We start from the raw sequence: 57,154 nt of genomic DNA on the forward strand, positions 1-57,154 counted from the left end.
AAAATGCAACACTGAAGGTGCCTGTGGAGATTCCAAAGTAAGGCCCATTTTGGAAGCCCTCCTGTCGCTGAGCCTGGAGCCCTGCTCACACAGGTGCCCCTGCCCTCTGACACAAAGCTGTGCAGCCCCTGTACAGCAGAGCAGGGGCTCAGCAAGCGTGGCAGAGCTCTTACTCCTTTTAATGCAGGACTGGCTGAGATACCCACCAGGATAAAGGCAGCACCTTGCCCCCGTTTCCCAGAGAAAGGAAGGGCTGTCAGGGAGCGGAAGGGCTGTAGGACCCCCTCTCTTTGCTCCTGTCTGCCTGGCACCAGTTCCTGGGGCCGTCCCTGGTGCTGCCCCATGGGCTCTGCTGTCACCAGGGCAGCGCTGCCCCGCTGCCCGACCTCGGGCTGGCACCGTGGCTCCCGTGCCGTGTCACCGGATTTTTCTGAGGGCTGGGCTGGCCTCAGCCGCCGTGGAAATTCCCCACCTCCCTCGCAGCGCAGGAGCCGCTCCTCCCCAGCGCCTCGAGGCTGTCTCCGGGCCGGCTGTGCCTGTGCTGCTGCCCGGAGCGCAGCCCGTGTGCGGCTCTGCAGGAGCCCTGCCCAGCCTGGCAGCGCTGCGGGCAGAGCTGCCCACGAACAGAGCCCTCTTTGTGGTGCCCTGCTCCTGGGATGGGTTTATTCATTGATGGAGGGGAATGCTCACAGCTCGTTTGAAAGAGAAACACGGCACCTCGGGGTGCAGGCAGCCGTGCCACCCCACGGTCAAGCCCCGGGCACCCAGAGCTGGGCATGGAGGGTGGGAAAGGCTCAGAGCACCCAGGTACCACTCAGTGCCAGTGCAGAACCCATCCCAGCCCTGCTGCAGGCTTTTTGGGAAAGGGGGCACTGAGGAGGGAAAGGACAGCAAAAGGCCTTCCCCAGGACCCTTCCAGCACTGTCCTGTGAGTAGGACTTGAGGCAGACACCACATCCAGCCCTCCAGGGCTTGTCTGGATCTGCTCCAGCCCTGACACAAGCTCATCCCACACCTGGAGCAGTGCATGGAGTGCTGCACCCACAGCAGGCAGCTCCTCCCTGCCTTTGGCGTTACAACCATAGCGAAGATGCCACCAGGCTGCTGCAGAATGGCTGCTGTGACACCTGATGCCTCCAGAACCTCTCTGCTCCTGGGACTGGGGGGCAGGGAAGATCAGGGCCCAAACTTAATAAGGTCGCAGTCAGGAAAAGGAATGGTCTTGATTAATTTGGGGCTGTCCTGTGGGCAAAGGAGCTTCATGTCTACCCAAACTGGAGGTCTTGGCTGCCATGAGGCTGCACTCCCACAGCCTGGCAGCAGCAGAGTTCTCCATGGCATGAGCTCAGCTGGCCAAATCCCTCCCAAGGTGCAGCTCACTTGCCTGCACAGAGGAGTGTCCGTGTGTTTTTGGGGGCAGGCCAGGTGAGAAGCTGGTAGGTGTACTGGAGGGAACTCTGCAGCCTTGGGCAGGGGAGGGAAGCTGCTGAAATGTTCATATTTATTCTCCATCAGTGTTCACTAACCACAGTGCCACCTTGGCCACCCTATGTCTGGTACACCTGGGCATCCTCTTCCTTATCAGTGGAGACGGCACAGTGGACCTGCCTCTCCTCCATCAAGGAGCATCAGCAGATCCTTGGGGCAGTTCCTGCTGGAGTCTTATCCCCTTGGCCCCACGGTGATCACAGCCTCAGGGATGACTCCATCCAGGAGGTGTGGTAATTCTGGGCAGGACCTCAGGAAGCCTGAGGTGTTCCAGCAGCGTGTGCTCATTCTTCAATCCCAGTGAGCTGCAGAGGGCAATGTGCACTTCTGGGGACACCCAACCCTCCAGCCTTTGGTGTCCTGTGGGACGATGACCAACAGAGATCGTGTGAGTGCCTGGGTCACGCCCATCAGTCCTGCTGCAGCTTGGCTGGTGGTCTCCCAAGAGCAGACCATTGTGGCCCTTGTGTCTAGCGAGGCTGGGGCAGGTTCAGTGGGAGCAGGTGGGATTTAAGCCCATCACCAGGAGAAGCTGCTGGCCAGCACGGCTTTAGGATGAGGCCCAGCAAATCTGGGGGTCAGTGGAGATGTAGAAGTGCCATGACCTATTGCAGCTGCTTCTCTGAGCACAGCTGATGCTGGTGATGGGGTGGCCAGACCAGCCTGGACCATCTCCAGCTATCTCCCCACACAGAGCTGGACTTGGCTGGCCTGGGAATGGCCACAGGAGGGCATGAACCACCCAGGACACCTGGGCAGTGCTTGTAACAAACTCTGTCAACTGAGACCTGTCCTACATGGAGCTGCTGAGCCCACGTAACACTGTGGGCCACTCTCCAAGCACAGAGCTGGGCTGTTTGTTCTTTTGCTTGTATAGCATGGGCTTTCTTCCAGTTTGGCTTCAGAGCTCACAAGGGACAGAAATGAGCACATCAACTGTTCCATTTCTGCCAAAAAAAGACACCTGCACCAACCAGTGTATAACTTTCCTGCTTTGAATTCATCACAGACTGAGTCTGGAGAGGGTTTGCTCTCTCAGCAGACTGCTCTGTTGTAGATGTCTCCGTGTTCTCCTTCTGAACAAGGAGAAGTCAGTTCAAGCCAGCCCATCTGATTTGTCAGTGAAGTTTCCCAGTGGCCACTTGCCTGGGAGAAGCCTGACAAGTCACTGGGGTGCTTGAGCTCTCCCCACTCATTAGCTGTGGACAGCCACGAGTCTGCAGCCACCAAACACGAGATAACAAACCCTAAGAGCAAAAAGCAGAGTTCAGTGCCCTGGCATGGCTGAGACCACGGGACAGTGATGGCACAGAGGAGGGTACAGGTTCAGGTGTCGTGTCACTTGTTCAGACCCAGGGTTTACCCTTGCTCCAGCACCCACCCAGTCAGGGCAAGTTGCTTTTCCTATGGAGAAATTCCTGTGTCCTCCCCACGACCATCATGTGGGGATGACAGCATCTGCAGGATAACACAGGCCAGTTCACCCCTCAAAGCAAGCTGGTGAACCCCTCCTGTAGCCTGCAGCAAGCCTTCTGCTCCGACAGTTGTGGCTTGCCAGCATCCCCCACCCTGCAGCTCCCCAGCTCAAACTGGATCTGTGTTTTTATTGCAAAGCCAGTTGTGGGGGGAGCAGGGGAGGCAGGCTTGGGGACACAGCCAGGGCTGTCCCTCCCTGCCAGCTGCTGGCTGTCCCCACGTGCTGTTTGCTCAGCCCTGGGTACCGTGTGAAGGCAAACACGGCTGTGCTGGGAGGAGCAGAAACGAGGGCAAACAGAGCCTGTGCCAGTCCTGCAGCCACTGTGGTGGTGTTTGGGGGTTTCCAGGGCACAGCCAAAGCCGATGGCACCCCAGGGCCCCCACAGCCCCTCACCTCTTTCAGTGGTGTGGGACACCCTGCCCAGGGGCCCTGGCTGCCACAGCCCCAGCGGTGTCCACCTGTCCCCCAAATTGCTTTCACAGTGTGCAGATTTAAACTGTGCCAAGTGAACCAGGCAGACCAACCTCCCCAGAACAGAGAGCCTGGTGGTTCCTGAGGGCACAGAGACAGTGCCCAGCAGAAGGGTGGTTAATGCCATCCCAATAAATTTGCCATCGATGTGTGCCATCCTGAGAAGCAGAGCCTGGACTGGTCGGTGACCCTGTGCACCATCAGCAGTGTCCCCCACCCCACATGCAGTGCCTGTCCCTCCTCTCTGAGCCCCAGGGATGTCCTCTGCTGCTGTCACCTCTGCAGCCCCGTGCCCCGGCACTCTCAGCTCCCTTTGGCTGCCCTGGTGGAGGGGAGGGAAGGGAGGAGGTGAAGCATCTTCCCAGAGCTGCTGAGGAAGGATGAGCCAAGTTCAAACCAGCACCAGACAAGGGCCTCATCTGACTCAAAAAGAGACATGGTGGGACCTTGCACATCTGGCTCCTTGGGAGCCCTGCAGCCCATGGCCAGAGCTGGCCCTGTGCCAGGCCAGGACCGGGCTGACCCTTGGTCTTAGGAGACTGAACAATATGTCACCTCCTCCTCCTCTAATTAGCACAGCTATTTGCTGTGCTAATTTTCTCCTATGACATCTGAGGTCAGGGACAGTCCTAGTTTTCCTCCTAACACCTACTGAGACCAGAGCCCCTTCATCCCACATGTGCCACAGCAGCCTTGGCTCTCTGCTGGGCCTGCACCAGGAGGGTGCCTGCCCCTGCACTTTGGGAGCCATTTCTACACCTCTGAAAAGGTACCCAGAATAACTTCTCACCTCCCTTCTCCTACCCCACACGTACTGGGAGAGGAGCCACAGCGTCCCTGCTGTGCCAGGAGCCATCCTGACCCGGCACAAAGGGATGTGGCCCTGGCATTTCCAGGACCACCTCTGCCAGTTCAAAGCAGAGAGAGAAATCCAGCGCTCACAGGGTGATCGTTGTGTGCTTGAGGTGTGTCTGCAGATACATTATCTGTCCCACGGTGGGGTCTGAAGTCCAGGAGATAAGAGGCTGGGGAAAGCACTCTGCAGAGCTGCTGTGGGAGAGATTCCAGGGTCTGGCAGAGGGTGTGGAACAGGTTCCCACTGCACAGTGCTGGTGCTGCCAGGTTGTGCTGGGAAAGGTCAGGTCCCCAGTGGCACCGGTCCAGTGCGGGGCTGGCTGCCTCCTGTGTGCCCAGCTGTGCAGAGGGGCAGGGGGACATCCCTGGAATGTGCTGGAGCAGCAGGAACTGCCCAGCCAGGGTGGTGCGAGGTGGGAGAGGGCAAGAGGCACCCCTGGGGCTCACGGCAGGCAGAGGGGAGCAAACGCTGCTCTGCCAAAGCTCCCTGCACCCGCCCATCCCCACACAAGAATCCTTTGTTCCTGCCATGTCCCTGTCCCCCCTGCTGCTCCATGACTGAGGACGAGCCCCACGGCCCTGGTGACTCTGGCAGGCAAAATGAGAATAATTAGAAGGAGTTGTCTTTATTACAGGTGTCTGTGAGGGCTTGCAGAGTCTGACCCAGAGGGCCCTTTGATCTCAGCTTTTGAAACCCTATAGCTTTGCTGACAGAGCTTCTCTGTATTTCCAGGTCACCAGGATGATCATTTCCATCTGGGAACAATGAAGTCTTTATGCTGCCCTGTGTGCTGGTCTATCCCTGTGTGCAATGAGCTGGTGTGCAGGAGGATGTGCTGCTGCACAAGCCCTGCCAGCCTCAACTCCTTCTCTGTAGGGACAGCAGCAGGAGAGCCCACCCAGCCCAGCATCCTCATTACCAATGGAAAATAGGAGGATCTTAGTGCCAGGAGGTTAAATTTACCCAATGCACAGCCTTGTGAGAAGGTCTTTATTCCCCAGGATGTACCCAAAACCTTCCTGCTCCCCTGGGGAAAAGCCCTGCACATCCCCAGCCCCAGTGGCAAATCCAAAGTCCAGCCTCTGGGGTGGGTCACACAGGGAATTTGCACATGGGGGAATTGCTGTGCCTCCCAGTGCAGTGGACCCAACACCTCAGGGCAGGAAATATCAGGGCACTGCAGGGTGGGCACCTCCATTGTGTGCTGTTTGGAGGGCTCCTGGCATAGCCCCCAAAACAGCAGGTCCCCAGGCACTGTCCTGGGTCTCCTCAGTGCCCCACGCTCAGGCCCCTGTGCTCTGCTGGTGCCCAGGCAGTAGCAGAAAGCCCTAAGCTTGTATTTCTCAGGGCAACATGGGCTTTGCTGGGGAGAGCCATGCTGCAGAGCCTGGAAGCTGCTCAGGTCACCTGGGGACAAGGCAAGCACAGAGAAGCACTTGGAGAGGAGAAGCCCCTCAACACCCCCTTGTTCCGCTTTGGGATTTTGTCTGAACTGAAAAAGCAGCATCTGAAAAAACCCAGCATTTTCCTGGAGGTTGATGTGGTCTGCCTAGGCCTTTTCCAGCACCAGCCTTTTTCAGCTTCCAGCTTTTTCCAGCCTTTTCCAGCCTGGGAATCTGCAGTGATACCTTCCCCTCCCTTTCCTTTCCTGTCAGGCTCTCTGAGAGTCTGCACCCATCTCCTTCTGGTCCCAGCTTGGTCGGGGCTGCTGGAGGCTGTGGTTTGCTTTTCTTTTGTCAAAACAAGGCATTGTTTGGCAGCAGCTGCAGGCGTGGGGACCGGTCCTGCCAGTTCCCTCGGCTGGGGCAGTTTTTGCTGGGGTACAAGGTAAAATTTTGCCTGGATAAGCTCCAAGGTCTGGTCCCTGGGGAACAGGGTGTCCCCACAGATGCTCTGGGAACAAGCACTGGGGGCACTCACTGGATCCAGTCTGGCCCCCTTGGGCTGTGCTTGGGGGATGATTTCATCCCTCTGCACCCGTTGGAGCGTGGCTGTTCCCAGCCTGAGGAATGAAATTAGTTGTTTTTTGGAGGCCAGCAGTGTTTGCCACTGGCTAACAGCAGCTGGCTTCAGTGCCAGAGACTCGCTCACCCCTCTCCTGTGCCCATGGAGGCTTGGTGGGCACTCTGAAGCCAGAGCACAGATGCTGGGCAGTAGCTGGTGTGCAGATCTGTAGTGGTGAAAATAACAGCCTCGCTGATCAATTCACGGATCAGAGCCAGCAGGGTGCAGTTCCTCTGGGTGCTTGCTGTCCTCTCTGTGCACTGCACCTCCTGGTTTTGCAAAGCAAATCCTGCTTGTGCAGGGGCAATGGAGTGGGGACATCTGCTTTTCTGACAGATAAATTCCCCAGGGACCAGAGCTGGAGGCAGCAGTCAGCCTCCCTGTCAGTGGGGTGTGGGATGTGGGGACACAGACCCCCCTCCTGCTCCCTCTCCCCACCTGGTTGTCTCCAGGCAACCCAGCCAGGGCAAGGAGAGTGTCTCCCCTGCCGAGGTGTGCTGGTGCCACACATGCCTCACATACTTGGATGCAGGCATCACCAGGCACCAGGATTGCTAACCCTTTCCTATTCTCCAGGCAGCAAGGCCAGCTGAGTGCTGCTCTCCCAAGGGTGCCACTGGCCTCCAAATGCAGTTCCAGTACCCTGAAGATCCAGCATGGTGCTGGCACCCACCTAGGCAAGGAGCCAAGAGCCTCCATGGTGGAAAACTTGGCTTTGCTGCCTCTGCTGTGTCCTTCCAGCCATGAGCAAACTAAAGCACAGCTCACCCTCCTTGAACCCTGTCACCTGCCTGCTACCACCCCTCTGGAACTGACACTGCACCTCCCTCCATCATCCTCTCAGACAAGGATGCTCCCAGCTGCCTTGGAGAAACAGAAGTCATAGAATGGTTTGAGTTGGAAGGGACCTTACAAGTCATCTCATTCCACCCTCCCTGCCATGGAGGGTCACCTTCCACTATCCCTGGCATCTCCAAGCCCTGTCAACCTGGCCTTGGACACTCCCGGGGATGGAGCAGCTCTCGGCACCCTGTGCCAGGCCCTCACCATGCTCACAGGGAAGGATTTCTTCCTAATGTAACCCTGCCCTCAGGGTTTGAAGCATTCTTCCTTCTCCTGTGTCCTAAGTCACAGTGCAAGTCGTGATATATGGAGTCCACTGCAGCTGGAGGCTTCCCAGAAGCTCTTTGTCTGCCCTAAACAATGTTCAGGGGGATCAGACTGGATCCCTGCTTATCTCCAGGATGCTTAAAGGTCCACCACATTCCCTGCAGCATCTCCCACTCCCAGAGGCAGCCTGGCCAGCTATCCACTGGCTGCTCCCAGCAAGCACTCACCTCATGCTCAGGCCATGGTGATCTGACACATCCTGCACCCCAACCTGGAGCATGCAGGAAGGGAGAGCCTGGGGAAAAATCAACATGAACCCCAACTGTGTGACTCTTCTGGTTCATTGCAAACCTCCCAGCCCACATTTCACATCCTTGGAGGAGGAAGGTGTCTTTTCTGCTGGAATCTGAGATTCAGCTGAGCCCATGTGAGTGCAGACAGGAAGCTCTTCATGCATGTCTGGTGGTGCAAGTGCTGTGTTTCCATTTTGGGTCCCCAGGCTGCTTTCAGGTGCTTGTGTGTTCTCCTGGTTCTGGGTGCTCTCTGCAGGATGGGTACATGGAGAAGAGAGCCACATTATTCCTGTCCAGAGGCTGCAAGTCCTGCTCTTGCACCATCAGTTCTCCTTGCAAGAACTCCATAAGATCACCCCACTCATCTCTCTGCCAGTGGGTCTTGGTTGAAATTATAAACAGTACTCTATTTTTGTTATGTCTAAACTCTATCACTAGGCATGAAGCTTTGTACTTCTACACTAGCAATCAGGGTACATGAAGCCTAAAGCTGAAGCTTAAATCTCTATTTTATGTGTGTGTGGCTTTATATATTCTAATTTTTCTAAAGGTTTTAATTCAATTCCTGCACTTCTCACTCTCTGCAGAAGATCCATGGAAACATGGACTCCAACATCTCCCCCTCCTCGTTGACCCATGTAGACTTTCTCAACAGCCTTATTAAACACCTGTATTTGTTTTAGGTTTGGCTAACTGGTAAATCTGTGCTAGTAAAAGTTAGCAAAGCAAAAAGGCAAAAGTCTTGGACTGATTTATGATGATAGTTTATTCCATGATCCTCTGCTCTATGCCCAAAAACAGTTGCTGTATCTTTCAGGCTCAGGACTGGATGTGTGCAGGGCTGGGGAAGTTGGGGAGCTTTGGGTTTTTCGGTGGCATTTTTGAAGCCTCACTGCCCAGGCACACTTCTGTGGTGCTGTGTGGTTTGGTTTTGCTTGACTTGCTTGGGTTTTTTTGGTCCAGGCAAAAAGCTTTTCCCTTCCCTGGCTTGGAGAAGCTGCAGCAGCAATCTTTCAGCTGCCTTGAGGTGAAAGCTGTTGGCTGGAAGCTGGAGAATTGGAAGTGGTGGAAGTGGGCCACCCTCAGGGAGCTGAGCTGGGCAGAGAAAGCACACCAGAGAATCCAGCCCAGCTGCTTTGTCTGCACTGGAGAGGAGGCTGACAGAGCCACCAGGGTTTTGCCTCCTGCTGGAACTCCTCTGTGGAAGCTCCACTTCCCTCGGCATGAAAGCCAGTGCCACGTGTTGGGAAGGGGAATTTATTTCTTCAGTGTTTGCCCCATTCTCTGGGCATTTTAGGCTCTTTGTTCCTGTTGGGGGTGAGGAAGCCGTGAGTTCTGATAGTTCAGTGTTTAGCAGTTTTTCCTTTTCTTCCTTGCCTTGTGGGCACTGTTGTTAATAAACTGTCGGGGTTTTTTTTTTTTTCACTTTCCTCTATTAGCATTCATTTTTCAGCGGAGGGGGATTGTTGGCACCCTTTAGAGACTACTCATTGCAGACTGTCTCCTGTTAAATTTGTCTCAAAACTGAGACACCCACACTACAAGCTTCTCCTGCATCCTCCAGCCTGCTGTCTGCCTGCTTTTAGGCAGCCCATGCTGCAGGGTCTGACACCCTGGCACTGCCTGAAGTGATTCTTCCCCCTGAGCCAGCCTGCCTATCCTGACAGCACCCAGAGGCTCACACCATCCAGGCCCCTGCTCCCAGGAGCTCTCCAGACAAAGCCCTAACATCACAGGGCTGTGGGGGTGGTGTGGACACAGTCTCTCTGCTGCAGCTCCAGCTCCTCACAAACCTGCACAGACCCCAGTGGAGCAGGAGGTCTACAGGATGGGGCAAAACCATGGGTGGGATGTGGCTGAGAACAGAAAAGCTTGTGTTTGGAAGAGAGAGCCCAAGCACCAGGACAGGCATGGCTCTCAGGGGTGCTGGGTGTCACACCCACAGCACAAGCAGCATTATTTTGAAGCCTTTGCAAGTGGCATAAAGAAGGGAAGGAGCAGACCAACCATGAAGCATCACATGGGATCATGCAGGTGCCTCTGGAGGACACTGAAGGTGAGCTTCACCCAGGCAGCACCCAGCACACAGCGTGCTCCTGGTCCTTTGCTAGCTAGAAGGGTAGGATGGAGTCTGAGCTGCCCAGGGGCACCAGGAGATTTTTATTTGTTTCCTGGAGAGGTGGATCCCAGGAGACTGGTGGGACTGCTAGCCCAGGCTCTCCCCAGCTGTGAGTTCTGCCCACTGGCCCTGTAGTGCCAGAGGCTCTGCCAGGTGGTGGCTGGTCCAGGCTGTGCCAGCCTGAGCACAGCTGTCACTGGTGGGTATTTCACAGGTGGCAGGCACCCAGCTGAGGGGTCCCCGAGGGCAAGCTGAGTTGACCTGAGCTGGGGATGCAGGTCTGAGTGACAGAGCTCTGCTACAGTGCTGAATGCTGGGGTCATGGCATGGAGGTGAGCAGGGAAAGCCTGGCAAGGAGCTCAGAGCACTTGGAGCAGACAGGTCTGGCACATATACCGTATTTCCATCTCCTCAGGTGTTACAGCTGTTCCAGTCTTGCCAGCTCTGGAGTGAAAGGAGTTTAGGGAAACCCCAGCTTGGTGATGAGACAGATTTAGATCTTGTGGCTAAGGAAGGAAGCCTGCTCCAGGGCATCTTCCAGCACCAGCAGCCAGTCTGGAGCAGGTTTCCAAGCTGATGGGTGCTCTCTTCAGTCGCAGGCGGTATGGCTCAAGCTCAGCAAGGCTGCTCACAGCCACGGGGCAGCCCCATGCTGGAGGAAGCAGTGGGTGGAAGTGCCCAGGGTGATACACAGCAGCGTGTGCAGAGCCAAAGGATGGGGAGATCCCTATGGTATGCAAACCAGTAAAGTGGAGGAGCAGGTGACTGTGGGGTTCACCTGCTGAGACAGAAATGCCTGGCAGCCCCAGGAGCTGAGCTGAGCCTGCCCATCACCTCCACCTCTCCAAGCTGGTGGGCTGTGCCTGGACCAGCTCCAGGCACACGGGAATGAGCCAGTGACTCATACCAGCCTGCTCTCCTAACAAGGCACAAGTGCCCCTGGCCCTGCCAGGTGCTGGGGTGAGCCAAGAGTGAGACCCAGCATTACCTTTGAGGGATGCTCATGCCTTTTCCATGGAGCTGAGGGCACTATGTAGCACCAGGGCTGATGGCCCATGGGCAGGGCTGAGCCCCAGCACAGGCTCTGCAGCCTCCAGCCCAGTGGAGGCCAGTCCAGACCCCCCAGCCTGTGCCTCTCCTTTTGCCCATGGGTGCTGGGAGCAGAGCCATGGCTGGGCTCCTGAAGCAGCCCAGGCTGGGAGTTTTGGGGAACTCGCAGCCCAGTGCCCTGTGCCACAGGTTCTTGGGTCACCCTGCACCAGGCGGGTGCCAGCACCATCCTGCCATGCTGCCATAAGGACTTGTTTCCGTGCCAGGGAACTGCATTATTTCAAAACAAGTGGAAAGGAGCTGATGTCCTCCCTCATGGAACGTTGGCAAGGCTGGCTCTTCTCAGGATTCCTGCAAGGTGTAGAGATTGCCTTGAGAGTTTCCCAGCACCAGTCCTGACTGGGCCCCGGTGATGAAGGAGTGGGGGCCAGCTGAGCCCTGCTGCCAGAGAGAAGGTTCCTGCTGGCTCAGAGAGGCAGAGTCAAATTCTCCACCCAAGCAGGGTGCCAGCATTTTTTTTTTCCAAGCTGCATTTACTTGGGTAGGAGTAATTTCCCTCTCCCAGCAGCAGTGGCTGGCTCTGGTTGCATGTCCTGATGGAACTTGGAAGGCGTGCACTGCCAAACCTTTACAGGGTGCAGAAATTGTCCCTGGCTCTGAGTCTCCTCTTGGGAAGCTGGGGGGTCCTGGTGATGCTGTCCTCCCCACAGGGGGGTAGAGCATGACGTGCTCAGCCCTGTGGAGGATGGGTCTCATGGGTCACTCCTCTCGCTGGTAAATTGAGTCAGCTGCCTCCTACCTGGGAGCCTTTCTGCCACGCATGGGGAAACTGAAGCAGGCAGAAGTGACTTACTTTGATTTTCAAGCACGCTGAGGAGGACGGGGGCCCCAGCCCCTCGCAGGAGAGGTGGCACTGTGGAGAGGAGAGGGCAGGATGGCGGCAAGAGGAGCAGCCCGGAGTGCGGGATGACTCAGCTGTGATGTGTGGGGGGTGAGGCTCGGCCCAGCCTTTCGTAATGTGTTTACCAGCACCTGGGTGGCTGCTGCCTTCCAGGACATGCAGCCCATCCTCCTCAGCCCCGAACCTGCTCGCCAGGCTCAGCACAGCTGGGGAGTGACCTGTTCCCACCCCAGTCTGGCTGGCTCGTGGTGGGGAACTGGGCAGGGAGCCTCTGGCAGCCCTCTGCTCCAGCAGTGCTGCTGGCATGCTGCCCCTGCCCAGGGGACAGCAGTAACCCACACTGAGGTCATGGACTGTCCTCCCAGGGCAGCCAAAAACTGCTGGTGCACCAAAGCAGTCCCAAGCCATGGGAAGGTAGTGGCACATCACAGCACTTATATCCACATGATGTCAGCCCAGGGAGAGGGACAGAAATTCCCCTGCATTCCTTACACTGTTTGCTGACTGCCAACCCAGCCACTTGGCCACCTTCTGCCAGCTGCCAGGATACGTGTCCTATGTGGGCAGGACAGAGAGTCAGGGGAAAGTCCCTTTATATGGATAGTTTTAGAGCTAAACATGCTGTTTTGAGAAACCTCCCTAGAGGAAAGTCAAGAGTAACAGACGCAAAAGGGGTTTTATTTCAATTCAGCTTCTTGTGGAGCTTTATATGGGAAATGCTGGTCAGAAGTAGAAACACCAACATTTCCTTCCACAGGGAGCTGAGAAGGAGGGTGTCAGGCCCATGTCCCTGCTTTCTGCTCTAGGTTAACTCATTTTTGCTGTCACAGCACTGCCAGGGTGGTCATCACGATGGTCATCAATGCTCCTGCAGCAACTGGAAACAACTGCTGTGTCACGGGCAGGAGCACAGGAAGACTCCAGACAAGAGGTCAGTGGAGAACTCAGGAGCTTGCAGCAGCCCCATGTTGATCCCTGCCTCACTGGACACAGGGCACCGCAGAGTGATGCCACTGCCTGCTGCATCCTGCTGGCAGCTGGCCAGCCCGGACCCTTCGTCATGCTGAGCAGATGACCTGTGTGCAGCAGTTAACCTCAAAACACCGTTCCCAGATAACCTAGTTTGGCTCTGGGCAAGGCTGGGCCTTCTAGAGAAAACCACGTGTGGGCTTGTCTCCTGCTGGCCTCTTTGTTGGCCCGTTGCCACCGCATGATTCACATCAGCTCCCAGTGCCAACGGCTGAGCAGGAGCCTGTGTCATTGCATTGTCCCTGGGATATTTACTGCCTGGTTACGGATCAAGGTTCAGGCTGGCAGGGCCTGGCACTGCAGGCAAAAACTGGTGTCCCCAGCCTGGCAGGTCAAGGTGGGCAGCTGACCTGGCCCCTCCAGCATCGCCGTGCTGAGGGGGGATGGATGGTGAGAGGCAGCTGTGCTTGGCATGGCAACTCTGGGAAGGCTCAGCCATCTCACTGCCCTCCAGGCTCCTGCCAGGCACTTGCTCCACCCTGACAGTGCCCCAGCATTCACCCTGACTGCTTTGCTGCCCCAGCTCCACAGCAGGAACATCACAGAGGGCAGGGCCCGCACATGAAAGAGAAATGTCTTCACCCACCCCATGCCAGGAATATCTGCCTGCAGGCCATGTGCACTCATGGGCATGGCACGTTTTTCCTCAGCTCGTTAATGGGTCCCCAAATGTGTGTTCAGCCCAGCCCCTTCCTCTCTGGTTCTGACCCACAGCTCCCATGCTCCTGGGAGGCTGCAGGCCTGCAGTGCCTGGCAGGTATCAGGCTCCTGTCCCCATTCCCGGGTTCAGAGGGCATCCAGGGAGGTGGGGAAGGTGCCGCACAGCACACTCGGGAGCCACCCGCGCAGTAAATCAGTAACAAAGCGACAGCTCCTCATGTGACTGCGGTCTGCAGCCTCTCCCCTCAGCTGGCGGGCAGGAGCAGGCACTGATGGGGCTGCCCGGTGGTGCGGCCATTGACTGCCGGCCCCTCCGCCCTGCAGGGCCCTGCTGGGACTGGCACAGGGCGTGCGGGGCAGGGAGGGACAGCTCCTCCTCCCCAGGGGTCGTGCTCACTCCATGCTCCTGCTGCTGTGGAGCAGGTGGCCGGGGCTGGAGCCTCAGCCCTGGGACACACACTTGAGCCTCTTCTCCTAGCCCCTGTTTAGCAACGCCCCTCATTTGAGACCGGCTCTTCCCTGACCACCTCTCATCACCTGTGCGGATGTGACAGGAACTTATGTAGCCCCTTTCCAGTCTCCTGCAGATGACACTCCTGGGATACACCCATCCCTCCAGCAATCTCCAGGGTCTGAAATAAAGTTTAATTTCAATTATTGTATCTTTACAACAGTGAGAGATCGAGGGGCACCCGGTTTCTGTGGTAACAAGGATTAACTTCCTTGGTGACAGTGCTGTCTCTGCCAATTTCCATCCCAGGCCCTGGTGATCCATCAGTTCATGGGTACAGGGGCCAGCATGGCCTCCTGAAGAGCCCCACAGCAACTAAAGCAAGGTCCCTCAGCTGCAGAGTCCACCCTTTCCTGGTTTCTCTACCTGCTGCCTTTGCTATACTGTCCTGCTCTGCAAAACACAAAGCCAGGAGGGATTTCTGCAGTTTCACAGCTGGGGGAGCAGGACAGGGACCTGCCCTCCTTCAGCCCAGCCTGCACCTCAGCAGCTCTTTGCGGCAGGTAAGTGCTCCTCACTGGCAGACCAACTCGGGACTGGGAGAGCCTCTGCCCCATCCTGTGCTTCTCCAAGCTACAGTGGTGAGTGATGGCACCCTGCTCACACTGCCACCCATGACTTCTGGGAGAAGGCAGCCAGTGCTGCCCTGCCTCACACCTGCATGGGCAGCTCAGCACGGGGGTGCACAGGGCCTTATTGCCCATCCCTGGGGCAGGAAGGGACCCTCTGCTCCAAGGCAGCTCACAGCATTGCATGGCACAGAGCCCTCCGTGCCCACGGCTGCAGAGAACCGTGGAAGAGGATACCCAGGGAAGCTGTGGAGGCACCATGTGGGCACGGTCCTGGGCAAACTCCTTCAGCTGACCCTGCTCTGAGCAGGGCTGCAAGACTCTAGGTGATCTCTACAGGTTCCTCCAGCCTCAGCCTCCCCGCAGGTGTGTCCCTGCCCCTCGTGTCCAGGGCCACAGCGTGCCCAGAGACAGCTGGGGCTGGGCCGGAGCTGCCCGGCCCCTCCGGGCCCCTCCAGGCCCCTCCTGGCCCCGGGTGCGCCTCAGGTGCGGCCCCTGGCCCTCAGGTACGGTGACGTCACGGCTGGTGCAGCGCAGGAAATCCTGACCCCGAGTAACCCCGCAGCTCCGCCGCTCCTGATTGGCTGCAGCGCAAAACAAGGTGGCTAAAGGACCAATCAGAGCACGGCTGCCGCTCCCTCAAGTGCGGCAGAGAGAGAAGGGCTCTGATTGGCTATCGGCCCTCTCCTGAGGCGTTTTTTTGGTGGATGCCGGGCGCTGATTGGCTGCGTGGGTCGGCGCTGGAGGCTCATTAGTTCTTTGCTGGGGGCCGCAATGGTAGCTGGGATAGACCCTGGTTCTCGGCGGTGTGAGGGCTGAGGGCGCCCCGGCCCCTGCCCCTGCCCCTGCCGCTGCCCCTGCCCCTGTCCCGTTTCCTGTGGGGTCTCCTGTGGGGCAGAGCCTTCCCTCGGCTCATCGCAGCAGTGCGCGCTCCGTTGGATCACAGCCCTGGCGCTCACATCCCTTTAGGATCGCTCACATCACTTTAGGAGGCAGAGCCTGCCCCTGCCGCCTTCCTTACGACCATCGTCTGCTGGGAATGGCCACCGGTGGCCATCAAGGGCCTGGGCCAGGTTTGAAGCGTCAGTTCCCAGTCTTTCTTTCTTCAGTCCGTGATCTCCGAACAAGCCTCAGAGCCTGAGAAAGCAAAACATTACAGGTGGAAAATGATTCCTGGCTGCAGTCTGAGAACTTTGAACAATATCTGGGGTTTGGTAGGAGAGCAGTGGAAGGGAGGGACTCCGTCCATGCAGCAGATCATGGGGCAGAGTCAGGGGAGATGGGTGTGAGGCACCACTCGTGCTCTTCCCCCCTTGTGCCTGAATATCCCCCAGTGGCACCAGAGCAGCCCTTTCCTGCTCCCTCACACCCACAGGGTGTCCTGAGGAGCTCTGTCTGAGGCACCAGCCCAACTGCTGACCCAGTGTCACCGTAAGGGCTGCTTGGGCTGTTAGTGCCACCAGCAGCACCAGCTCCAGAAAGGATTCCTGAGACACCCAGCTGGTGACCTGGAGTCTTTGGGGAGCATTCCACTGCCAAAATCACTCTGACTCTTAACCACAGCTTACTGCTAGGCCACATGAATCCCCTGCTAGGCAGCAGCCCCACCTGTGAGTCCCCAAACCTCTGTGTGAAGACCTTTCTCCCTGTGAAGATCCTGACATTTTTCTCTCCATTAGTGTAAACTGTGTTCCAAAATGTTCCTCTCCTGGCATGCTCATATGAGGGACCTCCTTGAACTCCTTCACTGTGCAGGTAGAGCACAGCCTGGGGAGCCCCTGAGTGCCTCAGCAGGGACAGCAATGTGAGGGGTTCATCTCACTTCTCCTTACATCTCATTTTCATGAGTGGTCCTGTTGTACTCTGTTGTTTGTTGACTTCAGCCTCTTTGGCAGGCAAACCCCTTTTGTCTACTCACAAAAACACTTGGAACTTACGCTATTTTGGCTTGCCTGACCATGGTTTCACATTTCACTTGCCCAGGTTTACCCTCCTTGGTGTTTGGACACGGCTATGGCTTATTCAAAGGTATCACTTTACTTCCAACCGGCTCCCACGCTTGCTTTTCACAAACATTTGCTATAACGCTGCTGAAACCTCTATGAACAGACACGCACATTTGCTTTCTGCCTCCAGGATCATATTTACACAACATCCAGCAGGTTATAAAGGCAAGAGATAAAGCTGTTGGCCAAAGGAGAGCTGTGAGGATGGTGAAAGGTCTGGAGGGGCCACACGAGGAGTGGCTGAGGGCCCTTGGTCTGTTCACCCTGAAGCCTGAGGTCAGACCCCACTGGGGGCTGCAGCTCTGATCTCTGCTCTCTGTGACACTGACAGGACCTGAGGGAAGGGCTCAGGGAAAGGTTGGGTTGGATATTAAAAGAAGATTCTTCCCCCTGGGGGTGATTGGGCACTGAACAAGCTCCTCAGGTCACAGCCCCAAGGCTGCCAGAGCTCCAGGAGGGTTTGTAGAACACTCTCAGGGACAGGGTGGGATTGTTGGGGTGTCCTCTACAGAGTGGTTGGACTCAAAGGCTGCTTCCAGCTCAGGAACTCTTCTGGTTGCTAATTTTCTTGTTTTCCTTTTTTTTTTAGTTTCTGATTTTAATAGTGTCCTTCTTTCTGCACATAACTATTGCTGCTGGTTTTCCGCTGCTGATTTTCCTGTCTTAGAGATCTTCTGTGGTCATCAGAAGAACATTATGCCCCATGTTTGTTGTCCTGCAGGTAAATTCATGTTAACATGTACACTGAGACTGGGATGAAGGAAGTGTCTGTGTGTCTGGCTGGGTTTGAAAGTACCAGAAGGAACACTAAAGAGGAAAATTATGAGCATGGCTTGCACAGGACACAGTCAGTTCCAGGAAGATGCTGAGCAATCTGTTGTTTGCATCAGGCCAGATGGTTGGACTTTGATTAGGGCTGGGGTATAGGCAATGCCAGCAAGAGACCTGTGCTTTGATGGTGGAAGGATGGCAACAAGATACAAACATGTCCCTCACATCATCCTCCTCCCCTGACACTGTGATAGCACCTGTAAAGGCACCACAGCAAGGAAACCCAGACAGGGGCAATAATCCAGCCTGAGGCTCTTGGAAGGTGGATCAGGGGCTCCATGAAAATGCTCAGTTCCTAAAAGGCGTGAAAAGAGCTGTTGGCACTGTTTGCTGCAGCCAGTAAAGAGGAACCCATGAGCCACAGAAAAGACCCCCCTACCACCAGCTGCACTGCTCACCTGGTCAGGCCCTGTGTGCATGAGTGTGAGGATGAGTGAGATACACCGTGTGAGAGACTTAGGCAGTTTATTTTAATAAACATCCCCTTCTCCAAGGAGTTTACATTGCATAAGGTGCCTGGTCCAGAGGAAGTACCAGCCCCAGCATGCACCCCATTGGGGCAGCCTTGGAGGGCTTTCCTGGTCCATCCAGCCCGTTTTTGGGGGGCTGAGGTGCTGGTGGTATCTGTGTGCATTCAGCCCAGTGCTGTTGGGGTTGAGGGGTTGCCAACATGCTGCCAGGCTGGCGATGCTGCTTCCAGCAGCTGCTGGGAACACATATTTGGAGAGTAAGGTTGGATTCCACAAAGGCAGAGCCCCTGTGAAATCCTAGAGAGCTGCAGAGAGCTGCCAGAGCAGCTGTGAGCTGGGGATGGTGTGCAGAGAGTGATGGTTGGTGCTGTGCACTCCTCAGTCCTGCCCAGACACATGGAGGTCCATGGAGAGGGGGGCTCCTGAAGGCAGCCAGAGCCACGGTTCTGTGCTGTGGCTGCTCTCTGGCAGGCAGCATTGCTTCTGTGCCCTAGAGCTGGGGAGGGCTCCACTCATTGTACTCCAACACCGCAGGAGGAGAATAACACTTGAGAGAGGATCTGTGCTGGTGACCACCCTGGCCCTGCTGAGACCCTGCAGATCCATGGCTGGACAGGCTTCACCCAGGAGAAGATCCCTGTGGTGTCCCCCCAGTGCAGGGAACTGTGGCTGCCCAGGAATGGGGCTGCTCAGGGGGCACAGTACCCCAGCAGAGCTGGGGCATGTGCAAGGTGCAGGTGTGGGCATGAGGGCTTGTGGCCATGGCACCTGCGGGAAAGACATCACCCACACACTGGGAGATCCCCTGCACCACAGGTCATGTTGTTGTCCTTTTGTTGTCCTTCCCTGCCACCCCATCCCGACTGCATTCCTGCAGCCTGACTCAGGGTTTGCAGATACTGCCTACGCCTGCCCAGCCACCCGGGAGGGCTCAGCCCCTCCTCCTGGCACAGCAGGTTGGCAGAACTCAGTCAGTCAAGGTCAGAAAGGTGTTTGGAATCAGGGAAAGGGGCAGGGAGAAGTGTGAGTACCATCATGGCAGACGTGGAGCTACAGTAGATGCATCTTGTAGGGCTCCTTGCTCCTGTGGAAGGAGACGACTGCAGTGACCCATCAGCAGGATTCTGTCAGCATATCCCAGGCTCAGCACTCCTCCAAAGCAGACTCCAAGGAAATCACAGGAACACTGAGTGACTGGCACCCAGCAGTTCATGCTTCTTGTCACTTCTTAATCACTGAGTGGGAAAAGACCAGTGGGATTAGAAGGGTCCTTCCACCTTTCAGACTGAGATTAGAAGACTTCAGCATCTGCAAATACTGGACAAGAGGAAAAGTGAGAAAATGGCGATAGAGAAAAAAGTAATTTCAGCAAATTGGTCCATTTCAACAAAGCTCAGAGGAGGAGATGCCCAAAGATGGGTCCCCAACTTGAACATGGATGAGAGACCAGAGGTGTCTCTGCCAGTGGCACAGGAGACGACATGGGACAAGAAAGACACTGTAGGCTAAAGGCCATGTTGGACAGCAGAAATTGCAGACCTTTCTCCAAATTCCAGGGACTGTTTGTGTCTGAAATTCCACCTAAAAGCAGGTATTGTCCCCAGTGAACTGGTGACCTCCTAACTGGGGCCATGGCACTGATCAAATTAGACTGGTGAAGATGGGAGCAGAAGTGCCGGGGGAGCAATGACTTCCTTCCAAGCACGTACCAAAACTCAGGGCCAGACCTTGATGTCAGGGGATTTCTATTTTAAGTGGAACTGACTCAGTCTCTCACACTCCTTGCTGGTCTCTGTCATCCCTACGGCCGCCCCCACCCTGAGGTGTTTGCACAAGGGGCATGGCTGAGCCTTCAGGCTGAGACAGACGACAGGGCTGCCACGTCAAGTCTCCTCTGCATGGATTCTCTCAACTGGCACTGACAAAACAGTTTTGGGGAAGGTTTTGGATGCATCAGCAATTATTATTGCAGGATCTTTCACCTCCAAACATTGCCCTCTTCATCTTCCAGAAGACTCAGGCAGAGCTAATGTTCATTCTCCCTTTGGATATCTTTTCTGACTGCTGTCTTTCAAAGTGTTGGGAAAGGAGGAAGACGTGGGGTATCTGCTGGCATCAGCTCCTGCTGCAGGAGTGGGCTGGCACTCTGGGCTGGCAGCAGCAACCTTGCACTGCCTGGCAGCCTGTCCTTCCCCTGGTCCTGGAGCCTGACACAGCACTAACTGAAACACCTGCCCATGGTATCTCACCTGCCAGCCTGCTGCACACTGGGAGTGGGGAGATGGCCCAGATATTCCATTTCATGGGTTTCCTACATCCACAGCCATGAGCTTACCAGAGCACAGGCATGTAGGGCAGGAAAACCCTGGCTGTGCCCCACTGGCTCTGCTCAGCATGGGTCCTGTGGACTCCTGACCCTTCTTTGGGGCTCACTCAGCACCCCGCAGACAAAGGGATGTCAGGTCCTGAGGTGCTGGAAATCCTCCAGAGCTTTGTCACATGATGCTCACAGGGTATCACCGTTTGGATCCTGCTTTCCTGCTGCCCCCTCTGACCTTGCTCCCTGCTGGCAGCCCCAGGGTTGCTCCTGTACAGGGAGAACAGAGAAATTTTTCAGTATTCTGAGTGTCCCAGACAGGAGAGAGACCTGCCAGGCTGGGCAGGACATGGTCACCTGCATGGCAACCATTAAGACAGCCTAGTAGAACCAAGGGACCATCTGCTCCAAATACAAATAGTCCCCGAGAGTGTGCTGGGTTTGCAGCCAGCCGTGGACCCCTGCTCCAGTGAGAGAATCATGGAATCTCCTGTGTTGGAAGGGACCTACAAGAATCACTGAGTCCAACTCCTGGCCCTGCACAGACACCCCAACAAGCCTACCTTGTGCATCCCTGGAGCAGTGTCCAAATGCTCCTGGAGCTCTGGCAGCCTCGGGGCAGTGCCCAGCATCCTCTGGGAGAAAAACCTTTCCCTGAAATCCAGCCTAACCCTCCTCTGGCACGGCTTCATGCCATTCCCTCAGGCACTATCACAAAGAGGATGTGGTGCCTGGGGCTGGCTTTGTTCCCAGGGGGTGCATCTGGCTCTGTGAGTGGGCAGGAAAGGCCCCAGTGTGATGGTCAGGATATGCAGGCAGCAGACCATGCCCATGGCTACACTGTCAGGGACAGGGACAGAGGGGTGAGGAGGCTTCCTTGGAGCTCAGTAGCTTCTCCCAGGGAAGAAGAGCCCAAATCGTGGCAGACATTGGCTATGAGTGATCTGTCTCACTCTGCTAGCCAAGTGATCTGTCTCAGCAGCTCCTCAGCAACTGCCCAGAGCTGCGAAGAGCAGAGAGACATCCCCCACCTACAGTCACGAGTGCTATCAGCACCAAGCTGCAGTTGCTGCTGCATTGCCTCACATCACCCCTGGTGCTGCCACACCTGGGACATACCAGCAGGATATCGTCACCTGGTGACTCAGGGTCGCTGGCTTTGGCTCTGAGCTGGAGCCTCTGACCTGAACCTAGGGGAGAATATCTTGCAAACTGCTGGTCCCTGCCTCACTGTGGCACTGGGGAGCTCCAGGCCTCTGTGGGTTGCTGGCTGAAGGCCGTGTGGGTCAGAGAGTCAGAGAGTCAATGCTGAGCAATTCACTGCATGGGACTGAGTCACTGGAGAGGGGAAAACTGCTCAGGGAGCCTGGGGATTTCTCCATGCTCTCCCTCTGGCTCTTCTTCTGCCACAGCAGAAGAAGACACACCAGCTGTGTCCTGCAGGTGGCAGGGCTTGGAGCCTGGGATGGATGGTGCTGACAGCCTCAGGAATCCCCCTTGCACCTCTGCTCGTGGCTGGCATTGCTGGTACTGCAGATGTTGGAGCAGAGCAGCTCCAACATTGGTGGAGCACATCTTGCCCTGTGGACATGTCCTCATGGCTGTCAAGTGGGCATCCCAAGGTGCAGAGAGTCTGCAAGGTAATAAGCCTGGTAGGCAGGTTTTTCCCTTCCTGCATCATCCTTCAAGCATCCTAGGCAGTGTCCTGGAAAACAGGACTTTTTAGGTAAGGCTTTAGGATATTGCCTTCCTGTCCTCTGCCCTTCCCTGAGCCTGGTCTGTAGATATCCTCAGAGCATACGGTGCTGCTGTGTGCAGCTCTGGGACCTCAGGGGGCTCCTGCCCCCCAGTCCGTGCAGCACCAGCACAGTGCCAGCACTGCAGTGCCCTGAGTTGGGCACAGGTACCAGACTTACAGCAGAGCACAGATGCCTGTCTCCTCCCATGGCCTCCTGCCTCCAGGGACCCTGGCACAACCTTTTTCCCCACTTGTGCCCAGCAGTGGGGATGTGCCCTGCTCCATACCTGATCCCTGCGGCCTTGGTGTGGCCCTGACTGGATGTGGCTTCAGCAAGGCTTCTCTGGCTCCAGGGCAATGGAATGGGGGCTGTATGGCAGGGTACGGGCACAGCCCACCCCGGGTGCACAGACAGGCTGTGGGCAGTGAGAGCCACCCTGGGGACACAGCCATGCCCTGTGACCAGGACACCTCCAGGGGTTAGGTCAGGTTTTGGGGAGCCAATATGTGTGATGGTGAACTTAGTGGGGGCAGTATGGAAACCCCCAGCCTGGCTAGGGCTTGGAGAAGGGCGTGCAGTGGGAGGGGCATGGGCACATTTGCATGTGTGCAAAGCAGGGAATTTTCCATCAGCAAGCAGCCGAAATTTCTGCACGGTGACCTTTGTCCCCACCCAGGCTGGCAGCTGACAAATGTCACTGTGGTGCCCTGCTCCCCCTGGAGCTGTGGGCAGCCAGGGGACTGTGTCCTGCCCCCACACCCTGGCGCTCAGTGCAAAACAAGCAGGACTCCCCAGATCTCGCCCATGGAGGGCAGGGACTCCTGGCCCCTGGCCACCTCTGGGCATCAGCGCTCCCAGTTCCCCCTGCCCACCCTGCTACCAGCCCTTGGTGCTGCCCTAGCCCCACAGGAAGGGCTGAGCTGTGGCACAGGCTCTGTGGAGTCTGAGGGCAGGTGATGGTCAGACATTTCTGGGGTTACTCGGCACATCACAGCATGGCAGCTGTGGTCAGGTGCTGCCCATGGGTGCAGGATGGGCAGTACCTGGTCAGGATGGAGAGGGTGAACTGTCTGCTGGAGGGCATTGAGTGGGGCAACAGGAAGAGGCCACTCAGGAGATGAAGAATATGAGTTGGAGGTCTCTGAATAGAACCCCTGCGGCTGGGACACCTGTGGTCACCACCCCCAAGGAGCTGACAGCCACTGCAGGCAGGGCTGCCGCTGCACACGGAGCCCCTGGGAGCACATCAGCCTCTCCCAAAGCTCCCGGCCCACCTGGCTCCGTGCTGGGCACAGACCCCTCCAGAGGGGTGGCGCTGCCAGCCCTGAGCCCCACAGCCTTTGGGAGGTGTCCCTTGCCTGAGAAGCACACAAAGCATGGACTGCCCACACACCACTCCCCCCTCGCAGCGTTCCGAGGAAACACTAACGGCAGTATTCCTGGGAAGCACAAATCACCTTGACTTTTGCCCAGGGCCCTGGAATATCTGGGGCAGAGCGTGGCTGGGCACCAGTGCTGTGCCTGGCTCAGGTTGCTTTCCACATGTGCTCCCCCAGCCCCAATGCCTTGGCTGGCAGTGGGTGCAGCCGCAGGTCACCCGGTCTGCTCACACCAGCTGAGGGGCAGCCCCAGCCCCCCAGGCCAGGCTGTGCTCCCAGAGCTCTCCCAGAGCCTTCCCGTGTTTCTCTGGAGCCTCTGTGCCCTATGGCCAGAAGGGTTTGGACCCCCATGGCTGCAGGAGCTGCTGGGCTTCACTGAGAGCAGCCAGGCATGCTAAAGCACCCTGAGACTGGTGCTACAAAAAGGGGGAACGAGTGCATCACCTTCACTGGGATGGCTCCAGGGCTTAGGGGAGCTGCTGCAACACCCCCTGTCACCCAAACCCAAGCTCCACACAGCACTGGAGCCCCTGGGCACAGTGTGTGCTGGCCAGAGTGGGGGACACAGCAGCAAGGGAACAGAAGGTTTACCCACAGCAGGGAAAAATGAAGGATTTCTTGCTAGAGCCAGAGGGACTGAATTGTCAGAAATGGAGAAACCAAATGCTCATCCCAAAAGAAAGGTAGTGGCCTTGAGGATGATTTATTTTCTACACTTAACATAGGAGTGTTTTTGCTCCAAGTCACATTTTTGCATTTGTGACTTTTCCCTGACATTTACAGGGAACTTAGAGGTAAATCACCAAGAGGGGTCCACTAAGGCAGGGAGAGCTCACGGCCTCTCCCAATGGCCTTTTGCTGCTTGCAGACCATTGCTTGTTTAATTCCACAGGAAAATACTGCCTCTGCCCTCAGCTGACCTTGCTGTGGGTTCTCACTTCCTCTCGGGAAACAAAGTGACTGCCCCGATGCAGAGGGCAGTGCAGCCCCTGCACACAGAGCTGGGAGCACTTCCCTGCACTCCCATGACACCGACCCACGGAGTGCCTGCATGTCCCTGGGTCATTCCCTGCGAGGCAGCCCTGGGAATTCACCTCCTGCTGTGGCTCAAGGAAAATCCCTCTGTCATTTTGGTTTTACTGCTGTGAAATGGGTTTGGGTGTTCCTGAAATGCATTACACCAGTGACTCCCAGGAAAGGTGCTCACTGGAGCAGAGCTGGGATCCCACAGGAGGCCATGGAGGCCACAGCTGTGAGTTCACTCCAGCAGCACTGGCATCAGTGAGCTCAGTGCAGTGTGGCACGGTCAGATGGGAGCAGCTTTTCGTGATCTCCAGGGAGCAAGGGGGGAGAAGCTGCAGATCCAGAGCCTGTCCTGGCTGCTGGTTGGCACCGTGGTGTGCGGGTCAAACACTGAGGGTGCTTCACTCCCCAAACCCCCACTGCACACCATCCCTGCAGGGAGCAATGACACAGAGACTGGAGTGGATGAGTTTCTCTGATGCCCTCCTTGCCTCTGCAGGAAGCCCCTGTGTTCCCCTCTCACATTCCTTCATCACACTTGTGGAGGAGCCTGGCAGGGTGCAAGGTCAGTGCCATGCAGACACTGATGGGAACCCCCAGTGTGAGTGGGGCAGGCTCAGCTTTGTGCCCCGGTGTTGGAACCCTGGGCACTGAGAATTTTAGGTATTCTGTGCTGACAGGCACTGACCCCCAAGAAAACACTGCATTCCACCTGAGGCCTTGGAAAAGGCTTCCAAAATTGAGTGATAGCACTGGGATTGTGGGTGTGTAGTTTGAATCAGTGTGTAATATCACAGGGTGGAAAACTTAAAGTTTAAAGTTTTAGAATATAGTAATATGTATAAAGCAAGATGGAGGATTTAGGGCAGAGGCCAGTCCTTCTTTTTCACCTTCTTCTTCATGGGTTTGGGTGGTATTTTATAATTGGGTAGAAAAGTCCTCATTGAGGAGCACAGGTGGTTGGTTATTGGGTTAAAACAATTTAGGTGTCATTTCATAATTGGACAATTTGTTCTTAAAAAGTCTTGTAGAGAGATAAAGACAGAGCCATTTTCTACCTTGTTAGCCAGAAATCATAACTTGTAAGACTGTACTACAGATAAGAATTGATAAGCATCTGAGTCTGAACACGAAATCCATCTCTCGAGCATTTAATCCTGACTCTAACAGAAGAAAAGAAGATAAAAATTCTGTACCCTGGTGACACAGGGGCTGGCACAGACATTGGGCTGGCCTCAGGGCTAGAAAATCACAGGGGAGCACAGTCCCTGAGGACAAAGGGGGACAGCAACCCTGGGGCCTCCTCAGTGGTGCCCACTGCCCGCAGCCCTGCAGCAGCAGCCTGAGCCCTGGGTGAGCTGCAGCAGCCGTCTGTGTTTACTGTGTCCCCTCCCTGCCCTCTCCCTCCTTTCCTGGGCAAACAGGCGTGTACCAGCCTGGTTATTGCTTTGCTCCCAAAGCCGGACTGTTTGCTGGAAACAAAGGGGAACGTTTTCCTCCTCCCACTGGGTATCTGTGCCTCACGTGCCCTGACTCTCTGCAGCAGGAGAGGTGCCGTGGGATGAGGGACTCACGCAGCAGCAGGTGTGGGGGTCTAGAGCAGAGTCCCTGCCACCTCTGCAAGGGCAGGTCTGCTGCTGCTGTGTGCTGGCACAGAGAGCTCGTGGCAGCCCTGGCAGCTCATCAGAGCTCTCCAGAAGGCAAGCTGAAGCCTCATGGGGTTCTGACATTGATTGTGATTTAAGAAAAAATTATGTTTTTATTAACAGAGCAGGGGTGAAGGAGTCTGAGCCCTGCAGGGCTCTGGGAGAGCTGAGCTATGCTGGGTCTGCTCTCACTGTAGGGTCTGATAAGGGACATGCTTCTGCCAAGGCAGAGGAGCTGGGTGACTCTGGCATCCTCAGAGCTCGGTGTGAGGATGCTCTGTAACATGTTGGCCACACGAAAAGGAGCCTGAGGTCATGGACAAGAGCCTCAGGGCCAAGGTGATGGGGTGCTGCACTCCATGGGGGACAGGGCAGCTTGTCCCTGCTGCCCTCCCAGCCTAAGGCAAACAGCTCAGCATCACAGGCAGAGATGCTCCTCATCCTGCACACAGGCAGCCCCATCTGCCCTCGGGTGACCCATCCCTTCTGCCCATCCCCACAGCCCATCCCAGTGTCCATCTCAGCACAAGCATCACACTTGCAGGCACCACCACCTATTGCTGCCCAGACTTTGAAGCTTTCTCCATCTCAGCCATTCTTCTGGGCTTGGATTAGAACAAACAGCTTGGAGAAATTCTCCTTTCCCCCAGAAATTCCCAAGTCAGTGAGCAGTGGCAGAGAGACCACGCACAGCTCACCCCACTGGGCTTCTCCACAAGGGAGACTGGAGCAGGAGAACACAGAGGCATCCTGCAGAGGCAAGGAGGGACTGAGAAACTCATCAGAGAGACCAGGGGTCCCAACTGTGCCCACCCACTCACCCTGGTGTTTTGGTGCTGGTACCCTCATTATGCTCCCCACTAGTGGGATCAGACATGTGTCCCTGTTCCACCACCCCAGCACCTGAGGAGCCAGGGGGGTACATGGACATGGGAGCACGGGGTGAAACAGATGCCCAGGTGGTTTTACATCTGCCCTTGGCTACAGCAGAGCTGTCCTGTCCCAGAGGAACAGCTTCAAAGAGCCTCAGAATGGGGCAGTCGGTGTGGAGCAGGGCAGGCTCAGGAACCCTCCCGACCCATGTCCCTCTCCTATCAGAGTGTTTGGAATGTGTTACTGGGGGGTGTCCCTGTAAGCCACAGAGTGGGGGGATGTCAGTAGTGTATGAATTTCATGCAGACTTGACCAAAACACAGAGGGTTGAATGAAATATCTGGAAGGGGGGATGTAGGAAAAAAAACCTCTGCTGGGTCACAGTGGAATATTTGGACTCTGGTGAGGCACCTCCCAGGAGACATCTGCAAAACACACACTCATCTCCCAGGAAACAATCTCACCCCTCTGTGAATTCAGGCTGGAGAAGATAAATGTGCCATTCCCAAATAGTGTCCAGCGCTGCTGTCTGGCCCCCACTTTGGTGACAACCAGGGACCCTCACTGGCTGGGAGCTTCTGGAAGGAGGGAAGGAAGAGGAGAATCTCAAAGAGGCAGCTTGGCCAGTGATTCTGTGGGTTACTGAGGCAGCCCGAGGTCACTCCTGTGCCACTCAGGTGTCACCTTGCCCCAGTGAACTCTGCTGTTGTCTTCAGGCAGCTCCGTGACAACGCCTGGCCCTTGTGCAACGGCCACGAAATGAAACTAAAAATAGCTCCCTACAGAACACCTGGCTGCCAGCACCTGCCAGGAGCTGCGCTCCAAGGGCTCCCTCCTCCGAGCTGATGTGGGCACTGAGGGAACACTGAGGGAACTTCAGCCTACTCCTCTCCTGCCCCAAGCCGTGCCTGGCCTCTGCTCATGCCTTGCTCAGCAGTCTGGGCGTGTTGGAAAGGTACTGAGGATGCTGTGGGACGCTGAGGGATGTTAGGGCATTTCTGGAGATTTTGGGAGGAAGTTGGGGGATGCTGGAGGATGTTCAGGGGCTGTTAAGGGCTGCCAAGCTGCCCATCCTGGCCCCTGGCACAGCGTGTTTTTTGCCCAAGGCTCGCCAAGGTTCAGTGTCATCACTCCCTGAGCCTCATGTGGGGACTGATGTGATCTGCGTGACCTTTGCAGAGGGAGCTGGGGTCAGCACTGGGGGTTTGCTGAGGGGCAAGTTCAAGTTATTCATCCTTCAGCCAACCCAACTTTGTGCTTGGCTGGCCAAGCTGCCCATGACCTAACTCTGCTGGCACCCCCACACCGGGGCACAGCACTGTGCCCCATTCAAACTGGACACAGTTCAGCTCTTTGGGGCATTTTTTCTCCACTAAGGAAAATACTTGGCTCATTTTAGGTGTAGGGCAGTGGACCAAGCCCAGAGCAGTCGTGAACCCTGAGGATATCACGTGAACTTTTACAAATTCCCTGGAATCTCTGCAGTCAGAGCACCTGAACCACACAGGAGTCCTGTGAGATCCTTGGGCTGTCAGTGAGCTCAGGCTGAGCTCTTCCTGCTGTTCAGGCTCTTCCAGCATCAGGCCAGTGACCCCTTCGAGGCAGCAGTGTCTCCCTCAACTAGGCCAGACCTTGGGCATTGCCAGTCTGCTCCTGTAGAACCCAGCAAGAGCCAAAATCCTCCTTTTCTCCTGGAAAATTTCCAGGTGGTGCTCAAAACTCAGAGCATTACTGGGAGCCAGAGGGCAGCACCTGGCTGCAGAAGTGTGAGAAGGGAAAGACCCCGGGCACAGCTGGGCACAGCCGGGGGCTGCAGCAGTGCCCCCGAGCTCTGTGGCCATGGCTGACCCTCCCTGTCACACACACTGAGGAACAGCTCCAGTGCAGGAGTGATGAAGGGCTTGTGCTTCACTGAGCCCATTCATTCGGGAGCCCCACTCCTTCTGCCTCCCCTCCCTGGAGTTTGTGCCAGCCCAGCTGTGGTGGCCAAGCACCAAGAGCCAGCTGAGCACTGTGCAGGCCCAGGGGCTTGCTACCAGGAGAAATACCCTTAGATAAGGGTGAGAAAAACCTTCCTCCCATGGGCCTTTGCAGGCACATGTTAATATTTCTTAAGTTTCGTTGTTCTATTGGTTTGTTAAGTTTATGTCACCCTGTTCAGCCCATGTTCACCATACATGTACACCTCCTACAATGTTCTTCCTTCCCTTGGACCCCAATGGGTTATTTTTGTTCCACCCCAGTGATCCCATTAGTCCCCCTTATTCCTATTTACCCCTCTGCACCACTTTTCCCTGTTCCTATGGGACCCTGACCCTCAGAACCACCCCTTTTATCTGCTGTATAACCCTGGATCCTTGGCCCATTTTTGGCTCTCGTTCCTGGAGCACCTTTGGGGCTGTACCCTCGATGCAGACAATAACAGCACTCGGATTTCCAAACAGGACCCCTTCTCCTCACCTTTATCTCAGCCCTTTATCAGCAGAGTGCCCCAGGCCCTGAGGCACAGGTGGCTCTCAGGGACACGCTGCTGCAGATGCAACAGAGCACAGTGTGACTTTGAGGAGAGCAAACACATTTTGGGGCCATCCCACCACTGTGTCAGCAATGTCCCACATCCCACCACAAACCCCATGTCAGCAACACTCTGCACTCCACCACTGAAACCCCTGTCAGCAGTTCCTGCCCCTCTGGGGCCCCACACTCCCCTGGAAGGAGCACCCCCTGAGTCCCAGGGCTCAGATTCCCCGCTCTGGCTCCAGTGGCACGGTCTGTCCCAGTTCCCAGGGGCGCAGCAGGAGGCCCATGTCCCCCAGTGCTCTGGGATGTCAGCCCGTGGTCCCTTCTGGCACAAGCAGGGGTGGGCAGTGCCAGGCAGACGTGGCAGTGGGGTGCCAGGAAGGGAGAAGCTGGGGTGTCCTGGCCCTTGCCACTGCCCTGGGCAGGATGGGGACACACTCCTGGTGTGGGGCAGCTCTGCAGCTCCAAGCCTGGCAGACATCCAGCCCCACAGGCTGCCTGCATGACACAGGGCATGTCCCCATGGCTCTCCAGCCCCACAGGCTGCCTGCATGACACAGGGCATGTCCCCAGGGGAACCCCATGGCCCTCCAGCCCCACAGGCTGAGGAAGAGGTGACAGTGCAGGGAGGGATAGCAGGCAGGGGAGCAGGAGTCCAGGACAGAGAGAGGAGGTGGATTTGGGGATAGGAGGGGGAAACAGGGAGAGATAATGGATGCAGGAAAGAGCTTATGGGTCTGGGGAGGAGTCCCAGATACAGAGACCTGGCACCCCAGTTCAGTTTAAACTGCTGTCCTGAGGGAAATCAGGAGGAAAAGCAGCAACAAACCTTGGGAGAACTGGGCAAGCAGATCTGACCCCACATTGTCACAAGGAGCATCACCTGGAGTCACCAGTCCTTCCTCCTGCCAGGGGCAGCCCTGCCAGCCCCCCATTCCCAGAGAGGTGGTTTGGCCATTTGGGGGTGTCCTGAGTCCAGGCTGAGTGTGCAGGGGATGTGCCACATAATGCCCAGTGCCAGATGTGCCACATGAGGCCCAGGGCTGTACCTCAGGCCTCCTGAGCGCCACCTGCTCCAGGGAGAGAGTGGAATATCTGCTGTGAGAAAAGCTGAGCTGGGCAGGCCATGGCCAGTGCCAAGCTGTGGGCATCCCTCTCCTGGCTTCGTCTCAGGGGGTCTTGGGGGATGCTTGGGGCTGTTATGGAAGACTGGAGAATCTTGGGGGATATTGGGAATGCAGATGGAAGCTGGGGGTGTTGGGGGATGCTGGGTGATGCTGGGGGATGTTGAAGGATGCTGGGGTATTCTAGGAGGGATGCTGAAGGGATCTTTGGGGATGTTGGAGAATGTTTCTGGGATGCTGGGGGGATATTGGGGAATGGTTGGGGATACTGGGGGATTTGTGGGGATGCTGGGGAGAGGTTTGAGGATGTGTGGGAGATGCTGCGGGATGCTGAGGAGATGTTGAGGGGATGTTGAGGCAAATGCTGGGAGGTGTTGGGGGATGTGGACCTGCCCAGTCTGGCCGCTGTCCCATCCTCCGGGCGGTGGGTGACCAGCAGAGGGCTCGGCTCCCCTCCCGCCGCCGCTTTATCCTGCCCAGCGCTCCCCCGGCGCCCAGAGCCGCGGCCGGAGCCGGACCGAGCGGCCGTGCCCGGACACAGCTCCCGAGCGGCCCCGGGGGCTGCGCCGCCTCCATCACACGCGCTCCCGGAGGGTGCGGGGACGGCACGATGGCATCGCCACCGCCGCTGCTGCTGCTGCTGCTGCTGCTGCTGGCCCTGGGGGCCGCGGGGACGCGGGGCAGGGCTGGCACCGGCAGGACTGACCACGGCCAGGCTGCGGACAGCGGCGGGACCCTGCCCACGCCGGCCCGGGACATCCCGGAGGTGCAGGGGATGAGGGAGAGGCTGCGCCGGGGCACGGAGGAGGACTCCAAGTCGGTGCAGCAGTACGTGCCGGGGGTGCGGGTGGAGTTCCCGCGACCCCTCAACTCCGGCAGCCTGCACCCGACCAGGGCCCTGCTGCCGTCCAGCACCGACCCCTCGGAACAGCAGCCGGGGGTCCCCACGGACAGGGACAGGGCAGAGCCCCGAGCCAACCTCACCACCGTGTCCGACAAGCGGCTGCAAATCCACAACCCCCTGTACCCGGTGACAGAGAGCTCCTACAGTGCCTATGCCGTGATGTTCCTGTCCCTCATCGTCTTCACCGTGGGGATCATCGGCAACCTCTCCGTGATGTGCATCGTGTGGCACAACTACTACATGAAGAGTGCCTGGAACTCCATCCTGGCCAGCCTGGCTTTCTGGGACTTCCTCATCCTCTTCTTCTGCCTGCCTGTGGTCATCTTCAACGAGATCACCAAGAAGCGGCTGCTGGGGGACACGTCCTGTCGCATCGTGCCCTTCATGGAGGTAAGGGGCTGCACAGGTCCCCGCAGGGACCAAGGACTCTGCTCCTCTCTGCCCTCCTGCTCCAGGGCAGTCCTTGGTGCTGGTGGCCTGGCACAAGGACTGAATGCCAGAGACCCCCACCGTGCGGGACAGTCCCCATAGTGACCTTCCCTCTGTCCCAGGCCATTCCTCAGGCTCTGCAGCCAGCACTGATGCTGCCAGGGCTGGAAAAGCCCATTAGACCCTTCTCCAGCCAGCACAGGGACCTCTGTCAGCAGGGTCCCTCCATTTGTCTGTTCCTGTCCCAGCCTGATGTCCCAAAGCCTGGGGGCTCAGCCATGCAGTGTGCTGGCCCAGAAACTGGCCAGGGTGGGCTGCTGAGGGTGGCCCAGCCCTGCAGGTGGACGGTACTGGTCAGCACTGGAATGGGACAGCCCAGGAATCTGGTCTGGAAGCCTGAGATCTGTTTGTCCTCAGGCCTCATGTGTGACAGGTTGGTCACAGGGAGGGCCAGGACCCACCGAGAAGGGCAGAGGGACTGTGGTAACAGGGGGTGGCAGAATGAGCAAAATTGCCCCAGAGGGCAGGATTTGGGCTGAAACCAACCCTCAGTGTGCTCATCTCCCATCCTCAAGGGAACCTTGGGGTCCAGCTGTGCCCCTCCGTGCCCTGGTGGGACAGACAGACCAAGCCTGCCTGTTGTCTGTGGTCAATGCCCCATTTATCAAAGGGTGCAAACACCTGGAAGAGTTTAGAGACAGTGTCAGGTCAGTGAAGACTCAGGCTTGGTCAGACCAGACAGGGTTCAGAGCCTGCCCCTCCCAGTGAGCATCCACCCCAGAGCTCCAGGTTCCCGGCTGCTCCGTGCCCTGCTGGTGCCACAGCAGTCACTGTGACAGTCACCTGTCCCTGCCCAGTGCCCTTGAGCAGGGTCTGCACCCTGCAGGATCCCTGGCTGTGCACAACTCTGTAAGCTCCACCAATGCCACTGGCACCTCTGGGAGCCGGGTGATGGAGCAGGGTGTCCCACTGAGCACAGCCCCAAACCTGCACAGCACAGCCCAAACCTGCACAGCACAGCCCCAAACCTGCACAGCACAGCCCAAACCTGCACAGCACAGCCCAAACCTGCACAGCACAGCCCAAACCTGAACAGCACAGCCCCAAACCTGAACAGCACAGCCCCAAACCTGCACAGCACAGCCCCAAACCTGCACAGCACAGCCCCAAACCTGAACAGCACAGCCCAAACGTGAACAGCACAGCTCCAAACCTGCACAGCACAGCCCAAACCTGAACAGCACAGCCCAAACCTGCACAGCACAGCCCAAACCTGCACAGCACAGCCCCAAACCTGCACAGCACAGCCCCAAACCTGCACAGCACAGCCCAAACCTGAACAGCACAGCCCAAACCTGCACAGCACAGCCCAGCACAGGGATGTGGTGTGGGCTGGGGGAGCCCTGCAGCCCCCCTGCTCCCCTGTGTCCCTGCCCAGTGGGCAAGACATCCTCTCAGTAACTAACTGAGTGTTTGCCCCATCCCTGTCCTCCACCTCAGGCTTCCAACACTGCATCTGGGGGGCTCAGAGAGGGGCAGGAATTTCCCCAAGCTGGCTCAGTGCCCCAGGGAAGGGGGGGAAGGAAAGGGAAGGGTGATGTCCCCAAGACAGACCCTGTCTCGAGGAGGATCTGAGGAAGATGTGCTGCTCATGGGCTCCCTGTCCCCGTGAGAGAGCCCTGGGGGTGGCACCACCAGGTACAGGGATTCAGCAGCTCCAGGACAGCTTGGTCCCAGAGCAGTCAGGAAGGGACAGAAATGGTGGGATGTTGGTGCTGCAGAAGGACGAGCATGTCACAGGCTGGGAAGCACAGTCCTGGTGTGGGGGCCACTCTTGCTCTGCCCCCCAGCACCAGCCCTGCACTGCCCTCCTGCCCCCCAAAACATGGGCAGAAAGGGGCTCCAGGGCTTCAGCCAGGACCCAGCTGCAGGGGGCCTGGGTGGGAGCCACAGCCAGGCCAGAGCCAAACCCCCAGCAAAGGGTCAGCTAGGAGAGGGCAACCTGTCTGGAGGCCAAGGGCTCGTGTCTGGTGGGACTGTGGCTTAGGCCACTGGATGGACGCTGTGGGAAGCAGATCTGTCCTCTGTAGCTGCTCAATGCTCTGGCACAGAGCCAGGTTTTGGGAGCAAAGCTGGTTACAGGGGCTTCTGGGGACAGGCCTTGTGCAGGGATGTGCTGCACTGACTGGTGCCACCAGCTACACCCCTGCCAGGACACTGGAGATGGGTGCTCTGCAGGACCAAGGGCACCAGGAGAGATGGAAGAGCCTGTGGAAGGGTGTAGGGGGAGGAGGCAGCAGCAAAGCAGTGCCCAGGGCTGCAGGTGCCAGCCAGGGAGCAGGTGCAGCATGCTGGGTGCTGGCTGTGGGGCAGAGCAGGCTGCTGAGTGCCCAGGCTGGCTCTGGCTTTGGGCAGAGGAGCTGGAATGTGCTGGGAGGTGGGTGCAGGGTGCTGGTGCTGGGCTGGTGTCCTGATTCTGTGCCTGGGGAGATGCTGCTGTGCATAACCGATGGTGCTGCTGAGTGCTGGCATCCCTCTGGTCATCAGCTGCTGGAGTGACCAGCCCAGGGCCAAGGAAAAGGCTGGAGGGGTCGGGGGGGCAGTGTTCCGGGCTGTTCCCCACGCACCACGTGGAGCCCTGGGAGCTTTCCTGAGTGCTGGGAAGGTCTTTCAGCACAGGGTGATGTTTGATGGCTTCGTGAGGCCAGGAATGGCCACAGCACTGGGACACCAGCATGTGACTCTGCCATCATCTTGGCCAAGGGCTGTGGGACTTGGCTCCCAGCTCTGGGACTGGGAATGCTGGTCAGTGCCTGGCCAGTGCTCCCAGAGCCCCAGTGGCTCTCCCTCCCTTGGCCTCCTCCTTTGGCAAAAGGGGATGTTTTTCTTGCTAACCTCAATGCAGCGGAAATTGCCCCAAGCTGATTTGGGACAAGAGCGCCTTCAACTCACTTGGCCTGTCCAGGCAGGCCTTGGGAACCCTGGGAAGGTGCTGGTGGGAGTGATGGTTCCTGCTTCTCCTCTGCAACAGCCATCCAGAATAGAGGAAGAGCCTGAAGGACAATCCTGCTGTTCCCACCTTGGCTGGATGGACAGACAGACATCCAGCTAAACTTCCCCCCTTCTGCAGAAAAGGGAGCTGGGCAGGGACTACAGGGTCAGGGGACATTTTTATCCTTTCAGGAGTCACAGAAAAGTGGCTCTAAACCCTGGGATGCAGCCACAACCTGTGACCTCCCTACAGCCTTTGAAGGAGGGGTTGTGGTCTTAGGTAGCCAAGGGCAGAGCCAAGCCCCCTGGGATGTCCCTGCAGCAGGGCCCACCTGTTCTGCCTCCTCCCTCACCAGGTGTCGTCACTGGGAGTCACCACCTTCAGCCTCTGTGCGCTGGGCATCGACAGGTTCCACGCGGCCACCAGCCCCCAGGCCAGCACCCGGCCCATCGAGCAGTGCCAGTCCATCATTGCCAAGCTGGCCGTCATCTGGGTGGGCTCCATGACGCTCTCGGTGCCGGAGATTCTGCTCTGGCAGCTGGCACGGGACACATCGCCCGTGTCCGGCGTGGAGACCGAGTACTGCACCATGAAGCCCTCGTCCAAGCTGCCCGAGTCCATCTACTCCCTGGTGCTCACCTACCAGAACGCCCGCATGTGGTGGTACTTCGGCTGCTACTTCTGCCTGCCCGTGCTGTTCACCGTCAGCTGCCAGCTGGTGACGCGGCGCATCCGCGGCGCCGACAAGAAGAGCGAGTGCCGCGGCGCCAAGCACGGCCAGTGTGAGGGCCACCTCAACTGCACCATCATCGCCCTGACCGTCATCTACGGGCTCTGCGCCACTCCCGAGAACGTCTGCAACATCGTGGTGGCCTACATGTCCCCCGACATGTCCAAGCAGACCTTGGATCTGCTCAACCTCATCAACCAGTTCTTCCTGTTCTTCAAGTGCTCCGTGACGCCTGTGCTGCTCCTGTGTCTCTGCCGTCCACTGGGCCAGGCCTTCATGGACTGCTGCTGCTGCTGCTGCGAGGGCTGCGGCCCTGACACCACCTCCAGCGAGAGCAGCGCCGACAGCAAGCTCAAAACAGAGATGTCCTCCTCCATCTTCTTCGACAAGCCCCGGGAGACTCCCCCACCCCTCCTGGCCCTTGGCACCCCGTGCTAAGTGCCACTGGGGAGCTGTAGCGATCGTTTCACCACCTCCTCCCAAGACCAAACATTGTTTTGCCATTAGTACTCATGTCTGGACGTGGAACAAGCAGAAAGAGACAGCTCAGGGGGCTGCGCCGTGGGCTTCAAACACAGAATTGGGCAGATGGGGCTTGAAATCCCAGTCCCGTGGCTACACTGGTGACCCTCTTGCCTCTGCCCAAAGGTCAGTGAGGACAGCAGCACCCTCCTGTGCCAGCTGCCTGGCCGGGCTCCGTGGGGCTGCTGCTCTGGAGATGGCGTTGTGCCGGAAAGGTCTCACCTGAAACCACAGAGGCTGGCCATGATGGCTCACAGAGGACACAGCAAACACAGACTGCCCTCTTCCCTCCCCTCCCCTCCTGCCAGCCCCTCCACAAGAGGAGAAGGTCCAAATGGCTGTTTCCCACGGATTCAAGCCATGCCCTGTATGAGCTCAATAAACCAGTAACCTAGAGCACGTTGTGCTTGCAGCCACTGGCACTGCTGGGCTGAGCCCTGGGAGCCCCTTGGAATGGCTCTTCCCTAAACCTGGGGGGCTCTGGGGTGGGCAGGGGCAGCCGGGGGGCAGGAGGGCAGGGAGGCAGCTGTGCCAGAGCAGGCAGCAGTGAGGGGAGATGGGGAGAGGCCCCCAGCCCCTTTGCTCCCTCCCTCTGGGGTGATGCTGTGCCTGTGAGAGGGTGCTCTCTGAAGTGTTGGGTCTGGGGTGATTTGTGGGACTTGAACTGGTCTCAGTAAAGCCCAGCCAGGCCAGCACAGGGCTGAGGCACGCCCCAGCCTGCTGGTTCCCCATGCACAACCAAGGTGCTACTGCTGCACAGTGCTGGGGGAAGATGTGGGACCACCACCCCCAGCACCCCTTGGGGGGCCTTGGGGTGAGACCATCTCACCCAAACTGCCCCACAGAGCTCCTGGCCCTAATCCATGTACCCACTGCAGGGACAGAATTGTCCTAGCATGGTTTCAAGGCATCAGGTTTTCCAAGCCCACATCCACCCCTGCCCACGGCCCCTGCAGGGGGGTCAGGGAGCAGTGGGGTCAAGGAGCCGGCAGGACGGATCTGCCTGGGGGCAGCCCGGCCACGGCAGCCCATCCACCGGAGCTGTTAGAGCTCCTTGTCCCGAGTGCTGGCAGGCACCCAGCCCCCGAAATGCCGGGGCGAGGGAGACGGTTGCCAGGGCAGTGAAAGCGAGGGGCTCACTGCGGGCTTTGTGCGCAACACCCACCGGGCTCCGCGCGCGCTTCGCTTTCGCAGACCCGTTTCCAGGGAAACAAAAGCCCCAGTTTTCTTTCCAGAGCACAAAACTGGGTTTTTCCTTTCATCCTCCTCCCTCCAGCCCCGTGCTGGGCCTCACAGTTTGGGAGGAGACAGGTCTCATCCTGGCACGGGGATGCAGGGGGGTTCAGAGCCCAGGCCGTACCTTCGAGCATGCCCAGGGGTGAGCGGGGTCCCTGGGAGGGTCTGGGGGCTCTGGGGTGGTGGGGGAGGGCGTCCCTCATGCGCCTGGTCCACACTGCTCCGTCCTGAGCCGGGGCCAAGGGTGAACAAAGCCAGGCTTGTGCTGCGGGCCGCACGCGTGGGGAGGGGCAGGGGCGCAGGCAGCGCTGGCACCGTGGGCTGTGGTGTGCACGGCCCCACGGCAGGCACAGCCCCACGGGCTGGGCTGAGCCCTGCTCTGAGCCCTGCTCGCACCCTGCTGCCCGGGCACCTGGCAAGCGCAGGGCAGGGGGCCACCCCCGGGGACGTGGCCACAAGGGGACACGGGGATGGAGGCCACCTCTGAAGGACACAGGGCACGGGGAGTGGTGGGCACAGCCCCCGGGAGGGAGCAGGGAGAGGAGCAGAGAGTTTGCAGCCCACCCAAACCCAGCAGGGTTCTGCAGCACTTCTGGCACACAACGGGGGCACAGAAGGTCCAGCAGCAATGACGGCCATGGATGGAGTGTCCGAGCTGGTTTTTGTACCCAGGCCAAGGAAACAAGAACCACCAGGGGTACCTCCAGCACCTCCTGGGTGAGCATGACCACACAGGTGCCCAGAGCTACCCAGGGACAGGGATCTCCCTCCCAGGCAGGGCCCCGAAGGTGGTGAGGAAGTAACGTGACTGCAACCACACCCGCAACGCAAAATTGTTAATTTATTATTAGGAGGCAAAAAAATTGTACAGTTACAAGTATCATTTCCCAACAGAGGTCAAGTCTGAGTCAAAATATCTCTTACAAAAAAAAAAAGGGGGGGGGGTGGGGGGGCAACAACACTTTACAAGTCATTAAATTAAAAAAAACAAACAAAAAAAAACCAAACATAAAGAAACCTCTCTTTGTGCAATTCTGCAAAAACAAGAACAGAAGGTTCTGACACCCTGGAGCCGAGTGGGAAGAGGCTGAGAGGGGCCTTGCAGCCCCCCAGCCATCCCCACCCTACGCCCCAGCCCTGCACTGGGACCGGCGGCTGCTCCCCTGCACGCCCACCCTCAGTGCCAGCCCAGGCCCCCCAGACTGGCCCCAAACAACCTGGCCAGGCCCCCGGGCTGCTCCTCAGAGCCCCAGCCCATGGCACAGACAGGCACAGACAGGCACAGCCCTTCTCACCCCACAGGACTTGCACAGACCTCCACCCTCTGCAGACACAGACCTGACCACCGTCCAAGCCAGCCCTGCTGCCCCATGGCTCCCGTGCCTCCCAGCCAGGGCAGCAGGGCAGGGGGTGGCAGGAAAGGGGAGCAGGAATGAGGAGCAGGAATGGGGAGCAGGAATGGGGAGCAGGAATGGGAGCAGGAATGGGGAGCAGGGAATGGAGAGCAGGAATGGGAGCAGGAATGGGGAGCAGGAAAGGGGAGCAGGAATGGGGAACAGGGAATGAGGAGCAGGAATGGGGAGCGGGGATGGGGAGCAGGAAAGGGGAGCAGGAATGGGGAACAGGGAATGAGGAGCAGGAATGAGGAGCAGGAATGGGGAGAAGGAATGAGGAGCAGGAATGGGGAGCAGGGAATGGGGAGCAGGAATGGGGAGCAGGAAAGGGGAGCAGGAATGGGGAGCAGGAATGGGGAACAGGGAATGAGGAACAGGAATGAGGAGCAGGAATGGGGAGAAGGAATGAGGAGCAGGAATGAGGAGCAGGAATGAGGAGCAGGAATGAGGAGCAGGAATGGGGAGCAGGAATGAGGAGCAGGAATGAGGAGCAGGAATGAGGAGCAGGAATGAGGAGCAGGAATGGGGAGCAGGAATGAGGAGCAGGAATGGGGAGCAGGAATGGGGAGCAGGAATGGGGAGCAGAGCATGGGGAGCAGAGCTTGGGGAGCAGAGCATGGGGAGCAGAGCATGGGGAGCAGAGCATGGGGAGCAGAGCTTGGGGAGCAGGCACAAGGAGCAGAGCACAGGGAGTAGGAATGTGGTGCAAGCACGGGGAGCAGGGAATGGAGTAGGGAACAGGGAGCAGGACATGGGGAACAGGCATGGGGCACACCCCTGGGTCTGGTGAGCAGCACTGAGGGTGCACAGGTGCTCTGTGCGTGTCTCCAGGTGGCTCCATGTGCCCCTCCCTCTCTGGCATCCCAAGGGCTGTCCCTGGCCAGGGCAGAGCCAGCAGCCCCAGCCGGGCACAGGCGATGCCACTTGGCCTGTGGGGTGCCAGCACAGCTGTCCTGAGAGGTTACGTGGGGCTGAGGCAGCCCTGGGACAGGTGGGAGGCAGGTGCCAGCCCCCTGCCCCCACAGGGGCTGCTGGCATTGCTGGGCCCCCAGCACTGGTACCAGTGCCCCAGATTGTCCCCTGAGCAGCCAGGCTGGGCAATGGGCAGGATTAGCCCCAGGCACAAGAGCAGGGGACACGTGGGGCAGAGGGACAAGTGGCCCTGGGCCCCAAAGAGGGGTTGGGGAAGTGGAGGCAGTAGGGGGAGGGTGATGGCAGTGGCTTGTGGCTAATGCCTGTCCCCAGAGGGGTGAGGAGCCTGCAGGTGGCATTGACACACCCTCCTCACCACAAGCCCAAGGCAGGCAGGGCAAGGTGGGCACCCCCAACACCCCCAGGGTGGTCTCTGCCTGGAGGCAGCAGCAGAACACCCAGCGAAGAGGGAGCCCCAGGGGACCTGCCTGCAGCTGGCACAGCCCCATCCACAAGAGCTGCCTTCTGCTGCCACCCTCCTCCTCCTCCCGACGCTGACCCTTGGCTGGCCTCAGGGAGCCCCAGCTTTCCTAATGCTCACAGGGCCCAATTTAATAACAGCACTATCCTTTAAATTAAAAAATTAAAATATATATACATATATATATACTGTATACACAGACAACAACAGAACAGTGCCAAAATGGAGGAAGAGAGGGGGGAGGAGAGGAGAGGGGGAGAGGAGGGCAGTCGGACATCTTCTTTACAATAAAAACAAGGACTCTGCCCCAAGGTGAGCAGAGTCTGGGGTCCCCTAAAAATACCCATCTAGAGAGAGAGCTGGAGGGACAGAGCAGGAGAGAGGGGCATGGGCTTGTACAATGGCATCTTCCCAATCCGAGCCAGGCCCGCGGGACCTCAGCTTCGCCTGGACTTCGAGTGCTGGATAAGCCACTGTAGGGTGATGTCTGCAGAGGCAAGGGGACACTTACACCTCTATCTCTGGCTGTCACCTCCCCCCAGACCTGGGCAAACACGTGGGCACAGGCTGCCCCATGCCCATCGTGGCCCGGTCCACGGCACTCACCAATGTTGTCCTTTTCTTTGCAGGAGATGGAATAGCAACAGATCTCTCGGTCCTGGATGGCAGAGAGGCTCCTGTGGGGAGGGAGCAAGTGCTGGCTGCAGACTCTGAGCTGTGTGGGGCAGCCATGGGAGACATCCCCAGGCAGCCCCTGAAGGCTCTCTGTGGACTCTGTCTCTGAGACAGAGCACATTGAGGGGGCAGCAGCTCCCCAGGCTCTCCAGGAGCTGCATGTGGGTCAGGTGAGGGCACCCTTGCTCCATGCCTGAGGGGCAGGGGTAGTCTGGGGGGGAGCTGTGTGCCAGGGCAGAGGGACCCCATCCCATGGAGACCCTGGCCACCAAATTCCATAGGTCCCCCCCAGCCCTGCAGCCAGATGGGGCAGGGAGGTTTTGGGAGTGGCACAGGGCTGGCAGCATGGGAGCTGCACAGGTGCCCATGGTCCAGTGGCGCTCTGCAGGTGGCTGAAGGGGAGGAAATGCTGTGAGTCAGTGCAGCATCCTGGATCCCCCTGTGGAAGAGCCCAGCCCCACTGTCCAGTGCAGCATCTGGGGCAGACCAGCTCCACCAGCCAGTGCCACACTGTGCCAGGCCCCCACGCCACCATGTGGGACCCAGCCCTGGCACTGGCGGTTCCAGCTCCTCTCTGTCTCCACAAGGCACCACCTCAGACATCCTCAGCCACTCAACTCTGCCAGCCCAGGCACCACAGTGCCACCCCAGATGGGTGATCATGCTGGGGGGGACATGGCAGAACGGGGAGGGGGTCACACTGTGTCACCCCCAGTGCCCAGGGCACACTTACATCTTCTCAATGAGCTCCTTCTCATCCAAGGCACCGGGCAGGTCCCGCTTGTTCCCCAGGACGAGGACCTGCAGGGCAGGACAGGGGACACCTGAAGCAGCTGGCCACAGGCAGGAACCTGCTTCTGCCTGCCTGTGACACCAGACAGCCCTGCCTACTGCACTAGGATGTCCCAGACAGAGAAAGCCCCTGCAGCAGCACTCAGGAGGCAGAGCACTTCAATTAACTGCTTAATTAGCCTGTACATAGCATCTCCTGTGCACTCCCTGCTCCCAGTGTGGAGATGGCCCCACAGCATATCCTCTGAAGGGCACCAGCATCTGCTGTGCCATCCAGGACATTCTCCCAGGAGCCTCTCACTGTCTCTGAGCAAAAAGTCAAGTGAAATGGCTAACACTGACATTATCCAGCCAGAGCAAGCTGTGGATGCCGGGCAGAACCCCCTCTGCAGGCAGCCAGCCCAAACCAGGATCAGCTGTTTGTGCCATCACTAATCTCTCCTTCGAGGCTCTTGACAGCCACAAAAGCATTCTCAGATTGTGTAAGGAAAATAACCACCCAGCAGGACCGGTTTGTCCCTCCGGAGCAGCCATGTGACTGTCACCTGACGGGGCTCTGCAGCACACAGGATGAGCATCCCCCCCTCCCCATTGCAATCAGGAGGCTTGTTCTCAGAAGAGAGCCTTCAGAGGCCTGCAACTGCAGCCTGGTCAGGAGCTTAATGTGGCTGGCAGCAGATATTCGGGATCCATGGTAAGATCTTCAGTTAGCTCCTTTCAAAGGATGCTGGTTTGGGATGGCCAGTGCACAGCCCACCTGACACGTGCAGTGTGCCTGGCACTGTGCCACTGCCCCCACGTGTCACAGCCCGGCAGCTCCTCTCACAGGAGGCAGGACCTTCCTGTCACACCACAAATCAGGTGCAAATCCATGCGAGAGGACAGGTTCACCCAGGGGCCCTGATCTGTGCCCCATGCCCTAAGGGTCCCTTCTCTGTTGCTGGGCCCAGAACCTAGAAAGTGTCACTGTCCCAGCCAGCTCCCTCAGGAGTGCAGCAGAGAAGAGACACCTCCAAGGAAGGGGAGCCCCTCCCTGAATGTGCTCTGCAAGCCCTGGCAGTGCCCACCCTCAGGACCCCAGGTGCTGGGGGCACAGGCTGAGGCTCACCGGGATGCCCTGGAGCTGCGGCTTGTCCAGCAGGTTGTGCAGCTCGTTCTTAGAGGCCTCTATCTTCTCCTGGTCAGCAGCATCCACCATGTACCTGCAAGGGAAGGGACAACCCTGAGCACAGGTGCCCAGGTCTCCATACCCTCGTGCTGTGCTGAGGTCCCTGCCACCCCCAAACCTCCCCTCATGGCAGCTCACTGGCCCTCACTGCAAACTGGGCCAGCACGGGGAGCTGGGTTGATAATATGATCCTTCCACCAGGATGCTTCTTCCCAAGGATGGCTGTGGAGCTGAGAGCCCCTCATGTCTCCCAGGGGAGTGGGGGGACCACCCCATCCTTGTCTCTGCAGGTGCCAGCCTGCAGACAGCAGGGACAGGCGGGGTGAGGGAAGCCCAGGCAGGAGAAGCTGCAGGACACACGTTGTCTCCAACACCATGTGCACATGGCAGCTCCCATGTAAACACCACAACAGAGGACAGGCAGGGAAGGCAAGAGAAGCTGAGGATGGAAAGGTGATGATGACCCAAGAAGGGGAAGGATCTCCTCACCCCATTGATGGGGTAATCTCGGGAGGGGCCACGGAGCACATGGACCTGAAGGCAGTGGCCAATGCTTCTCTGAGCAGAAGGGGAGATTTGGGATTTTGTTCTTACAGGCCAACTTTTATCCTGCAAAGGATGTCACTGAAGCCAAAACTTGGGTGAGGAACTGATCAAAGCAGCCTTGATTTCAAAGATGAAGAAGCTGAGAGAGAAGGAGTGAGAAATGCCAGCTCATCAGGCTTTAGGGAGTTATTTAAAAATAGGAAAGGAGCTACTAACTACCAAAGTGCTTAACACAGGAAAATGGGAATGCTCTTCTGAGAGTGAAAAACACCCCCAGGGGCTGCCCCAGCCCTTGTCATATTGGGCACAGGTGGGGAAAGCTGAGAGCAAAGGGAAAGGGACCTGACACAGCTCGGTGTGATGAGGACAGACTGGAGTGGCTTGACCTGGCTGCCAAGAGGTCCTTTTGTTTCCTGACAACCACATGGGCCAAAATTCTGACATTATAGAAGGAGGCAGCAAAAGGAGTGAAAAGACAGAGATTTTGTCATTTCTAGCAGAGCTCATTGTAATAGAAAGTGTAATAAAAACCCTCCTGCAGGTCCAAGGCCGTGTCCCACCACAGTGACAGTCTGCAAGGGCAGGAGCAGACACCACTGTCCCAACATGCAGAACAAGCAGTACCACACTCCTCCTCACCTGCCAAGGCTTAGAGTTGGGAAGGGCAGCACAGAAAGCAGCCCTCCAAATCTCAGGGTATGGTCAGTTGGGAGAGATCCCATAATCTCATTTTCTGACTGGATTTCAGTAACCCCAGTATGGTGTCCCAAGATCAGTATCTGTCTTTTGGAATAGGCAACCTGCTTGCCATGAGTGCCTTGCCATGGATTCCCTGGGATTGCTTTTACAATTGCTGTTTGCAATGGGGACACTCAGGGACACTCAGATTTGCTGACTCAGTAGCAGGTGAGACTCCTGCTCTCAGCACAAGATTTATCTGGCAGCACATAAACATCCTGACCTGGAAACCAGCCTCTGGGAAGGGCTGAGTGCCATGAACAGGTCTGCTCAGCCCTGCAGTGAGCAGCCAGCACAGATGCATGGAAGGGTGAGATCTGAGGAACAGAGCTGGACTGAGTGATGCTGGGAGGGGAGAGAAGAGGTTCTGAGGGAAGGGGAAGGGGAAGGGGAAGGGGAAGGGGAAGGGGAAGGGGAAGGGGAAGGGGAAGGGGAAGGGGGAGGGGAGGGGAGGGGAGGGGAGGGGAGGGGAGGGGAGGGGAGGGGAGGGGAGGGGAGGGGAGGGGAGGGGAGGGGAGGGGAGGGGAGGGGAGGGGAGGGGAGGGGAGGGGAGGGGAGGGGAGGGGAGGGAAGGGAAGGTGCGGGAAGGGAAGGTGCGGGAAGGTGCGGGAAGGTGCGGGAAGGTGCGGGAAGGTGCGGGAAGGTGCGGGAAGGTGCGGGAAGGTGCGGGAAGGTGCGGGAAGGTGCGGGAAGGTGCGGGAAGGTGCGGGAAGGGAAGGTGCGGGAAGGGAAGGTGCGGGAAGGTGCGGGAAGGTGCGGGAAGGTGCGGGAAGGTGCGGGAAGGTGCGGGAAGGGAAGGGAAGGGAAGGGAAGGGAAGGGAAGGTGCGGGAAGGGAAGGGAAGGTGCGGGAAGGGAAGGTGCGGGAAGGGAAGGTGCGGGAAGGGAAGGTGCGGGAAGGTGCGGGAAGGTGCGGGAAGGTGCGGGAAGGTGCGGGAAGGTGCGGGAAGGGAAGGGAAGGTGCGGGAAGGGAAGGGAAGGTGCGGGAAGGGAAGGTGCGGGAAGGTGCGGGAAGGGAAGGTGCGGGAAGGGAAGGTGCGGGAAGGGAAGGGAAGGTGCGGGAAGGGAAGGTGCGGGAAGGGAAGGGAAGGTGCGGGAAGGGAAGGTGCGGGAAGGGAAGGTGCGGGAAGGGAAGGGAAGGTGCGGGAAGGGAAGGGAAGGGAAGGGAAGGTGCGGGAAGGGAAGGGAAGGGAAGGGAAGGTGCGGGAAGGGAAGGGAAGGGAAGGGAAGGGAAGGGAAGGGAAGGGAAGGGAAGGGAAGGGAAGGGAAGGGAAGGGAAGGGAAGGGAAGGGAAGGGAAGGGAAGGGAAGGGAAGGGAAGGGAAGGGAAGGGAAGGGAAGGGAAGGGAAGGGAAGGGAAGGGAAGGGAAGGGAAGGGAAGGGAAGGGAAGGGAAGGGAAGGGAAGGGAAGGGAAGGGAAGGGAAGGGAAGGGAAGGGAAGGGAAGGGAAGGGAAGGGAAGGGAAGGGAAGGTGCGGGAAGGGAAGGTGCGGGAAGGTGCGGGAAGGGAAGGTGCGGGAAGGGAAGGTGCGGGAAGGGAAGGTGCGGGAAGGTGCGGGAAGGTGCGGGAAGGTGCGGGAAGGTGCGGGAAGGTGCGGGAAGGTGCGGGAAGGGAAGGTGCGGGAAGGTGCGGGAAGGTGCGGGAAGGTGCGGGAAGGTGCGGGAAGGTGCGGGAAGGTGCGGGAAGGTGCGGGAAGGTGCGGGAAGGTGCGGGAAGGGAAGGGAAGGGAAGGGAAGGGAAGGGAAGGGAAGGGAAGGGAAGGGAAGGGAAGGGAAGGGAAGGGAAGGGAAGGGAAGGGAAGGGAAGGGAAGGGAAGGGAAGGGAAGGGAAGGGAAGGGAAGGGAAGGGAAGGGAAGGTGCGGGAAGGTGCGGGAAGGTGCGGGAAGGTGCGGGAAGGTGCGGGAAGGTGCGGGAAGGTGCGGGAAGGTGCGGGAAGGGAAGGGAAGGGAAGGGAAGGGAAGGGAAGGGAAGGGAAGGGAAGGGAAGGGAAGGGAAGGGAAGGGAAGGGAAGGGAAGGGAAGGGAAGGGAAGGGAAGGGAAGGGAAGGGAAGGGAAGGGAAGGGAAGGGAAGGGAAGGGAAGGGAAGGGAAGGGAAGGGAAGGGAAGGGAAGGGAAGGGAAGGGAAGGGAAGGGAAGGGAAGGGAAGGGAAGGGAAGGGAAGGGAAGGGAAGGGAAGGGAAGGGAAGGGAAGGGAAGGGAAGGGAAGGGAAGGGAAGGGAAGGTGCGGGAAGGTGCGGGAAGGTGCGGGAAGGTGCGGGAAGGTGCGGGAAGGTGCGGGAAGGTGCGGGAAGGTGCGGGAAGGTGCGGGAAGGTGCGGGAAGGGAAGGGAAGGGAAGGGAAGGGAAGGGAAGGGAAGGGAAGGGAAGGGAAGGGAAGGGAAGGGAAGGGAAGGGAAGGGAAGGGAAGGGAAGGGAAGGGAAGGGAAGGGAAGGGAAGGGAAGGGAAGGGAAGGGAAGGGAAGGGAAGGGAAGGGAAGGGAAGGGAAGGGAAGGGAAGGGAAGGGAAGGGAAGGGATCTGGCACAGCTGGAGGGACCTGGCTGTCCTCTGCTCAAAGCTCATGTAGACATCAGTCCCCAGGGTAAGTACCTGGATAGAAGGAGGCTCAGGGGCACCTTTCAGTCTCTCTAATTCCCTGACAGGAGGGTGGAGCCTGCTGCACGTTGGGCTCTCCTTCCAGGAAACAAGCGAAGAAATGGCCTCAAAGTTGGACCAGGGGAGGTTTAGGTTGGATATTAGGGAAAATTTCTTCCCTAAAAGGTTGGTCAGGCCCTGGCACAGGCTGCTCAGGGCAGTGGTAGAGTCACCATCCCTGGAGGTACTCAAAAACCATCTGGAGACATAGTCTAGTGGTGAATATGGTAGTGTTGGGTTAATGGTTGGACTTAATGATCTTAGAGGCCCTTTGCAACCTTCATGATTCCATGGTGATTCAGTGATCCCAACTCCTGACACAGGGCTCCAGCTCAGGCAGCAAAGGACCCGCAGCTCCACCGGCAGCCCAGCACCCCGGGGTGGGCGATGGCCCCAGGCCCTGCAGTGGGTGATGGCCCCAGGCCCCGGCAGGGCTCAGCAGCAGCAGCAGGGGTTGCAGAGGCTCAGGGATACTCACACGATGGCACTCACTCCGCGGCAGTATCGCTCCCACATGCTGCGGAACCGCGGCTGCCCGCCGATGTCCCAGAGCTGTGGGGAGACGGCAGCGTTACCCCGGCACAGCGCCCATCGCCCGCCTCCTGCTCCTCCTCCCCTGTGTCTTGGGTTGAGAAATGTAACCAAAATGTGTATTCCATTTTCATCTATTGAAATCGGTTGGGAGATATTGTTCTTTATCTCTTGTAACTCTAGGGGCGGAAAGAGGGCGGATGCCTTCTGTTAATGGACACCTGATAACACCAGATAAGGCAGGGCCTCCTTATCTCTTCCTCCACCCTGCTCCGAGGGACATCACCTGTGAATGGGCCATTGAAGGCCTCTCACATGACTGATAACATCACCTCATCCCATTGGGAGATGCTCCACCCAGTGGAAGGAGCCAAAGCCTTTCCACCGGGATAAAACTGCAATCCCAAACACCAAGGGGGTCTGTTTGCACTGGATTCCCAGAGGATGACTGGACCCTTTCCTGAGGATCATCTCTACTCCAACAGAGCCACAACTGTCACTCTGGGAGGACTCACTGTAGGCTGCTTCCAACCCCCTGACCAACAGGGTGCCAGGTTTGCATTCTGACTCTGTCAGTGGTCCTTTGTACTATTGCATTTGTCTTATTTTATTTTTATTTTATTTTTACCTTTCTTGTTGTTTGTTCTCTCTCTATTAAATTGTATTTCTGAGTTGGAGTCTCACTGGTTTTGCTTTCAAACCAGCACACCCTGCCTGAGGCATTTCGGCCTCCAAACCTACCCCCATCCTCTCCCCTTCAGCTCAGACCTTGGGAGGAGGCTCCTGACTTGAAAAAGAAGGGAGAAACCTCAGGAAGGGGAGCTGGAGGATGCTGAATCCCCCTGTGGTGTGCCTCTGCTGGCATGGGGGGAACACCTGGCCCAAGCCAGGTGCTCCTCCCCATGCCCATCACACCTCCTGGCATTTCCCTGAGGCATTTCCCATTTAAGAACGTTCAGCATACTCTCAAGTGTTCCTGCAGCAGCCAGAGATCCACCAGCCAGCTTTTCAAGCCTGTCCAACAGTTATTTCCCAGTACAATCCCGGGCCCTTGAAAAATCCAGAACAGGTAGAACCCTCCTCTTCCTTTTCTCCCAAGGCAGAGACCACCACTGCAAGCCATGACCTGTTTTTCCCAGCACTACCACCCTCAGCAAGGTGACCACATCCCTAAGTCCCTACAAGCAAGCCAGAGATACTAAGAAACCTCCAGTTTTGCAGCCCAAACTGACTCTTACTGCACAAGTCTGATCTCCTACAGCCCTTCCCACCACCTCCTCTGGTGGGTACCTGCAGGACCCTAAATCTTTCACTTTCAGATGGTGGAACCACAATGCTGTGGTTAATAAACCACGTGGATGTGGCACTTGGGAGACATGGGTTAGTGGTGAACACGGCACCCCTGGGGGAATGGTTAGACTCTATCTTAAAGGGATTTTCCACCCTTAATACTGCTATGCTTCTATTCTACGAGCTGCAGCTGGGATCGCTGGAATTCTTCCCCCTTCAGCAGAAGAGCCACCAACCTCCCTCACCTCCACCTTTCATCCCAAGAGCCCTCACCAGCAGTAGGAACTGCCTCTTACCTTTATGGTAACATTCCCTTTGGTGATCTTCCTCATGTTGAAACCCACTGTTGGGATCATGTCTTCATTGAACTGCCCTGACTGCAAGGAACAAGGTGAAACAGCGTTAGGTAGAGGAATGGGGCCAGCCTGCCCTGGCAGGGCAGCAGGGCTGACAGCCTGGGATAACCCCAAAGGCTCTGCCAGCCCTGCCCTGGGCATGGTGCAACCATCCTGCAGGTCCATGCCAGGAGCACAGAGCCCAGGAGACAGGGTGCCACCAGGACTAGGGGAATGCTGTTCTTTTCCAGCTGGGAGAAAGCCTGGTGGGGGGAGGGAAGGCATTGTTTCATTGTAAGGGGTTGGTGAGCATTTTGCATATAAATCACCCTCTCTTTGTACACTTTTGTTTTTAGTAGTGTTGCTCTTACTGTCTTATCTCGTTGCTGTTTCTAGCAAATTGTTCTTATCTTGACCAGTGATGTGCCTTTTGTGCTTCCAATTGGAGAGGGAAGGGGAAGCAAGAGGCAGGGAACACATAACACCAACCAGCGTGAGCACCAAGCTGGGGAATACCATTCCTAAACCAGGACTGCAATGGGCACAGGTGCCCTGGGTGCCCCAGTGCAGTCCCCAGCCCTGCAGGGAGCTGCCAACATCAACCCTGGACACGCTGTTGCTGTCCCGTTGTCCTGGGGGCTTTGCCCATTCCAATTCTTTCAAGGTGGGATTCCCAAGACCTTTGTGGGAGGAGGCTGAGACCTTCATCCTCTGCAGTGACCTCTGGTGAGGCAGCCCTGTGAAGACCTCCCAGGTTTCAGGCTGGGCTTCCCACCCAGGGAGCACCTCCTGCCCCAGCCCCTTTCCAGCTGCAGCTCCTGACGACACCAGCATGTTTCGTGCTTTGGCTCATTTACTGCCCAGCCCAAAGCAGACTGACTTCTGCTTTCAGGCGAGTGCAGTCTCACTGCTCCCCCAGTTCTGCAGCCTGCCTGTGCTGGGGCACTTGGGGGTCACACAGGGTGCAGCTCCAATGCCTGCTGAGTTTATGCATCAGCTGCATGAGGTCCCTGCAGGGCTGCAGCACCCCAGCACAGCTGTGGAACAGGTCAGGCTTGGAGCAGGGAGCAGGAGCTCACAAGCCCCCAGCACCACAGCAAAGGCTCTGCCAGAGCCCACCCACGTTCCAGTTTGCTGCTCCAATCCCAAGGCAGCAGGACGAGCACAGAGGGACATCAGGGGCAGTCCCAGCAGTGATGTGCCATCTGTGGGGCAGGAGACAGGAGCTGGCACAGCCCTTCACCCGCTGCCTCCAGCAGCTGCCCTGGGACCCAAAGCAGGCTTCTGGCCTGTAAGTGCATCCTGGGGATTCCATGCTGGAATGCTGAGGAGCCAGTCGTGCAGAATGTCTGACAGCCAGGATAGTGCAGCCTTGGGGATCTCAGCCATCGGTGCCAGAACCCGGCAGGAACCACCAACCATGGCCAAACTCATCCTAGCAGGTTTTACTACCTTAAAACCTCAGTTTCTTGAGGGCTTTTCTCTTAGTTAACACAAACTTCAAAACAGGAAGTCAGTTTATGCTTTATTCTCATAAGCAGATTTTTGTGCCTGGTCGTGCCTGTGGCTCCTCCAGATGCACCACATCAGCAAGTCCCCAGAGTTCTCCTGACTTCTTCCAAACACTCTGCAATACATCCTGCTTCCCTTTTTCATATCCCTTTTGCATTCAGCAGCAAAACCTGCCAGTCAAGGAGTGTTCAGGCCATGCTGCACCCCAAAAGCACAGTGAGGAAGGGCATGGGGAGAGGAGGGGAAGCACACAGGGTTCCACAGGGGATGTCTCCTATGGATTGAGGTTCAGCACACAACTGAACTTTATGAAACAAATCCTCAGGCTTTGATCAGTGAGCATGGAGAGCTGAAGAGCTCTTGGAAACTGCAGGCACCTCCCTCAGGGATCCCAGACCACATCATGGCATCTGCTGGCTGTGCAAAAGCCACACAAGATAAGGTTCCACGTGACAGAAGCTTCTTCCAGGAAGAGGTGTAAACACAGGAGCCAGGAGTTGCCTCTTCTCTCCTCCATGGGTGGGACAGAGCATGTCTGTGTGAGTGACCACAGCCTTGCTTCCTGCCCCAAACCCCTCTCCCACTGCAGCACCTGCCTCCAGGCTGTCCAAGGGGCCAAAACAAAACCACTTGAGCTGTCCAGAACAGGCTGAGCTGGGAATGCAACGCATTGTGGTCCAGGATGGCTCACATGTGCTCCCTGCTGTACCAGCACCCACAGAAGCATCTTGCATGTGCTGCTCCTCCCTGCATCAGCTGCTCTCTGAAAACAACTCCCAGTGGTGGAAACAGAATCTCCTCTTCCCTCTCCAACTAGCCCTGACACTGGTGCCCTCAATACATTTTCAACTCCCTGTGGGGTCCAGCCATCCACAGCTCCACTGCCAGGAAAGCAGTGAGCACCCAGATGGAGACAAGCAAGAGCTTCATTGGATGCATTCTTCCCCCAAATTTTGGTTATGTAATGGACATAGTGTCCACGCTGACCATGAAGATGATGCCAAGCTACACCAATTGTTCAACCACTGGGAAGCATAAAACATCGTTGCAGGCAAGATGGATTTTGTGGCCACAAATGGCAGATCAGGTCTTTACAGACTCCAGTTCCTTGCTGGTTTTGCCAGGGTCACCCACTGCTCAGGCCAAACCACTCTGCCTTGGTGCTCTGCCTGGAGGGCAAGAGACCTTTGTGCCCAGCCCCAGCACTTTCTGATGTGATCTGCTCTAGATAAATCACTGCTCTGCAGCCCTGTTCCCCAGAGGAGGCAGTGCTGGCAGCCTAGCCCTGGCTCTATACAGTTGTGTCTCCAGCACAGCATGGCCCTCTGTGGGATAGAGGAAGGAACCCAAAGCACCTCGGCCTGGGTGTCTCCAACCACTGCCTGGACCATCCCCAAAAGTGCCCAGCTTGGCACTCCTACAGGCATCTCCTGCCATGTGGCCCTTGACTCCCTGCCAAACCCTGACCAAGCTCTAACATGGAGGGACACTTACATATAAAAGATATAAAAAATAAATGGTTTATGATGTGAGAGGTGAGGCTCTGGCACAGGTTACCCAGAGAAGCTGTGGCTGCCTCATCCCTGGAAATGTTCAAGGTCAGGCTGGACGGGGCTTGGAGCAAACCAGTCTAGTGGAAGGTGTCCCTGTATGTGCCTGCCAATGTTAGGGGTGTTGGACAAGGTGATCTTTGAAGGTCCCTTCAAACCCAAATCCCTCTGTGATCCTGTCTCAGGAAAGCCACACTATCCATTTTTCTTGGCTCATGTAGGCAGAGCTTGCAGCAGCAAGACAAGACCATGCCCCAGGCAGATCCTCCTCCTGTTCCAGGAATATGGAGAAACCCACCAGAAAACCTGCTGACTTCTGCATTATGAAGCTAAGGTGCAAGGATACACCTGTGGAGGGGCCAGGTGCTGTATCTGGAGGTAGAATGACCATGAGGCAGCATGAGGATCCATGGCCACCTCCCAGCACAGAGACCCCACTCCTGGGAGAGGTGGGTGTCAAGACAGACTGACACAAACGCATCAGAACAACATCTCCCTGCTACCTCCTCAGCACCTCTCTCCTCTACCTCCACAGCAAACCCTGGGGACCTTGCAGACCTGGAGCTGCACCTTCCCTCCCAGGCTCAGAGCACATCCTGCCATGACGGGTCAGCTGGCTGGTGAAGGGGTCAGCATGTCAGGATGGGTGGGTCTCTCTGAGGCAGGTGCTGAGCTCTGCAGTCCTCTGGGCCACTACCAGGCCATGCCTCCCCTGGAAGCCCTGTTGGAGAGCTGGCTACCTGCCACACCATCCACCACCCTGCCTGGCGCCGAAAACGAGGTTGATGTGGTTTCACAGGATGGGTCAGGCTGGAAGGACCACAGTGGGGCACCTGATCCAAGCTCCCTGCTCAACAAGGATCATCCCAGAGCATATGGCACAGCAATATTCCCAGACAGTTCTGGAATATCTCCAGTGAGGGGGACCCCACACTCTCTCTGGGCAGCCTCTTCAGTGCACAGTCACCACAGAGAAAGTTCTTCCACATGTCCAGGTGGAGTTTCCTGGGCATCAGCTCCTGCCCATTCCTCTTGTTCCATTGCTGGGTCCCAGGGAGCAGAGCCTGGTGCATCCTCTGACCCCTCCCTGCAGACACTGATGAGGGCCCCTCTCAGCCATTCCTTTTTGGCTGTTTGACTCAACAGCCTCAGCTCCCTCAGCCTGTCCTCATGAGACGTTCCAGTCCTGTCAGCATCTTCACAGCCTCCACTGAACTTGCTCCAGGAGCTCCATGCCTCCTCAAGCAGCACTGGTCTGAATCATGTTCCAGGCAGGGCTGAAGCACAAGATGGTGCCCCAGAGCTCCCACCACACGTCCAACACCCTGGCACTTGTGGCTTCACTCTCCTGGAAGGCTCTAGCACAGGTAGAATGCATGTGATGTTAAAAAGTAGCAATGCTCCCTTGTTCTAACCATGGCCTGCACTGACAGGTTTTGGGCCCCAGTACCTGCTGAGGAGCTCTCCAGGCCTTCATGTCACCCATGTCACCACCAGACTGGAGAAAAGGCAGCTAAAAGCCCACTAGCTTCAGGTTAAATCAAGATGAGGTGTATCTACAGTTTTCACTTCTCCTTGCAGGAAAGACTTCAAGCCTCAGCTAATCAACAGTTAAGAAAAGAAAAAATAAGAAAATTGAAGTCCCCAGGCAGGTGACCCAGGAGGAGTCACCCTGATCATAGCAGCCTTCAGCAAAGCCCTTGCCTGGCTCAGCCACAGCCTGGCTGCTGCAGGGAGCCATGCACCTTCCAGGGAACCAGAGTCCACTTTTCACTCAGGTGCACATACAAATCCTGGAAGAAAAGGACGCTGCCAACCCCCCTGGCGCAGCTCCAGTCCCAGAAAGGCTTCTTGCAACATCTCTCCAACAACACCAAAATCGCATACTTCTTCAGTTCAGTTCTTCCCCCCACAAAGCTCAAATCACAGCTATTTCCCCTTCCAACAACCCCATTGCAACACCCTAAGGCAGGCGCCTCCAGACCTTGTCAGGCAGTTCCTGTTGAGCTGGCATTTCCAGTGTCATGCTTCTATTTTGCTGTGCCAAACAAGTCCCTCTTTCTAGGCTGTCTTCCCAAAAGCTGGTGCTCCTTTTTGTGTGCACCTGCCACAAAACTTGAACTTTCCAAATAACTTGAGAGGCCAAACTCAGCATCCTGAGCTCGACTGCCATGTAAGGGTCTCAAACACCCCACAACAGACCTGAGAGACCAGCAGGCCATGGTGCCAACTTCAGCCACCTCAAGAGCTGCTAGAATTCCTCCAAGTCCCTTTTCTCTAGACCTGCAATCCTGGCTAAGCAGAGAGAGTCCCAGTGCACGGGTCTTGCCAGTGGGGTCAGAGTAAAAGTGCCAGGTACAAAGTATTTACTCACAGAAGCAAACCCCACAAAGCTCACACCAAGCCCTGTCTGCTCCAGATGTGGCTGGGAGAGGAGGAGGCATGTGGGGAACAGGGAGCCGAGTAACATCAACCCTTGGGGTTTCCAGCCCTGTGTAGGCAGAACAGCACAGCAGGTCTGGGATAAAGCTCCATCACCCTTCACAGCTTAACTGGGTGATTAAAACCAACACTAAATTACTCTGCCATTTTTAAGGCAGCCTGGGTGCTGTGAACAGGCAGCAGCATCCAGCGGATCCAGAGACGGAGCAGCCCACACGTGGCACCACCGTGTCCCACCCTGGCATGGGATTGTAAAAATTGACTATTAAACATGCAAATGACAGGGACAGGTCCTCTGAAAATAGGATTGGTGCTCATGGTCACTGCCCCAGAGCCCAAACGCTCCCTGCCCCAGATGCTGGTGTTAGTTTATGGGGGGAGCCAGCAGGAGACTGGAGCACTGAGAAGTGACTTCCAGCAAAACAGCTCGAGAGCAGGAGTGCCATCATTTCCAGGATGAAAAGTGTTTTAGGATGTCCTCTCTCTGCCCCTAGACACTTCAGGAAGGACATTTTTGTCCCTCAGCACCTCCCAAAGAGCATGGCTCCAGTGCAACGAAGCCTCCATATGAGCTGAAAATCCTCTCTGACAGCCCAGGAGCTTCCAGCACCCTGAGCAAGCAGCAACAACTCGGATCCATGGCAGGCATGGACTTCACAGCAACGTGCAGGAACCAGGGCGGATCTGCATCCACCTCCCTCCGTGAAACCCTCCTGGGGGCAACAGCCCAAACCCACCTCTTCAGGATCCTCCCGCCTTGCATCACGTATTGAGATGGTGAGAACAACCCAAAAAGCAAGAGGGGACACTCTGCCGAGCATCCCCGTGGGTGAAGCCACGCCCTGGGCTTCGGGATGCAGGACGTGCAGCCCCTGATCACTGCGGGATGCAGGGACCCCGCGGCCGAGGCAGCGCAGCCGGGGCCAGGCCAGGCTCGCTGGGGCCCGAGGCGGTGTCGCTGCCCCGCTCGGGGGGAGCGGTGCTGCTGCAAGAGCCGCCGGCACCCACCGGGCGCTGCTGCGGGCGGGCGCTTCTCGAGGAAGCGAACACCTCCCACAGCGGCCCCGGGCAAGGAACCGCGGCGGCACCGAGCCCGGCAGGGCCTCCTGCGGCCCCACCTGCGCGTCCCGGCGGCCGCGGGGACGATGACAAAGCGCCTGCAGCTACGGGTGCGGGAGCGGGACTGCCCGGCTGCCAGGGCCGCGCTCCCGCAGTCCCGCCGGGCGGCACTGCCCGTCCGGGGCATGGGCACTGCCCGTCCGGGGCATGGTAGTGCTCGTCCGGGGCATGGGCACTGCCCGTCCGGGGCATGGGCACTGCCCGTCCGGGGCATGGGCACTGCCCGTCCGGGGCACCGGTACTGCCCGTCCGGGGCATGGGCACTGCCCGTCCGGGGCATGGGCACTGCCCGTCCGGGGCATCGGCACTGCCCGTCCAGGAGGACACCGGTACTGCCCGTCCGGGGCATCGGCACTGCCCGTCCAGGAGGACATCGGCACTGCCCGTCCAGGGCCTGGCACTGCCCGTCCAGGAGGACACCGGTACTGCCAGTCCGGGGCTCGGCACTCCGGACTCAGGCAGAGCTCCGGCCGGAGAGGGCAAGGGAGTGCCGGACTTGTCGGACAGAGCACCCCACTCGGCTCTGGGGATGCGGGGAGCAAACGCTGCGGTTTGCATGGGCTGCCCCGTGCGTGCACCCTGCACCCCACACTGTACCCCAGCCTGCACCCTGCACCCCACAATGTACCCCAGCCTGCACCCTGCACCCCACTCTGTACTCCACTGCTGCATCCCGCATCCCACACTGAACCCCCTCCCCAAAGGCATTTTCAGGCTGGGGTGCGATAGGGCGGAGACGTTCTGAGAAATACCAAGGAGGTGCAATGGGGACATGCAATGGGGGTGCAATGGGGACGCAATGGGGACATGCAATGGGGTAAAACAGGGATGCAATGGGGACATAGAATGGGGGTGCAATAGGGATGCAACGGGTGCTGGAAGGCCCGGGGATGCAGTGGGGATGCAGTGGGGGTGCAATGGGGATGCAACGGGGGATCCAAGGGTGAAGCGTGACCCCTCGGGGATGGGGTGATGCGCGGCGCCCCCGGGCTCACCGCGATAACGTTGACGAAGGTGGTCTTGCCCGAGTACTGCAGCCCCACCAGGGTCAGCTCCATCTCCTCCTTCCAGAACAGCGCCCGGAACCAGTCCAGCAGCTTGTTGAAGAGCGCCAGCATGGTGCCGGCCGGGCCGGGCCGCGCTGAGCGGGGCCGAGTTGAGCCGAACGGAGCTGGGCCGGGCCGGGCTGAGCCGAATGGAGCCGGGCCGGGCCGGGCCGAGCCGAGCGGGGCCGGGCCGGGCAGGGCCGAGAGAGGCCGAGTGGAGCCGAGCGAGGCCGAGTCGGGGCGGGGCCAGTCGGGGTGGAGCCGGGCAGGGCCGAGCGGGGCCGGGCAGGGCCGAGCGGTGTCGATGGAGGCCGAGCGATACCGATGGAGACCGAAAGGGGCCGAGCGGTGCCGATGGAGGCCGAGCCGCCGCCGCCCCCCGGTATTGTCCGCGCGCCGCGGGCCCTGCTGCCGCACCGCCGCGCCGGGTGGGGCCCGCGCCGCCTGCGCCCGCCGCGCTGCCGCGCCCCCTGGCGGCCCGGAGGACCCGCCGCACCGGACAGCCCGCCCGGCCGCGCCGGGTCCCGGGACAGCCCCGACAGGCCGGACAGGCCGGCCAGCCTGCAATAGCCCGTCCCCCTGCCCTGGTCAGTCCCGGCATCCTCGCACCCTCGGTACCCCAGGGCTTCTCAGTTCGGCCTGAGGGACGGGGGTGCACCCTCGTACCACTGCACCCCGGCACACCTGTACCCCCCACTCCCCTGCAGCCTGCACC

General features: G+C 57.9%; 2 protein-coding genes across 2 annotated transcripts; one reads left to right on the forward strand and one right to left on the reverse strand.

The window, feature by feature from the left end:
- The first annotated feature begins 30,774 nt into the window (after positions 1-30,774).
- Positions 30,775-36,432, forward strand: GPR37L1 (G protein-coupled receptor 37 like 1). The gene is made up of 2 exons (XM_063418361.1): positions 30,775-31,760; positions 35,147-36,432. Exons 1-2 carry the CDS (start codon positions 30,816-30,818, stop codon positions 35,957-35,959), a joined length of 1,758 nt encoding a protein of 585 aa, XP_063274431.1. The 5' UTR covers positions 30,775-30,815; the 3' UTR covers positions 35,960-36,432.
- A 1,670-nt stretch (positions 36,433-38,102) lies between these two features.
- Positions 38,103-56,883, reverse strand: ARL8A (ADP ribosylation factor like GTPase 8A). Its single transcript, XM_063418186.1, has 7 exons — positions 56,389-56,883; positions 48,732-48,812; positions 47,093-47,166; positions 42,642-42,735; positions 41,475-41,542; positions 40,673-40,743; positions 38,103-40,553 (listed from the first exon to the last, which is right to left on the reverse strand). Exons 1-7 carry the CDS (start codon positions 56,509-56,511, stop codon positions 40,504-40,506), a joined length of 561 nt encoding a protein of 186 aa, XP_063274256.1. The 5' UTR covers positions 56,512-56,883; the 3' UTR covers positions 38,103-40,503.
- Between the last annotated feature and the right edge of the window lie 271 nt (positions 56,884-57,154).

Source organism: Prinia subflava, chromosome 23 (assembly GCF_021018805.1).
Source record: "Prinia subflava isolate CZ2003 ecotype Zambia chromosome 23, Cam_Psub_1.2, whole genome shotgun sequence".
Lineage (NCBI taxonomy): Eukaryota > Metazoa > Chordata > Aves > Passeriformes > Cisticolidae > Prinia > Prinia subflava.

Bases quoted from the DNA above. Each gene is read 5' to 3' on its own strand.
- GPR37L1 (XM_063418361.1), top strand. From the start codon at position 30,816: ATGTTGAGGCAAATGCTGGGAGGTGTTGGGGGATGTGGACCTGCCCAG. The intron at 31,761-35,146 runs GTAAGGGGCTGC...CTCCCTCACCAG, and splicing joins GCATCGTGCCCTTCATGGAG to GTGTCGTCACTGGGAGTCAC.
- ARL8A (XM_063418186.1), bottom strand. From the start codon at position 56,511: ATGCTGGCGCTCTTCAACAAGCTGCTGGACTGGTTCCGGGCGCTGTTC. The intron at 42,736-47,092 runs GTGAGTATCCCT...CTTCCCTTGCAG, and splicing joins CGCGGAGTGAGTGCCATCGT to GTACATGGTGGATGCTGCTG. The intron at 40,554-40,672 runs GTGAGTGCCGTG...TTGCCTCTGCAG, and splicing joins CAAAGAAAAGGACAACATTG to ACATCACCCTACAGTGGCTT.